Genomic DNA, 72,089 nt, shown 5'->3' with positions numbered 1-72,089 from the left:
GTGAGAGTCTGATGATCCAAGTTTCCTCAGAGAGTTAAGTCAATCTCTAAAGCCATATCTATCCCATCATAAAACCTGGGTCTTAACCAAAGTGTAGACTGCTATACACTCTACACACTGAGTTTTGTGTACTTTATATATCTAGGCAACCTAACACCATGCACATAGAAATTACAGCAACATTAGTCTGGTCTTAAAAATACAACCAAGAACAGATAGCATATGACGAAGAATGGAAATTTTACTTTTTCATAGCCATCAAGAAGGATTCCAGGCTGAGGATTAAATTGTTATGAATAGTTATTTGTTGAATTATTTGTGTGTTCAGCTAATGCTTAACATAAGGAGCCATCATTTAATGGCAAGCATAGGTAACAAATACAGTATATTCTACATACTATAATTCAGGTGGTCTCTACCTTACACCAAATACCTCTTTTGCTATTGTGAAATGAACTTGATAGAAAACAAAACCTACACATATATCAAAAAAATAATGCATAAATATTTTTGAGGACTTAAGAGAAGTTATAGTTATGTTGTTATAACAAAGGAGAGATTAACTGTGCTGGAAGAGTATCGTACTGACTTCCATTTAAAGATGGTGAGCTGAGCACACATTTCAGTCTCCGTGCTTTCCTGAAGCTCAACTAATATAATAGCAAAGGAATGTTTTAAAGCATAAGCCATAAAGACCAAAACAAATGGGGGAGTTGGAAAGTTATATGGTAACAGACTTTGCAGAACCAAGAAATTGAATACTAACCCAGTATTGGGAAAAGTCAAGAAAGAACCTAATATAAATGATAGACCTCCAAAATGCTGAAGAAATAGCATCATCTGATACTTCCAGAAAGACTTAAAACACCAGATATTTGGTTAAAAGTTTGTTGAAGTAGCAGTAAAATCTCCATATCTACTCCTTTACTCCTGAGACTGCCTCTCCCTTCCATGGTGCAAGCATGGAGGTGTATTCTCTGGAAAAGGTAGAACAGGGGGAGTCTCGGTTGGAGGAAGCCAAGCATAATTGAAGGTGATGCTTGGGTTCCAAGGAAAGAAGGATTGAGTGAAGACATACAAAATACTGAAACCCTGACCACACTTGTCTCCCATAGGCTGACAGCCCGACTTAAACCACCCAGACAGTAGACATATAAATACTGGTACAGAGTGAGTTTTTCCCAATGAAATAGCATATCTGGATCGTAGTAAGGTGCACCCCACAGTTAAAAAAAATGCCCAGATGCCCAGCACTGTCAATCAACCCTGAGTGCCCAACTGCTAACTATGAGTGGACAGCCAAGGAGTGGAAGATATTTGGTTTTGCTTTTGTATTTTGTAAAAGATTCTATTTATTTATTCATGAAGGGTACAGAGAAGGAGGGGCAGAGACATAGGCAGAGAGAGAAGCAGGATCCATTCAGGGGTCCCGATGCGGGACTCGATCCCAGGAGCACAGGATCATGCCCTGAGCCAAAGGCAGACAACTCAACCACTGAGCCACCTAGGTGCCCCATACATAAAATCTTTAAAAAATTTTTTTAAAAATCTTCACCTTTAATATTGAGGAATCAATAGATAATGCCTACAAACAGGAAAATAAAGAAGCAGCAAGTATGTTACATAGTGAAATAAGGTTAATGTTACCAAAAAAAATCAGAATTGTTGGAAGTAGTTGCCCCTAGAGAGCAGATAATGGAAGGAGGTAGTTCAGAGAACTAGGTTTTGGGGGGGGTTAAAAACATAAAGAACAATTTAACTCTTAAACTATGTACAACTATAACTTTCATAAAAAAATACAAAAAATAAATTTGTTATTAAAAAATACATTGTAAAACCAAAGAATGCATTGCAAGGAAGCTAATTGTGAAGCAAGAGGAAGGACCTAAGCAGATGGTGAAAGAGAGGGAAGGGTTAGCCATGAAAGGTGGGTGGAAAAGGCCTGGGGACTGGAACCTACAACCCATAAGATGTGTCCGAAATAGAGTGGACTAGATTTCAGTGTGGCTGGAGTGTGCTGAGCAGTGAGGAGAAAGGCACTCGAGGAGCCTGGATGCCCAGATGGTGCCACACTGGGTCTTGTCAGCCACATTAGCTCAGGCCTTTCACTCAGGAAGACCAAGTGGGAGATTCTGAAAGGTTTTCAGTGGGAGGGTGTCTCACATTCATGTTTAAGCTCACTGTTGAGGCTACCAAGAATGTGTTGGAGGCAGACGGGAGAGGAACAGGGTAAGGAAGAGGGGGCAGTCCGGCATGATAGCCAGCTGTCTTCCTTGAGGCCCTTGGGGGGATTGGCTTTGAGTTATTGGGAAAGCACAGGAGGCATATTACTGAGGAGCAGCAGATGTGGGATCAGAGAGAAGTTCAATTTTAGTTATGACAGGTTTAAGTCATCTGAATCTAAGATGTCAAATGAGCAATTGGAGTCAGAAGTCATGGACTTAACAGAAAGATATGGCTGAGGGGCACCTGGGTGGCTCAGTCAGCTAAGTGTCTGCCTTTGGCTCAGGCCAGGATCTCAGATTCCTGGGATCAAGTCCTGTGTCAGGCTCCCTGCTCAGTGAGGAGTCTGCTTCTCCCTCTGTTCTCTCTGTCTCTCTTTTGCTTCCTCTCACTTTCTCTCAGGTAAATAAATAAAATCTTTAGGAAAAGAAAGATCTGGCCTAGGCGTGAAGATTTGAGGGTCGTTAACATAATAGAGTGATGGTAATTGAAATCTGTGGAAGAAGGAAGATGGTTTAGGAAGAAAGCCCAGAGTGAAACCCCTGGGTTGAGCTGAATGTTGCACCATGATATAAAGATTAAGTATTGGAGGAGCTGCCAAAGGAGGCAGAGAAAGAATTGCCAGTGAGGGAGGGAGGAAGCCTGTGGAGGGTACACTGGACGCACTCGGAGATCCACTGGGTTCACTTAGACACATAATTCAGACATTCAGGACCGGACGTCAGCCACACAAAGACAACAGCCTCAAGAGTAGACAAACAGAACAAAACTTGACCAGAGGGCTGCAGGCTGAGCACCATGGGTAGAAAAAGCAAGAGAGAGTCCCCACCAGCTGTGATGCTGGTGACAAAGCCTGGGGCACAAGAAGGTTCAAATGATGCCAATGAAGAAAAAGAACAAGAAAAAAAAAAAAAGACACTGTGACAAACTGGAAATTAGCTAAACTTCTGAGAGTGTTAACACTTGACTTCATGGGTGCAAAACTGTTGTAACCAACCGGTTAATTTGTTTGATGCATGAAAACTAAACTGTGTGATTTCTTTGGTTTTTGTCATTCATTTGGTCAGACTGATGCAAATTCTCACGTTGCTTTACCTTAGCCACTGACATGTGTCATTTCTGGATGGTTCCTCCCATCAGTGGGTGGCCTGGGACATATGTTGTGAGAACCTCCTGTCCTGCCATGTGTACTTATCACACTCTGTGACTGAGGTCTTTCCAACTGCTGAAACCACTTCCTAAGTATGCGAAATGAGATGTTTTTCTACTCAGGTAAAACATAAAATATAAACACAGGCCCTCTTGAAAGGGTACCTGAACAGTATATTATGCCAAACTGGAATACCTAGCTTAAAAGTGTGAAAATAACAAGTCTTATATTGAAAAAGTCTTATCAAATGCTGTTTTTTCTACACACTGTCTTAATAAAACAACATCAAAAAAACCTGATTGGAAAGTATTCTAACATTTTCCTTCAGAAAAAAGAAAAAAAAAACCCAACACTGCTAAGTGTGCAAGTTTCAGGCCTTTGGAAGGGCCATGGGGGTATACTCTGCATAGATTCTGTGTATTGGGGGATCCCTGGGTGGCTCAGCAGTTTAGCGCCGCCTTCAGCCCAGGGTATGATCCTGGAGTTCCGGGACTGAGCCCCACATCAGGCTCCCTGCATGGAGCCTGCTTCTCCCTCTGCCTGTGTCTCTGCCTCTCTCTCTTTGTGTCTCTCATGAATAAGTAAATAAAATCTTTAAAAAAAAAAAAAGATCCTGTGTATTGTCTGATTGGCATAGATAGTAAGTAAATAGTAAATGCTTCAGGGGAAGACTGCTTCATTCTAATAAATGCTAACTGGTGGGAGTAAAAAATATTAGAAAAATCAAAGAATAGTGGTTTCAACCACATGAGCCACGATATTTATGGTCATGTGCTGTAATTAAAAGGAAATGCTTACTTCTTTTATTTGCCTTCTCAAGACAATGCTCATTAAATAATCATTTGGAAAAAATACAGGAATATATGTATTTTTCTCTTCTCATCTATTTCTTTACTTCTTCGTTTGTATTCCATTATTTAAGTGGCTTGAAAATGTAGGCTCAGGGGATGGGTGAGTTACATCCAACGTTCACCTCCCTGGAAAAAATCTATGTATTTTAATCACAGTTCTTAGCTGTAAATGATAAAAAGTGACTCCAGTAAATTTTTGCAAAACTTCTTGGAAACATAGTGAATGACTTGGCATCAGAAAGCAGGCAGCTGCTGAGCACACCACAGCTTAGAATGCTGCCATTGGCCTTTGCTACAGATCCCTGTCACTTTCCACCTTTGACTGGCCATCCTTCTGCCACTCACCCCCATCCGGTCACAGTAGTAATCTCTAACTGCCCTGAGTCTCTGCTTCAACCCCTCAAAATGCAAGGTTTTAGGTAAGAATATCCAATTGTGCTAGCCTTGGTAATGAAATCTTACTCTGGACTCCAAGGAGAGAACCTACAGAATCCATTTTTCCATTTTGGATTCCGTAGAGGAAGACAGGACTCTGTCTTTATCAGGAGTCATACAATTAGGCATTCCTCAAAACCAGAGAGGGTGTTTCAATGCTGGGCAACCAAAAAGTGACATGACCTCCAGAGCAAGTTTCAATCTTTTTTCTCTGCGTTCCTAATAAGAAACACATTTACACCACACATCAAAACACACACACACACACACACACACACACACACACACTCCTTCACATAAAGAAAAGTTTCATGTGATACTTATCATTGCTTATCAGACCCACCACCTTATGACCTGTGGGTGGTGCACAAAAAACACTAGGTGTGTCATCCCCATAAACTAAAATGCAAGTGACATTCTTAAAGTGTGCAGTGGCACAACCTGCACAACCATATCTAGCAGCCTTGTGTGCAGTGCCCTTTGTTCTCTTTTTTTCTTATTTAAATTTTTGTAACTGTTCATTGCAAACCACTAAACGGACTTCATAACTCATGTTATGGACTGATCGTGCCCCCACCACCACCACCACACACAGCAAAATTCAGACGTTCAAGCACTAACCTAAAATGGAAATGCTACTGTACTGAGAGATAAGGTATTTATATGGTAATTAAGGTTAATAAGGCCATCAGAGTTAGGTCCTAATTCGATAGGACCGGTGGCCTTACAAGAAGAGGAAAAGATCTCTCTCCCATCTTTCACCCAACAAACACACACTTAGGAAAGGCCATGTGACCACACAGCTAGAAGTGAGAACGCATCCCTCTGCAAGCCAGGAAGAAAACTCTCACCAGACACCAACACTGCTGTCACCCTGATCTCAGACTGCCAACCTCCAAAAACAGAGAGAAAATAGATTTCTACTGTTTAAGCCACTCAGTCTGTGGTATTTTGTCATGGTCACCCTAGTAGACAAAACAACCTCGCGGTTACACCGCACTTAGGGCAATGCATTAGAAACATGGGGACTCCCTTAGCAGTCCACTTCTAGCTGCAGAGGTTCCTCATCATCCAGGCTGCAGCTGTTCCTGAGGAGAGCCTACCTATTGCGCAATTTCTCTCCCCAAGGGCTTTTTCTCCCTTTTGCATCCCATTGGACCACTTCATTAACTCAACATGGGCAAACTAAACAGGTCATCTTCCTTCTTTCCTGGCTTGCTTGCTTGTTTTTTCTTTTCTTCCTCCATTCTTTGCTCCCTCTTCCTCCGTTAGTTCCTTTGATAAATGATTCCTTAAGATCTCCACTCTTCCTTAAGCTATGCTATCTCTTGAGAGCATGTTCATTAACTCAGAGCGGATTTCAAGTGTCTCTGGATCAAGACTGGATATATATCTGGCTTTGAAAGCTTTGTTAAGCTTCTCTTAGCATGAGCCTTCTCTTATCGTTATGAGCAAAATGGGAGCTTTTACAAATAAAGAAGAGAAAGGCCTATTTTTTTCTCATTTCAAAAACAAGCCTAGTCCTACTAACTGCATAAAAACAAATCTAAGGTAATCTAGATTAGAACGTAGCCAAGACCAGTCTCTATCAAAAGGAATAATAAATTAAGGGAAGTTACCTTAAAAATTGTGCTGTCTCCCCTGTACTCTGTTCCTGCTTGTCTTATCTCTCTCCTTTCAGCACCTAGTATTGGCTTGCACTCCAGATAAGAATGTATTTTCAATTGCCTCTTTCATCCAATCTCTCCTTTGCCTTCTTCTACTCCTTAAAATGTTGAAAGGCTGGAGAATTATCCTGCATTGACATTTACTATATTCCAGTTCCTTTGTATGTATTGTTACCTTATCTTCACACCTGTGGGGTAAATACTCTGAACCTTGCTTTATAGATGAGAACTTGAAGATTCAGACAGTTCAAGTTCACACTGGAGGAAGTTGCCGATTCATGTTTGTCCAATTCCAAATTTTGCAATCCTTTGTTCTATACAATATTGTCTTCCAACTACATCTTTTTATTCAAATCCGACCAGAGCGCTGTCTTTCAAAAAATTCTGTGTTTGGACATCGGTACCATTGGCCAATGGTATCCAGATGTGGATACCATTGGCCTCCTCCTCTCTAGGAGCTCCTAAGTCCACGTTCTGATGGTGGGAACTGCATGCAACCCCTGTGGGTGATAGTGTTCATTCCAGAAGAATTTATATTCTCCAGACAAATTGAAAATTCTGTTAAACTTTGAAGAGAAATTCACCAGGCTGAAAGCTTCATGACTTTCCTATTACCGATCACATTAAACTTCTTACATCTTACTTTGAAAAATATCTACCCAACCTCATCCTCACATTGTAAACTATGACATAATACGCTCTTCAGTCTTTTGGATCATGTAGAACTAGGACAGGACCAACAGTCAGAAAAACTGAGCCTTTCCTTCTGGTTTTGACTCCTGGAAGCTCTGAGTCTTCTAGGCCATCAGCTTGCCTTCTAGGAAGATTGTCTCAGCAGCTCTGAATTAACAGAATTCAACCAAATCCTTTCCAATGTCACTTTTTGCTTTGGAATGCAGTGATCTTTTCATGTTATTTACTTTTCAGGTTTTTGTAGCCATAAAACTTTTTTTTTTTTTTTTAATGGTGCTATTCTCTTTAGTTCTGAATACCTCTATTAGTTTCAAATAGCTAATTCTAAATCTGGTAGTTTAGAATCAACACTATTTTCTGGATTGGGAAAACTCATTTCTCCAAAGACTTAGGTACTAATACTGTAGTCTTTCTATTTTTTTAAAGATTTATTTATTTATTCATGAGATAGGCAGAGACACAGGCAGAGGGAGAAGGGAGCCTCGCAGGGAGCCTGATGTGGAACTCAATCCCCGGATGCTGGGATCACGCCCTCCTGAGCCGAAGGCAGACACTCAACCGCTGAGCCACCCAGGCATCCCTGCTGTAGTGTGTCTAGATTGGCAGGGAAAGCAAAGGGAAGGTGTGGGAAGGAAGTGGTGAAGGCAAGGTGTCTGTAGTGAGCTCAAGGAGATAAACAGTGGTCAGTGAAGTGTGGGGAAATTTCTCTCTCTGGCCCTGCAAACAATCACACGCTAGAGTGATTCCCTAAGACACCTCTATCAGAAGTGCCCTGGGGTGCGCTCTTCTGAGAGCTGGCTGTGGGCCTTGACTGGACCAACTAGTTTACATCAGGTGGCCTGGGAGCTCCTCTCACTCTTTCTCTTCTTCTCTCCTTTTGAAATGGAATTTCAGCTTTTCAAGCAGTAAAACCTTGAACAACTTCATAAAAACTTCATAAAAATGCACACAAATCAGAACAACAGTGCACCAACATGCTTACAAGCTTAGCACAGTGGGGCCACTCAGAGCTCAAGTGTTCCAGTGACTTTTTGATGTACTTTGGCTAATCAAGCAAAGCCATTGCCTAGGTACACCCAAGTTCAATCTTTTGCACTTTAGGGAAATTTGAGGACCTAGGCCAGTGAGGAAGTTGAAGGCAAAGGAAATCCATACAACTCTGGGCACTGGGCCTCAAGCCAGTGTAGTGCTAGATCTCTATTAGGGGTATCTAGGTACCTAGGGGTCCTAAAGGTGACTGGTAGAGGTCTGAGGTGCAACAAGACCACACAACACCTCCTTGCAGGTGGACAAGTCTTGCTGGTGGGTGGGGATACAGTTGTCTACACAGTGTGCTTTGAAGGGCTTGGGAAGGGTAAACATTCCTCTCTTCTTCCTACACAATGGTCTTCTCTACAATGCCTGAAATTTTGCCACCTCACTGCCAGCTCTTCAGTTTTCATTAAAATGATAAATGCTTTTGGGAAACAGATCACACTCTCTCCCTGGTGCTTTACTGCAAATAAGTCTAATATGTGATACCAGGAAGCAAGGTAGGCCAGTGGAGACAGAGATCAGATAGGAGGGGAAGGTGGTGTCTCACTAGGGGAAAACCTACTAGCATCACAGATGTGCCGGGAACCAGCCCATCTCTCTGCCACACACTTTACTCCCACTGCAAGGGAAAATCTAAGATCATGGGTGTGTTTTCTCAAATCATTAAAGCCTCTCCCAAAGATGACCTAGACTTGAAAACAATATGGCAAAGGAAAGACACCAAATGAGAAGAACAGGAGAGCGTTCTCGCATGGTGCCTGTCACTTCATAGGTGTTCAGCAAATAGATGTGCCTTCTTTTCCTGGTGCTTCAATGTCTCTACTGAATTGATTCTTCTTCCCATAGTTACAGTCCCACAAAGTGTAGCTCTCATATCCAAAATGACCAGAAATTCCAAATAAAATTTTGGAAACATCGACCTTTGAGAAGGAACTGTTGCCATGGGGGATCAGCAGGGCTCCACACTTGTTCCACATGGGCTTGGCTGCTCCCAGTTCTAGTAACTGGAGGTGGGAGTTAAATAAAGTCAGCAAAACAACGAGGTGAAAATGGACGCCCTAGAGAAGGCACTGGGATGGTGCTCACTTCTCTCTGTATCATTTATTATTGCAAATATTTCTGGTGCCATTTCATGTGTAAGTGCTCTAACCATACAAGGCTGATGACAAAATGCAATATGATCATAGACCGTTGGTTCTCCATAGCAGTTTGTGCATTGGAAGGAAACAGACCGGGCAGCCCGGGTGGCTCAGCAGTTTAGCACCTCTTTCCGCCCAGGGCGTGATCCTGGGGTCCCGGGATCGAGTCCCACATTGGGCTCCCTGCATGGAGCCTGCTTCTCCCTCTGCCTGTGTCTCTGCCTCTCTCTCTCTCTCTGTGCCTCTCATGAAAAAATAAATAAATCTTTAAAAAAAATAGTGCAGTCCTTTAAAAAAAAGAAGAAACACACCTTTCCTGTTTCCTCTTACACACGTGGAATGAAGATGCCATCTTCGCTAGCCCCACTGAAGTCTTCACCAACTGATGTGTTCTGATTCCCGCTGCTCAGTGAGCGACAGTGTTTCCCGTACTGTTTCTCATATCTGGATCCCTGCAGCTGTGCTTCTAGCCTCCACGGCCCATTCATGGTCCTCTTTCCACTTCCCTTCCTCTTTTTTTGAGGTCCTTGTTTGCTGTTTCTGTCCTTTCTTCTTTTCCCTGCGTCAGCACCATGTCACACGTGTCTACTTCTCACTGCTGCTTTCTTCCCTTCATACGGAGACATTCATTTCTTTGTGAATTCACTGAATGAATGCACCTTATGTACTTGGCAGAGTAATAAATTTGGGGGAAACAGAAATGAAGGGTGCAGTCTTTCTTTAAGGGGCTCACAGTTGAGGGTAACGGATGCGCAAACCCACCTTTGTCACATAGTGCAAAGAATAACATGGCACAGGGGAGGGACTGAAGGTGGCAGGGACCCTTCCTGGAGAAGGTGACACTTGAGCTGATTCCTAAGAAGGGGCTGGAAAGCGGGGAGGACACACCCCCCACTCACGGGGCGGGTTGCTAGGATTATGGCTGGAATGAGAGGGCACAAGGGGGTGAGGAGGAAGTGGGCCGGGAGAAGGGCCAGGCCAAGGTCATTGTGCATTATGGGCAGGGTTAAGGAATTTTAGTTTTATGTGGAAAGAATGCAGAGCCCTCATGCCTAAGGAGCAGAGTGACACCCTGAGAGAGGCCGCGCTGGCAAGGCCCGCTCGGAGTCCCCAGGCAGGAGCAGGAGGCAGAGGGGCGTCTGACGCTGGCTACAGAGGCTGCAGTCGAAGAGTGGGGGACACAATTCAGATGGAGAAGATACAAGATTCAATGAGCAAAGAGGGGACAGAGCAGAACAGCTCTCGGAATTTCCACAAAGGCAACAGGGTGCACGGTAATGAGGGGCCCAAAGGCGTGGGAGGAGGAGCGGGTCTAGGAAAATAGGAGAAAAGTTTTGCACACGATGATGCAGGTGGGGGTGAGTAGAGCTTGGGAGGGAGTCTGGGCTGGAGGGACCCAGTGAGGGCTCCAGGATGGATGGTGGCAGGTGGGCACAGGGAAGGTAAACCAAGGGCCCTTCTCCCTGGGCTGTGACCTGGCCCTCGCCCGCCCTCCCGACAGGACCACCGCCGGGGCTGCTGCCATTTCATTTTTGCCATGCGGGGGTGCGGGGAGTGGGGCGCAGCAGCACCAGCTCACCCAGCACATGGTCTGCGCCAGGAGTACCATGGCTGCCTGGGACCCCCAGCTGCCCCCCGCTGCCCCTCGACTCTGGCCTCTGTGCCTCTGTGTCGGGCCACGTGCACACGGAGAAGGCGGGTGAGCAAGCGCTTGATGTCCACACCGAGAACAGCAGCTTTTTGCTGAGTGGGTCTCCAACAAGGTGAGAACAGCTGTCTGTGACATCAGGCCCCGGGCAGCTAAAAATGACCCCCACCTTCATCAGCAAGAGCACAGCCATCCAGGAGCTATTGTCGCATCCAGAGCAGGTCAAGGCCACGCTCCGGGGCAGGGCCTGGGGGTGGGGCGTGGACCACATGGAGTCCCCGAGGCCCAAAGCAACAGGTTGGCCAGGTCCCTGCGTCTGGTGGGCATGCGGAGGAGGGCAGGTGTGTGGAGGAGGCAGGGGAGAAGGTGGTCTAGCGCTGTCTGGTGCCCCGTAAAGCGCAAAAGCCACATGAGGGCTTCTTCACTCACAACCTGTTCACACTGTGTGTGCACTTGCTCTTCTTCCTTCTGGGCATCACGTGCTGTGCAGGTGCCACCATTAAAGCTTCTTCATAGTGGAAAGCAAAACAAAACAACATGCCAAACACTCCAAACTCTCTCCTACCCAAAGACCTGGTGCTTATTATTTCTTCTGTCTGGAAAATTCTCCTTTGGTTTTCCACCACTTTGTTCTTCAGGTCTCTTCAGAGAGCTCTTCCCTGGCCTTCCTGGATAGATCGGTGTCTCTGTGTTCTCAGGAACAGCAGTGTGCTTATTTCTTTCCTGATCATCAGGGCAATATGGGTTTAGTCACGTACTTACTCCATTTTCGCTCCCTCACTAAGCTTCATGCTGGCAGGGATCTGCTCTGTCTCATACACCATTGTATCCCTGTGCCCAGTGCAAAGCCTGACAAATTTAGCATTTGCCAAATAAATGAATGGATAATGAATCCAAAACCTCCATGAAAGAGAACTGCATCAGCAAGGCCCTCACAGGAAATGATGACAAACTTAAATTGAGGAGAGTTTAATAAAAGGACTGCTTTTTTTTTAAAAGACTTTATTATTTATTCATCAGAGAGAGAGAGGCAGAAACACAGGCAGAGGGAGAAGCAGGCTCCATGCAGGGAGCCCGATGTGGGACTCGATCCTAGGTCTCCAGGATTACAGCCTGGGCCGAAGGCAGGCACCAAACTGCTGAGCCACCCAGACGTCCCAAGGGACTGCTTTTCAAGATGTGGGAAGTGTGTAGAGAAACCAGAAGGTTGAGTGAAGTCCGTTGGGCCAGGAGCAGCAGGTGCTCCATTACCATCACAAGGCCCAAGGGACATGGAGGAAGCCAGGAGAGAGCAAGCGAGGAGAATAGGGCCATATGGCAGCACCTGGGATCTTGTTACATGGAGGAGAACCAAGGAACTAAGTGCCTAACTTCAGGCTCCTCCTCATATCCTATTGGTTGTTTTCATCCAAATACAACTAGAAGCCAGGAAGGAGGGTGAAAGGGAGCCCAAGCACACTAATGTGGTTATACAGCTGAGTGGGCAGGGGAGGAGGAGGGAGTGGACCTGGAGTGGTGAATGGAGGTTGCGCAGCATAAGGACCATAGAACCCAACAACACACACACATAGGCACACACGTACCCTGACGTTTCTTCCTTGAGACTCTCATTGACCAAAAGAGCTTGGCTGTGTATTCACACCTGTATTGCAAAGGCTCCCGGAGGCAAAAAGGCACCGTCAGCCCCAGAGAAACTGGGTCTGTTCTAAGCAGTCATGGACTAGATGAATCTCACGCCCAAAGCATTTTCGTGGATGTGCGTCTCCAAAAGCAATTCTCCGATATAATTAAAAAATGGGTACTGTGGTCAAATAAGTCCAGAAAGTCCTGGGTTAAACTGATTTTTCACTCCCAGATTTGTGAAGCTCTTGACTTAACCTAGTGCCCCTGGTTGATTTCCCAAAGAGAAGGCTTCTTGGCAGCGTGGCCTGGGCCCGCGCGCTCTCTAAAGCACACCGAGCGCGGCCTGAGAAGCTGGCCATGGCAACTCTGGCTCTTGAATTCAACTCTGGGCGGACACCGCAGGCCGCTCAGCCCCGTCGGATCTCCCCTTCATTGCCTGCCCGAGTCAAGGGGTTGGTCTTAGATGTTCACGTTTTTAGGATTCAACGTCTATCCCGGAGCCAGCGCCGCCCTCTAAGCCTGGATGTCTCAAGTCAAAAGCATGAACCCTTTGGAGAACCTCCGAGCAACAGCCTCCTGGGACGGCTCACCGTGTCTGTATCCCCTTGACCTTAGTCTTGAGCCGGTTTGTCATCAGCTCTGCTCTGGTCCCCGGCGGTGACAAACGCCGAGCCGACTGCCTGCAGCAAATTACTCACCCCTGGGAGTCCGCTCCGTCTGGTTCTACCTCCGTGACTCATTCATCTCCAGCTGTGACACTTCAGTGTTCTCCAAGGTCACTCCCGCTGTGCTCGGCATCATGTGTCCCTGCGGTGCTGAGCTCATCACATCTCCTCAGCAGCTCCACCTGTTCTGTCCTCAACAATTTTCTTCCAGCTGCTGATTTTGCTACATATCAGTTCATTTTTTTCTTTATATCTTCCTCTTTTTTTTTTCTTACCAACAGTGGGCAGCAGCTTCATTTTTCCCCCCTTTCTTCCCCAAGCTGCCGCTGTCCTCCTCCCCCGCCCTCTCGCTGCTCCCTGTGGCTTCCCTGCATTCCTCGGGGCAGAACTTAGCCACGTTGGGACCTTGAAAGGCAACCCTCCCGTCCGTGGTGACACAGTGGCAAGTTAGCTGTTTGCTGGGGCTGCCGGAGAACTTACCATTCGAACCAGAAGAGTTTTGAGTGTGAAAGAGGTGCTGTCGGTCATCACGCCAAAACAATAGGTGTAAACCAGGACTGTCCCAAATGGGGTTTTATGGCCACCCCACTGTCTGCAGACATATGACCTGCTTACTATACTACTGAGATTTCGTATAATTTTCTTCTATGAGATGCATTTATGTCCTAATCCTGTAGTTTTGAGTTACCAGCCCTGACCATATGGTTTGTTGAGTCATGTCTTGCATGTCTCAGACTGTCCCCCGGATCACCCAGATTCCTCCTTTGAATGACAAGAGCCCTAAATGGGTGGCTAAACCTGCTGTCATATTCATGGTCATAGTCACTGAAGTTGCCAGTTCCAATAATAGTATCTGTTGCCTGCCTGGCCTTCCCCACTTCCCCAGGTTTCTATGTCACTTCTGTTATCCACCCTGCCCCAACTTTCCAGGTACCTGCAGCAACACCCACCAGGACACTCCCAAAGTCACGAGCAAGAATCTGTGAGTCACGAATCCCCAGACTGTAACAAGCCTGTGTCGACTCTGAGGATCATGCCCCTCTTCCTTAGCAGCTAGATACCTTCTGGCAAGTGCCATGCTGACTTCACTAGCCTCTGCATCAGAGGTAAGGGATACAGACTCCCAACTCAAACTAGTTTAGCCCCAAAGAGCAATTCATTGATTCAAGGATCTAAGTAAACTTTTGACAGTAGGAAGGACAGGGATACAGCCAGGCTTGAGGAAAAGACTAGAACCAGCAATCTGAGTGCCACCTGGACTCTCTTTGCATATCTGGCCCTATTTGGGAGTATCAGCTTGAATGTCTCTCCTTGATGGCTAGGAAATGTGGTTTCTAGGCTCCCAAGATTTGCACCTTAGTGGTGATGGTGGTGGTGGTGGTGGTGGTGTGTGTGTGTGTGTGTGTGTGTGTGTGTGTGTGTGGCTACAGGTATATTTCCATCAATTCCTACATGTGAACTTGGGCATGCAGCCAGGATCCCCTGAAGTCACACGTGGCCCAGAAGACACAGCAGGTGAGGCATATTGCCTCTCAGGAGAATCAATGAGCTCTCTGCTTGGATACAGGGGAGAGCTTTCCTAACTGTTTGGTTTTTAAGGTCTCTGCAAGAAATAGGTTTATTGGTGGTATATGTACACTGGTGATTTCACTTCCATTCTCAGATTCTTCCGCCAATTTTTGATAACTGGGGAAGGAAGAACTAATTTTGTTTAACTGATGTACTTGGTGAACGTCTGACACATCTTAGTGCTTTGACCAGAGGTCAACACCTGAGATCATGGAATTGGGTCTCCAGTCCAAAGATCCAGATGGGAGGTGGCATGGATTTGATTTTCTATACCTAAGAGAATCAGCCAGAGCTGAAGCAAGAAGGGTGGGGTAGTTTCCAGGACAATGGATTTGCCAGGCAGAAAGGTAAGAGGCTCCTGGATGCTGAGTCTCCTGGACCCCTGGCACTGCCCACCTCAGCTGAAGAAGCCCTTCAGGCGGCCACACTTTTCATCACCACCCCCACACGCACTGCAGGCCCATTTTCTCCCATCCAGCATGAAACACACCATTGGGAAAATTCATGCTAGCTTCCTTTTGTGTTGTTGTTTTATTTTATTTGTTGTTGTCAGCTGCTTCTGAAGGTGTTATTTTAGGAAGATCCTCATAGGCTGTCATTACATGATTGCCCCAACCTGCTACCAAACAAGCCAGAAGTCGTCCCTGACGCTCACCTCACCCAGTCTCCTAGCACAACAAACAACCTCTGACTTCCATGCCCTCACTAGCTCCTCTGGTTCCTGCCCTCACCTGCCGGGTTCGTCAGCTGAGTGTCACCTCATGGTGATTTATTCATCTTCATTCAAGTCTCAGGTTTTCTTCACCTTTGACACCTTTCCTTCTGGCACCTTGCACTTTTTTTTTTTTTTTTTTTTTTGTAGATGAAATCTGATGTTTCTTTTTGTAAAGTTGTGCCTACCTCCCCTTGAATTTCTCTTGGGGTCTTTTTTGAGGGCTTAGTTACTCATGCCTTGTGATACACACACAAGCTCCCCACCACACAAACACCACTGCCACCACAGCCACCACCACTCGACCTCCTTAGATTCCCCTCTGTCCCTCTCCCTCTTTCTCTTTATGGATCTACACCAAGCAAGGCCATCCTTGTCCTAGTGGGGATGATTGGCCCCAGGTGGTGCCCTGTGGCTTCTCCAGGTCATCCTCAGCATCCTTTCACATTTCCTCAGCATCCACCAGTATATCCCCCATTCCTGCCTAAAACCTTTCTTGCAGGCTCTGCCCTTTTGGCATCCATGAAGTGCCTGCCCTCCGGGCACATGCTAACAGCCCTGTGTTTCATTTCCCTTCTCACACTGGGCCCACCTCTGCTGCGGCCAACACATGTGTAGTTTATATAAGTGTAACTTCCCTCCACCCAAAGGTTACCCCAGGTTTTTTTTTTTTTTTTTTTAATCAAATCGCAGTTGTTGGTACTATGCTTGAAACACTATTCTCAACTGCATGGTTGAATTCAGAGTTTCCTCTTTCTGTTGCATTTTAAAAATCGTGAAGTGCAATTATTTGTCATTGTAAAAGTAATACATACTTGCAATCAAAATTTAGCGATTAAAATATTAACATTTCGTTGTATGGTATGTCCTTCCTATTGCTTAAAAGACATAGTTTATAAACCATACTCGCAGTTATATCACACAGTGTGGATCCTTCCATTTTCACTCAATACAAAAATTGACTCATCAAATATTCATTAAGCATTTTTATGTGTGACTGATTATATCAAGATCCAGGGGATACAAGGTTCCTTATCCTCATGAGCCTACTGTCTTGTGTCAGAAGTAAAGGGACAGTTATGACACTGTGCAGAAAGCACGTTCTATGGCTGCCAATCTGGTGGTCAGGGATGGCTTTCCTGAGGGAGGTGAGGCCCAAGCCAGGTTCTGAAGAATTGCCTGGCCAACAGGAAGGACCATTCTAGGTGAAGAGAATAGTATGCGTGCAACACAGAAGGGAAGTGGACAGAGACGTTTTGAAGGTTGATTCTAGAGATAACAGACCATGTAAACTAGGTTATTGAGTTTGAATTTTATCCTAAGATCAATGAAGACTTCCTTTTGAGCAGAATCAGATTTGCTGATCAGACATCTCTACCTATAGTAATGGAGCATCAATCAATTTCTTTGTATAATTATTAACTCTTCACAATACATATTTCTGCTGATAACACAAGACCCTAAGTAACTGTACCATAATTTACTTCAGCATTTCCTTGCTATTACTGATATTTTAAAATTACAATGTTGCAGTATGCATATTTCTCTTTGGTTTTTACCTATACAGACTAAAACCCTTTTTCGATGCCAATTAAATGACCTCTTCTATGTAATTAACCCTATCTTTTCTTTGTTCCAATTCCAGTTCATGTTTTATGCCTCCAATTCAAGCCCTGCACTGGTCTACGAATTTAGCACGGCCTATTAGCAATAGCTGCTAGATAGGTAGTCCCACTGGGGCATGGCCATTGATGCCTACCTTCCTAATGACCGACCTTCCACTAGAGTGCTCCATATCTCAGGGAGAGGCACTCAGTGCATTTCACATCAAAAAGAAAGCCCCAGGGACCAGATGGCATGAGTTTCTGAAAGGAGTCGGGAGTCGTAGTAGTAGGGAGAAAGCATAGTGATAAATTGCCGGCATGCACACTGACCAAAAATGTACAGAAAACTCATACCAGCCATGTTCACACACTTCCTCTTTTTTTTTTTTTTTTGGACCTTTTTTTAGTTATTCCAGTTTAGTTCTTGATTACCAGTGAGTGTAGAAGGGGAAGGAAGCAAATACCACCCTTCTGGAGTAGCTGAGCTATTTTAAGTCAAACGTGAGGGACCCACAATTGAAGCTTTGAACTAAAAGTTTTATTAAGCTTCATACCGGTGTCATAAATTACTTAACCTCATTTCTCTGGTTTGGGTGTCAAAGAGCCAAAACATGTGTTGGCTATGACTATTTAGGTAAGGCGGTATCCCCCCTTTCCATGTCATTTCCTACTCATTGCAAAGCTCTTTGTGTTATTTTGCCCTCTTTTTTGACCACTTAACTTCCTCTCAAATTAAATTTTATTCATTAAGGAAACACTCAATTTTTATGAGTGTAAGTTTTTGCTAGGTAGGCTGTGTACAACCAAGATATTAAGAGCCATGCCAAAGCTTGTAAAACTTCTGGAACCCCTTCACTAATAAACTATCTCATCCTCGGTATCTTTGTAGTATATTTTCAAATCCCTTCCAAGTCCTACATGCTCCTTTGTGCAGAACAGGGATTGCCAGAGAGAAATGTCCTTCATTCACTTATTCATTCACTCATTTGTTCAAGAAATGCTTATAAGCACCTATGTATAAACTTTATAAAACATCCTCTCATCTACAACGATATGGCTATAGTGAGACAGGATCCAAACTCCAGCCCTAGTCTCAAAATTCGATTAAGAGTTAAGAAGTTAGGGGTTCCTGGGTGGCTCAGTCATTCGAGCATCCCACTCTCAATTTTGGCTTGGGTTGTGATCTCAGGGCGATGAGATCAGTCCCTTCATCTAGTTGCATGCTCAGCAGGGAGTCTGCTTGAGGATTATCTTCTTCTGCCCCTCCCCTCACTCACACACACAAACACACACTCTCTTTTTCTTTAAAGTAAATAAATTAAAAATGTTTTTTTTTTTTTTTAAGTTAAGAAGGTATTCCCTATTCTGAATACCTTGGCAAAAAAGGATCTCTTTGTACAACTTGCAAAGATGACTCTATCACAGTGGCAGACCTAACATAACGCTTGGAGTAGATCACTTGTTAGTACTCACCTCCTCTGGAACACCTGGGTCACTGGGCTGGGGAGAGAAGCAATGGGATATTTGTTTGATGTTACTGTTAGTGGGGACCAAGTTTCAATGTTGCAAGATGAAAGTGAAACTTTACCACCATCCATCTCCAGAGTTTTACCACCCTCCATCCTCAGACAGATGGTGGTAAAAGTAGCCCAACCATGCGAATGTTTAATGCCACTGACCTGTACTCTTAAATGTGGATAAAATGGAAAATTTTATATTTTATGTGGTATATTTTATCATAGTTTAAAAAAAAATAACTACCTTTAAAAAGGGGGGGGGCAGGTAACTAAAATGTACTAACTTTAAGGGAGTATGTGTTGTTAAAAGTCAACAGTAATCACAATTGTTTAGAATTTAGACCAACGAAAGAGTTCTTTTAGGAAGGAGCATTTCTTCACTGACCAGGGCATAATAAAACTCAAAAGCACATTGACTTCTAGTTGATTTCATGATTGTCTGTGAGTTCTCTATAGATAATGCACTTCCTTGCCCCTGTACCCTGGAGGACAGCTCCCACTGCCCTAGCCTTGGCGAGTCACTGCTCTGTCCTTTCATTGGTAATAGCCTTGGTCACACATGTTAAGATGAAGAGATAAGTAGTGGGTTTCCCAATCTCAACACATCCCAGCTGAGCCGATCATCACCTCAGGCCCCACACTTGCCCTAGAGGACCTCCCACCTCACCTTCCTCTCCTGGTCAAGCACCATGTCATTTCTGTCCTCTAGACTTAAACATTTATGATAACCAGCTCATTCCTCCCCTTCACCTCCACATCCGGCAATATGTGCAACTCCTACCAATTTTCCCTTTGAAGCACATCTTATGATTCTATCCTCCACCGTATTCAAATCCAGGCTTGCCTCACCTCCATTCTGTATTTATTTAACAGTTTCCTCACTAGACTCCCTGGATCCAATTCCCCTTTCTTTTAAAATGGATTTATTGTTCTGCCTCGGCTGATCTTACTCAGTGCTGCTTTCATCTCAAAATCTTCAATAGCAACCTCTTTCCGGCCACACCGAGGGGAAATGGACCTGCCTGTTTTCCATGCCCTTCAAAGGATGATCCACCCATTTACCAGTATTTCTCACAATCCTTCAACTCCTATTGGGTCAGGATGCCCCCACTGATGTTCCACGAATTTGTCTTGCTCATTCCCACCCAGGCATGTGTTCACTCCACTTTCCTTGCCTATGGCAAGCTTTCCTGTTCCCAGCCACAAAAGCCTCTCCCAGGGCATAACCTCAAGCAAGCTATATCATCTTTCATCTCATTAAAAAAAAAAAAAAAAAAAAAAAAAAAAGGCAAGAGTGAGAAAGGCCCAAACTAGGTCTCTCTGAAACACTATGCCAGAGATCTGCCAAATGTCCCTCCAGATCTGAACTTCTCATTCTCCACTCCCATGAGCTATCTCAGTAAACTTTTATTCTCTGGCCTCTGATAGGAGCCAATACCTTCTAATTCCTTTGTGCTATCTATCATCCTGGAGTTGGCCGTGTCCATTGACCAAAAGTCATTGTTCCTTTCCAAATGACCTCTTCTACATGACCTCTTCTACTTCTGAGTTCAGTAACTGCTCTCTCCCCTAAGTCCCTCCAGCCTGGAGTTGATAATAATTCTGCTGCTAATTGCACTGCTGGGGATTTATCCCAAAGATACAGATGCAATGAAACGCCGGGACACCTGCACCCGATGTTTATAGCAGCAATGGCCACGATAGCCAAACTGTGGAAGGAGCCTCGGTGTCCATCGAAAGATGAATGGATAAAGAAGATGTGGTTTATGTATACAATGGAATATTACTCAGCTATTAGAAATGACAAATACCCACCATTTGCTTCAACGTGGATGGAACTGGAGGGTATTATGCTGAGTGAAGTAAGTCAGTCGGTGAAGGACAAACATTATATGTTCTCATTCATTTGGGGAATATAAATAATAGTGAAAGGGAATATAAGGGAAGGGAGAAGAAATGTGTGGGAAATATCAGAAAGGGAGACAGAACGTAAAGACTGCTAACTCTGGGAAACGAACTAGGGGTGGTGGAAGGGGAGAAGGGCGGGGGGTGGGAGTGAATGGGTGACGGGCACTGGGGGTTATTCTGTATGTTAGTAAATTGAACACCAATAAAAAATAAATAAAAAAATAATAATTCTGCTGCTACTAGCCCAGAGCTATCAAATATCATCCCCTACCCCACACCCCCATGTTTCCTCCTCACTGCTATCTCTGGAGGAGTGTCACTGTGAATACATTTTTCTCAGATTACCTTATCTCTTGAGTAGGATATCCTAGAATATCCTATCTCTTGAATGTCCCATCTCTTATCTCTTGGAACTCTGTATCAGATACAATTTACACACCTCCTCAGATGTACTTGACCCCACTTGTCTCCAGAGCCCTTGGTTGCTTACTCATGGAGACATCCTTCCCCACCCGCCACTGCCCATTGCCACAGCTCCCAGCACTGACCATCTCCAAGTCTCTACCAAAGTGCCCACATGGCCTCTACTGCTTCTGCTCCAGTGGGAGCCACAGCAGTTCTGATGCCCAGGCCAGACAATTCTGATGCCCAGGCCAGGAGGCTCTGGTCCCTTCTCTCACGGACAGAGCTGGATGAAGTGATAAGCTGCAGCACATGAAAACTGGCTTTCCAGCAACTGCCCAAAGGTGTCTGGAGACACAACCCAGACATTCAGGGAAGCCAACACTCATGTGGAAAGCTCAACCAATGAGACAGGAGAGAGGAAGGAGACAGAATGAGTCTCTTTTCCTTCATCCCTTCAGTGAGCTGTTCTGGGACATGGTGTTCCGTACAGTCCCTCTGAACATATTCCATACAACAAAGCACCCAGCCGTGTCTTTTCTGAAAGCTGTGGCCAGTTTGGTAATATTACTGTTCATTTGCTTCCTGTCCTTTCCTGTTTCACTTCCTTCTTCCTTCTCTTCCTTCTCCCTCACTCTAGGATTGTACATCCTATAAAACATCAGCACGTAAACTTGGCCTCATGCCCTCCTTTCTTTCTGAGAAAGATTCTAACTGAAGCAGACCCCTCCCCACTCTCACTACAGATCTTATTCCTCTAACTTTATATCCTCTGTGTACTCATAAAACCCTCTGTGCCACACAGTCATGTTCTTCAATACATGGAGTGCGACCTGGTTGCTTTGCATATGGGTTTTGATCTTATTGGACAGTCAGATTGTACACCTTTTTGGAGCTAAGACCACTTCTATACAGAGCTGTTTGTTCTGGAGATAAGGATATGTCCCAGTAACAAATATTACAATAATTCAAGTAACTTTATTTCTAGAGATAGGCATAACATAGGAGTCATAGGTTTTGGATTCTCACTGTAATGAGGTTTGGTGGGTAATTTCTTTTCCCTCTTCCTTCCAGTGACACGGGGAAGAGTTGAGTTTAGTGAGAAGGGCATGCATTTTGGAATCAGATGGCCCTGGGTTCAAATCTCAGGTCTACCATGTACTAGGAATGTATCCTCACATTACTCACTCAACCTCCTAGAGTCTCAGTTCCCTGGTTTACTATTATACATAAATGTGGCTACTCAAATGTCAGCCACGATGCCAGCACTTAGAAAAGGTCAGTCTCATTTCTTCTGAGGTTGTTCCCTCGTTTAACAATGTGAAACCTCACATGGTAATGGCTCAGTGATAGTTTGGCCACTTCTAAATCAACATACTTTGGAAATCCTGAACGCAGCCTTCCCCTGCCCAGGCCTGGGTTCTGGCTTAAACAGAAGACAACTATGATTCACCCTGGCTTCTGCTTTCTGAGTTGCAGCAACCAAATTACATGACAAAAGAGACTAGCACTCCCCAATATACCTGCCAACTCTAAGGTGGAGGTTAGTTTGGACCGAGCTTTGCTTTTAGGTCATTAGGCATAATTTTGCTGAATTCACAATTGATTAATTCTGTGATTCTGTTGATTCTAAACAGAAATAAAATACTGTGATATTCTAATTTATAGTAAGAAATATATATTTGTTTTTCCCCATATCTCATCTAAAACCCTTGAAATTTATAAAAGTGATGAAAGTATCTTGATATTCATAACAAACTCCTCTTAACCACACCTGAGTTTATGTCAATGAGGTCACTTTTGGAAAGCACCTAGGGATAGAGAACAGATTTCAAGAGAATAGACCATGTGATTAGAGGATTGGAAGTCTCAGTCCCACCCCGCACCCCGAACCTCCAGGAGGGGAGAGGGGCTGAAGGTTGAATGAATCATCAATGGCCAATGATTTAATCAATTGAACTTCTGTAGTAAACCCTCTATAAAAACACAAAAGGATGGGGGTGTACAGAGATTTCAGGTTGATGACCCACAACGCTTTAGGTGCCATTAATCCAGGCCCCAAACTCCATGAGGATAAAAGCTCCTTTGCTCAGAACTTTGCCCTGTGTATCTCTTCCTCTCGCTGTTGATGCATATTCTTTAATATCCTTTGTAATAAGCTGGTAATCTAGGAAACAAAATGTTTCTCTGATTTTTTTGAGCCACTTTTTTAATAAAACCCAAGGAGAAAATCATGGGGACCTCTGATTTATAGCCAGTAAGTCAGTCAGAGCCTGGGTGACAACCTGAACTTGCAGTTGGCATCTGAAGTGTGTTTGCATGAGCAGCAGTTTTGTGAGACTGAACCCTTAATCCATGAGATCTGGCGCTGTCTCCAGGAAAGTCGTGTCAGAATTAAGTTGAATTACAGGACACCTGCCAGGTGTCTGAGAATTGGTGGTGATAACAGGAAACCACCCTCTACATCGGAATTGGTGACTAGAATTTGTCAAAATGACAGTGTGATTTACATGGAAGGAGTTTGATTCCCACAGTTAGCTCACTAGAACATGATGATAGCCACAACTACATCTCCAGACCTTGAGCACCACAGCTGGCACTTAGCAACATTCATTATGATCGTTAACTTTAATGAGCAGCTCTTGGCTTTGTTTTCTTTCCCTTTACCATTACCCTGAATCTCCTCCATGTGTAGAATCTTTTCTCCCCTGCATCCTTTACCCGAGAACCTATTCTCATCTACATAGATCACATGCCATGACATCAACTAGAGACAGGATGTAGCCTCTTGGTATCAGGAGAAAGGAAACTTGATCAGTCTAGCCAAATAGTTCCTATCAATTTCTACACCCCACGGTCAACATGAGTGTAAACTGCTGTCTTGCTTCTGCTCAAGGACTCTCAGGGCCATCAGCAGTCAGAAGGCAACAGTGAGTGGCAGACAGCAATATGCTCTGGTGGCAAGGTCCCGATGTATAAGTGAAGGGCTTGGATCCCATCCCCTCTGTGCACAATTAGATTCAGAACTTAAATCCATAAACTTGTTGCCATTCCACTTTCTTTCCTATAAACTAAAAAAAATTTTTTGAGAGAGAGTATGAGTTGGGGTTAGGGGTAGGCAGAGGGAGAGAGAAAATTCTGAGCAGGCTCCATGCCCAGTACAGAGCCTGATCTGGGGCTTGACCTCATGACCCTGAGATCATGACCTGAGCCAAAATCAAGAGTCAGATACTTAACCGACTGAGTCCTCCAGGTACCCCTAAACTAAATTTTAAATATTTCAAAGGCTGGAAGCAAATTGGTAGGTCATCAAGTTCCAACCCTCATTCCCAGAGGAGGAAAGAAAAGCAGGAGAGCCAGATTCAAGCCTCCCACCTTGTGGCAGAAGTGATTGGGAAAAAGCTTTGTCTGAGACATGCAAGACTCATGTTAGGCAAGATCACTCCTATCACAATACTTCTTTCCATAATCTCTGGGAAATACTGTCAAAAAAACACCAAGACATAAAACTATGCATAAATTATGGTAACAGGTGCACATTTTATTGTTGTTTTATAAAGAAGGGTGTTACATAATCACGTTTGTATATGCATAGAGTATCTTTGCTAGCAGCAAGCACTTCTAGAAACAGGACTGGGGAATTGGGAAAGGAAGGGGTGTGAGGAGCTAGAGGCCAGGTTGAAACGGTAAGTGACAAAGGCATTTGCCAAATCTTTTCTGTTTGCTTTTGCCTGCTGGCCAGACAAAAAGGAAACTTTGGATTTCAGTGAGAAAATCTGAATTAATTACCTTGTTTGTCCTCTTTCTTTCCTATGTAACTTAATTAAGATAGGAACAATTGGGCCTTTTTTGGCTCGCAATCCCTGGCAAGGACTCACATGTGAGTCCACATGGGGAAGCTGAGAGCGCGGCACAGAGAGTCTCCTTGGTCCCGAGTCGCCATCCAGCCCTCTGACTTATGGAGACCAAAACTTTGGCAAGACCGGAATTTCCGATCAGAAGAAATATCTGGGCGGAAAGGGGGGGGGGGCGGGGGGGGGCAGTGGTACAGGTGGGGGTAATGCCATCGCCTTTTCACCTTTTCACCAGCCGGGTGGTTAGCAGTGGATCTGGTTGGCTGAGTTGTTCCACAACCTCTCCATTATCGGCACTGCCTGGGCGCTCACAGCCACCCAGTCCCTGTAGGCACTTTGAGGGAAAAGTGATACTGAACCAGAACTCAACTCCATTCCTAGCTCCAAGCCTTCAGTAGTATCCATTAACCCTTTCTCCTGAGAATATTCTTCTTCCTTTTGATCTCCTTGATGCTTTGGAAGAATGTTCATTAGACTCAGAGGAGTCCAGTCTATTGGAATCTAGAAATGGACCACTACTTGTTTCCTGTGCCCATGATGCAACAAGCAAGACCACTCTTCCTCTTTGGAGTTCTATACGTGTGTGGGAAAATTTAGACCTGAGTACATTCAGCTTCATAGAGAGAAAATCTAGCATGAGTTAAAGAAAATAATAACAGGGGACACCTGGGTGGCTTAGCGGTTGAGTACCTGCCTTCAGCTCAGGGTGTGATCCTGGGGTCCTGGAATCGAGTCCCTCATCAGGCTGCCTGCAAGGACCTTGCTTCTCCCTCTGCCTGTGTCTCTGTGTCTATCATGAATAAGTAAATAAAATCTTTAAAAAAATAATAACAATAGCCAATTTTGTACAGCAATGTTGTAACTCCTGTAAACTTTGGTGGTATCCGTGCGATGATACAGTTGGGGGCAGGCTCAGGGCAGCTCCCCAAAGACTTGGAGCTGGCATGAGAGGATGCTGTGGTCCATGCTGTAGCTGATGCCTCACTGATCCACATTTCCACTAGGTTCCCCTTGTCCGCTTACCCGAATGAGCAGGTTCTCCTGAAACCAGCTCTTGCGTGCGGGGCAGCCAGATAACCAGCTTTGACCTCACTCTCATTGTTGATGCAACAGATGCCTCTGAATGGATTGAGTACCCAGAACTTTAACCCGACACTGAACATAAATGAAGCACATGCTCTGTTCCCTGATGGGACAGCTCAGAGGGGTCTCGTCTAACTCTGGTTTTGGAGGGAGACAAGACAGACTTCCCACATCTAGGTTAACCTTGGATAACATGGGAGGAGATTGCAGTCCGGGTGGAGGCACAAGCCAAGCTCCAGCCATCAAGGGGGCAGATGCTGCTCCTGGGCAGGGGGCCTTTGAGCAGCGGAGTAGGGAGCACGATTGTGGGCTGTGCCATGCTCTCTCCCTCTTCACTCCATCCTGAACACCCTCCCAAGAGCCCAGCAAAAATGCTGGCGAGGCAGCATACAGATGAGTACAAAAGTGCTTTGTACGTAGCCACTTTGCATCTCTCCTCTCTGCCCCAAAGTGGGCTTTTGAAACCATGTTAGTGCAATCACAGTTTTCTTGTGCATTTGAGCATCTTTGTGCATTTGATCGTCGTTTATAAATGTAGCTCAGGGGCAGTAAGGTAAAACTGCAAGTAAATGCTTGGCCAAAAAAGTCTTTGTTGAGACAGTGAGGATGTACATCAAAACAAAGAGTCTTCTAACAATTGCAGCAGCGTGGAAGACACTTCCTTTCTGCAGGGACTGGATATGAAAGGGGCTGGGCCCTCTCTTACCTATGTTCCCTGAAGGGGCCAGCGTAGTTCTTTGCACAAAGTAGGTCCCCAATAAGGCTTCAGCTCTCCACTAGAGCTGGCCTGCACTCCACTAGATAGGTCTGCTCTCCCCCTGGGTGCATTCTCTCCTGGCTGCCCTTAAGGGATTGGACCTAGACCCATGGTATTAAGCAATCTTTACTTCCAATCATACAGCAGACCTACAAAAAGTTCCCCCAGGCCCTTTAGAAAACACTAGTGTTTTATTCAGGGTATATTAAGCTCAGAGACTGAGATTCGTTGCCAATAATTTTGTTGACACAGGTTCATTACAGGAATTAGAATTCATAATAATAATATTTTACAAGCCAATAGCATATAAGATCATGCCTCCTAATTAAGCCAATAAAGAAAAAAAAGCATACTCCAAACCAATGACAGATTAATTACACTATTATTCCAAGCAAAGAGGAGGTGGGAGAAATGAAGCCCAAATTCTGTTCAAATGTGTGCCTTTCTACAAATTGGTTCTCAGCGGAGTGGTCAGTCCTTCTAACTAAAAGCTGGGTATCAGCTGCCAGCTAAGGTTCCTCACTCCTGGGGCATATAGCTGGCAGGCGATGGCATCGTCATTTGAAGGCAAGGTGGCTTGTTCCAAAGGCTGTTCCAGTGACTGTTCCACAGCTTGCACCACAGCCACTGAGGAAGAGGCTCGCCAAGGTAGGGATAGATGTCCCTTCTCTTCCTGAGATTCAGCACCACTAACCAAGAATACCCTGGCCATGGCCGGAGCCAAGTGTTTCAAGATCTTTGGAGAACTATTTAGATCAGCAAAGAGTGTCTTATCTCAACCGATCCCTCTCAAATTGCTGGTCAAATCTCTCGGTTTTGCAGTTTAAGAGTCCATTGAGTGAGGACACCACTGCCGTTACTATGGAGTCAATAACATAATGGTCCTTTCCACTCCAGGTGTGAGAGTTCAAGAACACAGTCCTAATATCCAATTTCAGAACCATTTCGTCAAAACAAGTTACTCAAAGCAAGTTCAAACCACAAACAACTTTGTCCATAATGAGCTTTCAAAACATGGATTTGAAATCACAGCAAGCCTGTACACAACTGGCTTTCTTAAGAAGTTACCCTACAGACATTTGCTATCAATTAAAGATTGATAGGCTCAGTCTGTCTTGTCATGGGCATGCACTAGGGAGGAACATGGGGGCTGACTTCAAGTCCCACGGCAGTGCCTAGCACCATGGCAAACCCCTGGTGGAAACGTAGCTCCCCCAGATGGTGCCTGTCTATCCACAGCCGGGCAAATCCCCACTAGGGCCAGCAAATTCCTGGCAGGCAGTCTTCATGATCTGTTTCAGGTTCTTCTACAGACCTCAAGGCACACGCAAGGTGGGGAGTGATAATCATGAGACATGGCTCCAGCATTTGCCATGTGACGACCGGCAGGTTTATCTGTATACCAACTTACCTAACAATGATCTCCAGGACCCGAGCTAGAAAGGTCCGTTCTGCCTTCCATGAAGCATTCCAATGCCCCACGAAATCAGAATCTTGTTGCCTGAAACCAGAATTGTCAAGGGGGCCAGAAGGAGGTTTCGGGGTGTGATTATTCCTTGCCAGCTACACTCAAGCCTGACAGCCACTGTTTGCCCAGGAAGCAAATGATGGATTCCCTCAGGACCAACTGAGGGCCTCTTCCTTCTCCTAAGCTCAGTCTGCTGGCCCATCCCAGGCTGCAACTCTTGGCTTCCCAGGCCAACAGCTCTGCAAGTGCTCCATGCACAGATTCCAGCCCTGAACTTGCCCTGCTAGCCTTCATGACCACTTTCTCAGTCACCACTGGCTCTGATCATCTTTTGGCAAACATCCCCAGATCTTTCCATGAAAGCTCCAGTTTGCTTAAAAGGCATTTTCTTTTTCCTCCAAATGGAATTTGTTAACTAAATAATCCACATTAACTGTTTTGGTTTTTCATGAAAATCATCAAAGGTTGTACACCTTGGCCCAGAGACAGGTCCAGGCATAAGCAGGCACAGAGCCATGGGGAGACAAGGCCCAGGCAAGTGAGGGGCCCTGAGGGTGAAGCTTCATTAGCTCAGTGGTGAAGCCACCTCTGCCCTTATTTGGAGAACTGATTCCCAGCAGGAGCACAGGCTTTCTCTGCAGCAAGATGATCTGCAATGGTCTATCACCCACAAGCAGCACAATATGAAAAAGTGAAGGGAGACTGGAGGCAGAGAGGCCTGGCTTCCATGACCAGCTCTCTTGACTTGCTCTGTGGTCTTAAGCATAAAGTTATCTAACCTCCCCATGGTTCAGTTCCCCCTCTAAAAAAAAAACCTGGAGATAATAGTCCATCTTTCATGTGCGTGCTATGAGGATTATAGGGATGGCTTTAGGTTTTACATAATACGCTTAAAAATGTGTCATACTGTTTGCTCAGTGAATGGTGATTCCGACTCCCATCCAACAGTTTCCATTAGAATTTGTGTACATGACTGAAATTTACCTTATACAAGGCAAGTTAGGTTTCTTTTAATTTTTCTTTTATTATTTGAGAGAGAGAGTGCACAAGATGGGGTGGGGGCCAGAGGGAGAGGGAGAGAGAGGATCTTAATCTGGCTCCATGCTGAGTGTCGTCTGATGAAGTACTTGATCTCTCATCCTATGAGATCATGACCTGAGTCAAAATCAGTGAAATCGATTGTCCAGACAACCGACTGAGCCACCCAGGCGCCTCCCAAGGCAAGTTAGGTATTAATTTGACAAACAACAGACACAGAGCAGGCAAGAATATATTCAAAGGTAGTATGAATGCATAAAAACAAGAGGCAAAATAGAATCACATTTCGCCTGAACCAATGGCTGACAATTCTTTCTCTGCCCCGATGTGCCGAAGAGGCACAATCCAGATGACAATGGCTTAACACTGCAGTAATAGAAGAGGAGCATATAAACAATTTGCAAAGCTCTTGGGTTTTTTTCCTTCCTCATAATACACATTCTCCTCTGACCTATATCTCAAACCCCATAACTCACTCCCCAGTCCCCATTGAGAATTATACTCTTTAAAAGAATTGAGGCAAAATACTGAGTTTATTCAGTTGATTTGGCCAATTATTCTGGATAAAAGTGTTTGTTTCATTTGCATGATGTAAAAAACATACCTTAAGGAGAAATACTCACATAATCACAAAGTTAAAAATATATGTCTATACAAGAAAGATTCCTGGAGGCATTTGATATAAAACATACATGGTATGCTACTTTAATATACAAATGCATAGGAGAAAGTAGAGTCAGAAGAGTTACAAAAGTAGTATCATTAAGAATTTAGAAACATTTCCATTTTTCTTAAAGGTCACATTCTCATCCTTTGGGATGTACAGAAATTATGTGGTTTACACAGTTTTATCCACATTCAAAACATCATGTTTTAAATGTTTTAGGCATAGCATATACAGTACAAAATGTTTCCATAGGAACATAACAGAACCTGTCACTAGTGGCCTGCTGTCAGATGGCTCCTAAATAATCAGCCATTTTTAAGACACTAGTTCAGCTTATTGCTGTAATATTCAAGTTGTTCTATTTACCCGAAATATAATGACGTTAATTTATACTACAATCTACCTACAGAGGCTCAAGAAGTTATATCATATTATATACACCAATATGTACAAAACAACTATACTGAGTTAAATGAAGTCCCCATACTTAAATCAGAACCAAGAATGCTAAGTTCAGGCTAATACATTATCCTCGTGATCGGTATTTTTAAAAATTTTGAGCAAAGTGCACAGTGAATGGAGTCAGTCACCAGAAATGATCCTTCTACGAACTCTCAGCTTCCTTGGAGTCACACCACCTGAGAAATGAGAACTTTTAGACCTGGCAGCTCCCAGGGCAGCTTCATGCATCAAACCTAGGGGAGCCACATGGAGTCACATTCCTGAGTCACGGGAGCCCATATCCCCAGCTAATGGATGGCACATTTCACTAGCCACAGCCCCAGGATAGAGTCAGCAGAACCAGCTTCCAGGAGCCCAACACCAAGTCTTAATCATCTAAAACATACGATGCCATCAATCAGCCATATTCTAGGGTTGGTGGACCTCGTACAAGGTTGAAATAGCCAGCCAGGGCCCCAAGGTCTATGTAGAGGGAACGCTGTCTCTTCAGCATCTCAGATTCCTCAGTACTTCCTGTGCATGATGAATCTGGAAAGGGAAACATTGAAAAAGAAAATTAAACAAATGACCAGGTGACATGCTCAATAATAAATATTTCTTCTGGGGCGAAAAAAAAAACCAACCTTGACTCTAGTCAAACAGCATTCAAGCTATGGTTTTATTAAAAACCTACATACTTGGGCAGCCCGGGTGACTCAGCAGTTTAGCGCCGCCTTCAGCCCAGGGCCTGATCCTGGAGACCCAGGATCAAGACCCGCGTCGGGCTCCCTGCATGGAGCCTGCTTCTCCTTCTGCCTGTGTCTCTGCCTCTCTCTCTGTGTGTCTCTCATGAATAAATAAATAAAATCTTTAAAAAAAAAAAAGACCTACAGACTTACAGCTGTAGATGATGGGCTAGTTTACGTCATATGGCCTACAAAAAAGGGTTCAAGAAAGAGTCAATGATGACAAGAAATTAGCTAGAAAGTGTGGCATATTTTCCAACACCCCAGATGGTTCTCTTTAAATATAGAAAAGTCAGACAAGAAGAGGAGGAAATGCAAATAAACATTCCAGGCTTGACATCTGGGTTTGGACCCAAATGGATTAGGAATGCTACAGATTTTAATCATAAAAATAGAAACCCTCTCCTTGCATATTCAATGTTCCTGGAATGTGTACTGACTTTTCTAAGTGGGAAAAATTCATAGCTGGCAAAGAGGTTTTAAGCAGAGGAAGACAAAAATGCAAGCTGACTTCAAACTCAGTGTTTTATCAGTACAGAGCAGTGCCCTGATGTCTCCAACTCAGGACTGGTGTGGTTTACTGTAACTGAATGAAACAGAACCCTGTTCAGAACCAACAAGCAAAACTGCCAGGTTTGATTTTTTTGTTTTGTTTTGTTTTGTTTTTAAAGGCAAATGATACTCCCTGTTGCAAAAAAAAAGCAAGCCAGAGGCAATTTTTAAGGACCGTTGTTACCTACATTTGCTCTGAAACACGTTATGATTTCATGGTCAATTAGCCACATTTTTTTATTAAAAAAATAAATTAGCTTTTGCTAATTCTTGCTGAAATTTCTCAGACAACTTATGGCACTCAAGAAGTCACTGCATTTTCTTTCAAGTGCTTTCATGAATGACGTCAGAAGTTCGAGGTAGACAGGAAAAGAAGGGAAACAAGGGGCACTGCACCCAGCAGGTGTCCATACCCGCAATGTTCTCAGGAAGTTCCAGCTCCTTCCTACTCAGCAGCCTCTTCCGCTCAAAGAGGGCAGAGTCCAGACTCTGACAGCGTGGCTGATCCTCCCTGGGGGGATTTAGGGCATCATGTTTGAGTAGGTCCGCTGCCCTTGGGCGGTGATTGGGGTTCCTCTCCAAGGCGGCTTCTATCAGCAATCTCATGCCAGGACTGCAATCATCTGCAATATCTTCTAACGGAGGCGCTTGCTTGTGGATCTAGCAACAGATCAGCAGTCTTAGCACCAATGGTATAAAAGTACACCCTCCATAGTTAAAAGTGTTCTGGTGAACAAGACCTGGAAAGTCATTTGTTTCCCACTGCATGCCCTGCAGCAAATACAGTCATACCCGTAAGCAGATTTCCCTTTCATTTCTTAGGTACCCTGAGTTAAACCTATCCTTTGGGTTAATGATGTTCAAGGGTCACTGTGCTATAATGGAGAAGCATATGCTCTCTGATCTCTCAATGGTAAAATGGAATTTGCATGTTTCATTGAATGCCAGACTGGCTTGGGGATCTGTAATCTACTATTTCTTTTTCGAAAGTATTCAAAGAATATGTACAGCTTCTTTGGCTCAGAGACTTATGCTCCCCTGATTCCACTAAGTGGCATTTTATGAGTCACGAATAACAGAAGAGCATATAATTTGTGCCCAGCACACATTTAGTAAATTCCCACTACAAGAGCAATGCCTTCTTTGCAGGAATGGGACTTTCCTCCATGTGGGAAGAACTTTCAGCTTCATGAGTCACTAGTTCACATCATCCCACTTGGGTGTGTTACAAGAGGGACAGCAGCTCTCCTGAGCAAGTGGAACCCCCCCTGCACCCTCAGCCCTGGCCGACCTCCACTTACTATGTACAGGTAGGAGGGATAGGCTGAACGAGGGTAGCGCTTCACCCAAGGCGGGGTGCCCGTCTGCATATGGATGAGCGTGGCCCCCAGGCTGTAGATGTCTGCTTTGGTTGAATGGCCTCTGCACAGGATCACCTCTGGGCTCATATAAATCTAAAAAAGAAGCAGAAAAAAATCAGTCTGACTCTCCCCATTTGTCTGGGTGTCCATTTCCCTTAGCCAGTTCTGGAAGCTGGCTCATCGCCTCTACCACATTTATTGTACACTCCTGCCCTTTAGGAGAGCATGTGAATGCTGTGTTCCCTGAAGCTAGAGAGACACAGACACCCTTGGCGGGGGAGGGGCGGGGTGGCAGCGGGGGGGGGGGGGGGGGGGGGGGCGGCCAGGCAGACAGCTTTGGCCTAAGGCATCCCTGCAGCCTAAGGAAGAACACCGTTTTTCTACATACTAAACACACCTGGTAGCTGCAGGGCCTACAGCCGAGAACCCACCTGGCACATCCACTTATCCAGGTTCTGGAAGATATCAACTGAGGCTTAATTTTTCTATTAAAACACCGATTCCTTTTATATTTAAATGGACACTACAAATAAGCTTCCTCACTTCATGTTTGTCATTAAACTGCCAAACCTCTAATTATCTATAGTGATTAAAGGTGGCAGAGATCCTTTGGGTATTAACACTAATCACATGTGAGAAAAGCACTTACAGTGTAATGCTGTAATGTAAAGTGGTCCTCATCGGTCATTTTATACAAACTACTTCTTCTTTATACCTACCATGTAGCCCAGGGACTAAATATTTAAACGCATGCCATTTTAACATTGCATAAGTTCTATTTGAGGGATCCCTGGGTGGCGCAGGGGTTTAGCGCCTGCCTTTGGCCCAGGGCGCGATCCTAGAGACCCGGGATCGAATCCCATGTTGGGCTCCCGGTGCATGGAGCCTGCTTCTCCCTCTGCCTATGTCTCTGCCTCTCTCTCTCTCTCACTGTGTGTCTATCATAAATAAATAAAATAAAATAAATTTAAAAAAAATAAGTTCTATTTGGTTTCATGCTGGAAAAGCAGGGCTAGTATCAGAAATAGTTTCTCTTAGTCTTTGCTTGTAAACTTAAAAAAGAAAGAAAAGTAAGCAAAGGCCAGTGACCAATGATCCATATTGATGGCTGGTACAGACATACAGGAGTTAATATCTTAATTATCAATATTTAACATTAAGACATTTTTATGCTGTCCATCCTTTGAATATGAAAAAAGGGTAAATATTCCTGGAATATATTTCAGAGTCAATAAGTAAAAAAAACAAAAAAAAACAACAAAAAAATACTGGCTTACAAAAACTGGGAAAATTTCCCAATTTCCCCATCCTAACCATACTCAACACCATTCTACAACACACTTCCTGGCTGGCTTGCTTTTTGTTCCCTTGCTCATTCTGTCTGTCTGTCTCACCAAACAGGCTAAACTGAGCTCCTTGTTCTCAAACATTTCCTGAAGTGAAGGCAGAGCATTTGGATCCCTATGACAGACTTTCTTACTAAATACTAAATATAATCAAAAAGTAAACAACAAATGCAGCAGGAAGGATTAGTTGTCAATAAAGGATGTTTATCTCCTCCCCCTTGCTTGCCCTCCTAAGCAAAGATCAGGCCAATTATTTACTGTTGGTGTAACCAACAGCAGTTCTGCACACAGGGCTCTGGAGACTCTCAAACGAGTACACATTTGGGGATACAGCATCCTGTCCACCTGGTGACTTGGCTGCTGCCCCCCGTCCCCCCAGGCAGATGCCCTAGCATTCCAAGGCTTAGAGCTCCTGCTCCCTCGGGCTCAACAGGAGCCAGAGCAGCAGGGCATGGTGTTCGAGAAGGCTTCAGGTTGGCTCACTGCAAGCACAAAACAGGCCTGGTGGGAACCATGCAAGGCTCTCTGACACCTGCACAGCCTCAGGCATGGGCACTGGAGCAAAGGAACCTATATGACCAGGGGTCAAGGCCCTCATCTCTCAACACATTTATTAAAAAGATAAGATACTATGTAGGTGTGTGTGTTCACATGCACGTGGGCGTGCACATGTGACGGTTACATGTTTATTTAAATCAAGTAAGACCAAACACAGACTCAGAAGAAAATAAGAACTTTTACAAAAGAACCATGCTATAAAAGTAACTCTAGGGGTGCCTGGGTGGCTCAGACAGTTAAGCGTCTGACTCTTGATTTCAGCTCAGGTCATGATCTTGGGGTCCTGGGATCAAGCCCCATGTTAGGCTCCACACTGGGCATGGAATCTGCTTAAGATTCTCTCTCTCCTTCTCCCTCTGCCCCTTCATCCCCTACTAAGCTCACTCTCTCTCTCTAAAAAAAGCAAAAATAATTCTAATTGGCTATCTACATTCATTATTCTTTCTCTGTATCATATAATTGAAAACCAATAGATTAATACATGCCAGATCAATCCTGTGCTTCTATTTCATGGTTACAATGTAACGTTCTGAATATGAATGCTGGGAGAGAGATCAAACAGGGGAGTTTGATCCCTACATTGCAGGGATCAGAAATCATCTACAGAGATTCAGTAGCCAAGTGATCAAGATCTAATGGAAAGTAAATCGACATGGCTGACATTAACTAATGACATCTTATTGGCTCTTTAAATCGGAAGACTAAAGACAACCTGCTAAAAGCTTTCCATGGTGATTTCACAACCTTGCTCATTATCAAACATTGACTTGTGAGTACTGTACAGATAATAAATGCAGGCTGATTTGAAGAACGTTTGTAACTCTCAATATCGGTTTAGCACTTTATAAAAAGCAATTTACACTTGCTGAAAATAATCCAAATACTATTTAGGAGAAAACACTATGTTATTATCTCATACTCAAGCACAGACTCTCTTTCTGTTAGAGAATCCCAGGGAAGAAGTTTCCTTCTCCAGCCATTGCAAAATGTTCAATTTGATCATACTGCCGGGAAGAGAAGGTATTTTCTATCTTTAATACCATAAATAGTTTGTTTCTCAAACTGGCTCCAGGAAAAAGAATAGAATGTCACATATCTGAACTTCTGACTAATGCCAAAATATGCTGAGACATTTTCCAAAAAAAACATGTCATAAGCATTAAGTCTTATTAGATTTTGTGCTTCGCTGAAGTAGTCTTAAGATCTGACCACTAAAACATTCTTTTTAAGAAGTCTACGGTTTTTTCTTCTAAATATTATGCTACTCAGAGGCAACTATCAAGGACCCTTCCTCAAGTCTTTTTCAGAATAATGCAGCAAGACCAGCAATTTCTTCTGCTTCCCAGGAGACTTTCTTCCTTGAGAGACTTAAGAAAAAGCTAACACAATCTTGGTTTTTAAGTGGAAGATTGTTTGTTTGCTTGCTTTTGCACTGCCTTTGGGTTCGGTGCAATATATCTACCAGCTAGACTAAGGGTTGTCATTTGGCTGAACACTAAGACTGACTTGGTAATTTTTTTTTAAAGATTTTATTGATTTATCTGAGAGAGGGAGGGAGACAGTGTGAGAGAGAGAGAGCACGCACAAACAGGTGGAGGGGCAGAAGGAGAAGCTGACTCCTAGCTGAGCAGGGAGCCGGACACAGGGCTGGATCCCAGAACCTTAAGATCATGACCTGAACCGATTGTAGAGCTTAACCAACCGAGCCACCCAGGTGCCCCCTGACTGATAATCTTATGGCAAAGGCACAGCCAAGTGCCCTCTCTCCATTGGCTGGGGGCACTTAAAGCAGAGAGAAGGCATGGGGTTGGGGGGCTCTGATAGTTAAGCATGGGCCAGGGAGGTAGCTCTCATACCCATTTACCGTCCCCGTTGCATCCAACCACATGCCCATGATAATCTACTATGAACTAAACTCTTGCTTCGTTTAATAATACAGGTAAATTTAAAATAGGTCCTTTCACCAAGAGTGGGGGCTGCCAGAGTACTGCCAAGGGCACCGTCCTTGTTGGATGCAGCCAGGGCTCTATCCCTGATGCCCACAGGAGCCCGACTCAGAGCGGCGCTCAACAGGTGCTTGCTCCAGAATCCACACTATTCAGCCTAATCTTGTGCATGTTAAATTAAATATACTATTTGGAAGCCCATGAACACATTCCTCTGAATCTCATTTGCATTCAGAAAAGTTTTTGGTTTGGTTTGGTTTCTGCTTCTCAAATGAATTAAATATTATAGCTAGTTTGTATCTTCAAATACAATCTATTTGTGCTATAACAAATTTGAGGTTTATTATAGGCTACCTAGAATAAGGTTGGTCCTCAATATATATTAACGACCATGACAATTCTGACTATAATTGAACCAAAACAGTACTGCTTAGTGATACTAAGAATATATATATACACTAAAAATATATATATACATTAAGAATATATATATGTTATACTAAGAATACATACATTAGTTATATTAAAAAGTCAAATAGTAGTTGACAGAATTTAGATTCTGAAAAAAATTTGGTTTAAGTGTCAGATATGTCACTAGCTGAGTAACTCTGGGCACTTTAACTTCTTCAAGTTTATTTCCTTATTATAAGTAATAGTATTTGTCTACAAAACAGTATCTACCAATAATAGGGTTGTTATATGGATTAAATAATTCATTTAAAATGCTAAAATTACTACTTGGCACAGAGCAAGTGCTCACTAAATATGTTTCAATGATAATAACATTTGATGCAATGCTTTTCCTCTCCTTCTTTGTCCTTTCTGCAATAACACCAGAATATTTTTAATTTTTACTTTTAAAAAGATATTGACCGAGTGAATGGGTGACGGGCACTGGGAGTTATTCTGTATGTTAGTAAATTGAACACCAATAAAAAATAAATTAAAAAAAATAAAATAAAAAAATAAAAAGATATTGACCTTTCCTGTGAGAATAGAATTACCTCTGTTCCACGGAGGTCCTTAGGAAAATAGATATCCTCAGTCATTTGAACACTTAGGCCAAAATCCACCAAAACAGCTTTTGTAGACATGAAGACAATGTTGCTAGCTATAAAAAGAGGACATTTTTTTTAAGTATAAAATTGTCTGTGTACCCATAAATAAAATAAAAACAGCATCTAAAACAATGAATCCCGAATCAGAATAGATTGAAATGTGCTCCCTACCGAGATGACTGTATTATATTTAAAAGAGGAGGATCAATCTGGGTGAGAATTGAAGTGAAAATCACTTCAGATATGCCAAGAACACAGCCAAAGTCAGTGTAAATGGTTGCACGTACTAATAATGCTCAAGATACAATGGCTACATCATGGAAACAACCTACAGGTCCATGATGGATGAGTGGATAAAGAAAATATGATGTGTATATGCATATGAAACAGAATAGGGATCCCTGGGTGGCGCAGCGGTTTAGCGCCTGCCTTTGGCCCAGGGCACGATCCTGGAGACCCGGGATCGAATCCCACGTCAGGCTCCCGGTGCATGGAGCCTGCTTCTCCCTCTGCCTGTGTCTCTGCCTCTCTCTCTCTCTCTCTCTCTCTCTCTGTGACTATCATAAATAAATAAAAATTAAAAAGAAATACTTTTGAAACAGAATATTATTCAGCCACAAAAAAGGATGAAATTCTGCCTTTTGCAAAATGAATGAAACCTTGAAGATCTAAGTGAGATAACTGAGGTAAGTCGGACAGAGAAAGATGCATACTGTATGAATCTCACTAGTATGTGCAATCTAAAACAACTAAATTCATAGAAATAGAGAATAGACTGTGGCTGCCAGGGGCTGTGGGATGGGGGGAAATGGGTGAAGGTGGTCAAGCCGTACAAAATGCCAGTGGTAAGATGAACAAGTTTTGGGGATGTACTATACCAGAGTGACTATAGTTAATAATGCTGTGTTAGATATTCAAAAGCTGCTGAAAGAGGAGATTTTAAAAGCACACACAATTCTAACTATGTGAGGTGATGGATATGTTAACTAATCTTATCGGAGTAATCTTTTTGCAATATACACATACAGCAAATCATATTATATACCTTAGACTTATACAATGTTATGTCAGTTATATCTCAATAAAGCTGGAAAAATATGATAATGCTCATGAGCTTGACTTTCAAATTCTAAGATATATGCATATTATCATATCACTTTCCTAAAATTAAAAAGTAAAATACCCATGTTTTTAGAAGTAAAAATGTTGTTCGTTCAATTTAGTATTAAATATTAAGGATTGATAGTAGGTCTTTGTTGTGCATTTCCCAGCATCTCTTCCTCCTAAAAAGTCATCAGTGAAGGTTTGTTTATTGAATTATTTACTGAAATGGTGTTTAATTCTGAAATTAAAAAGCTATTTGTTTCTCAAAAACTATGTGACTCTGTGCATGTTTTAAAGTAAATTAGAAAAAAAAAAGAAAAAAATAAAGTAAATTAGGATTTTTTAAAGCCTATGAACAAGGACATGGCCAGTACTTAATAGATGTGTGGCCCTAATCCTCCACAATTGGATAATCATAATTCCTGATGACTTTGAAAGATTTAGCACTCCCATTTGGTGCTAAAACATGTTTCAGGAGCACAGGGGAGGAAGATGAAAAGTTATCCAGGAGAGTTGTCTTCCCTGCCACCAAGAAACTTTACAATGAAGAGGTAAACCCATTCACCTCCTCTGTCTAACTCATCTCTAAGCCAAAAAAGTTACATGTCCAATGGTAACTCACGTTTAATATCATGATGAATCACTTTCTTTGAGTGTAGAAAATCAAGTCCCTTGAGAACATGCTTTGTCACCCAAATAATTTCAAATTCTCTCATTGGTCCACAGCTCTCCAGTTTCTCTAGAACAGACCCTCCCTCTCCTGCTTCCATAAAGAGATGCACAGTTTCACCCCATAGCACTGCGCCATATAACTCAGCGATGTTCTCATGCCGGAAGCAAGCCTGGATTTCCACGTCGGATGGCTTAAATTGATCTACTGGGATCTAGAAAACAAAAATACAAATAGGATTCTAAACAACTCTGGGGGAATGAAAAATATATTTGATATAGGTCAACTCACAAACCAGAGAGCAAATAAATGCCCTCAAGGATATTGTGATCTGCGTAAAATTAGGCTGCCATATTAAGATAATATTCAAATCAGCTTTTACATCATGTGAGCTTTAGGTAAACAATTCAAAATAAAAAAATAAGAACACAATATAAAATATTTTCATTTAGAATATAGCAATCCAACCAAAGAATTATTTATGACTGAATCAAAAAGAGAGATAATTTCCCATCTATTTTACATGACCTTTCTATGGCACCTAGATTTTAGGTTGTATTTTCAATATTTCCACTTGTCATGAAATAATAGAATGTCTTTGGACCCACAGCTCATGCTCTAGCAATACGTTTAAAATAAACACTGGCTATCTTTTCTGGGGAAACTCAAAAGTCATTAATAAAGAAAGAAGTAGATTTTTCAGTGTAGATAGATATGGAATGTCTCCAAAATACAGTGTTATATGATGAAAGCAAGATGCAGAAGTGTGTATATATATATATATATATATATATATATATATATATATACTACACTCCCATTTGTAAAAATCACTTAAGCTACACATACACATGTCCATAAAAATTTTCCAGAAAGATGTATAAGAATTCATTAACAGTAGTTGCCTCACAGAAAGGGATCTCATTCTTCAACCTACATTCTTTTGAATCTGCTAGGGGTTGTTAATCATCTTACATGTTTTTCTCCTTAAGAAAAAAAATACAGCTTAAAAATTAAATATAAGTACTCTTAGGAAAACAAACCCACAAAGCTATTTTTTCATGCCTTTTGTGGTAAAACTATAAAAATAGGAAATTTTGGTTCTAAGATCTTTCTAAACTGTCACTAGCTTCTTTTAAGAGAACCGGAACATGTCCCTTTGAAATGCAAGCTTTTTCAAATGGCCTATTATGATATCTCCTTCTTTTCTTTTGTTAACAGATACTCTAGCAAATCCTTATGGAGGAATAAATGAGGCCAATGTATGGTTGATCTTTTAATTACAATAAGATAGAGTAAGGCCCATATTTAGCAAATCAAAAGTGAGTTTATTTTATTATACTTTTTAAAAACTTTCCAAGTGAAACAGATACATTAAAAGGTATAAAACTGGTTAAGTATCAAATTCCCTGAATTTTCAACTGAACACACCCATGTCACCACCATTTAGATCAAGAAGCAGACCTCTACCGATACCCCCAGAAACCCCTTCCTGACCTCTGCCAGTCACTGCCCCTCAAGGGCACCCACCACTATCCTGACTTCCAATGGCACGGATGTGTTTGGCCTATTTGGGGCCGGTCCATAAGTGGAATCTCACAGAGTAAATCTTACTTAGTATCTGGCTGTTTTGGCTTACCATAAGGCTATAAGATTCATCTACATTATTGCAGTTATAAATCATTTGTTCTCCTCACTGTATAGTATCCCATTGTATAAATATACCACATTGCAACATCTGGAAAATTTCCAGTTTGGGACTATTGCAAACAGTGCTATGATGAACATTCTAGTACATAGCTTGTGGTGACCATGTGTACACACCTATTGGGTGTGTGCCTATCGGAGTGGAACTGCTGGGCCACAGGGTGTGTACACGTCCAGCTTAGGCAGACACTGCCAGACAGTCTTCCCGAGCAGGGGTGCCTTAGCAATAGCTACTTCATAAAAAGAGATGAGGCCTTTTCGATAATTGGTCTATTTACATTCAGTCCTTTAATCTGCAGGCTTGAGAAGCCTTGGAGCTTTCCCAGCTTCTGCTTCCCTGCCTGGCTCCCTCCCCAGTCAGTGGGATTAAAGGAGCAGCATGAAGATTTGCTCCTGGAGAATAGCTCCCCTCTACTCCACCCTATCACAAGATTTGCTCCTGTAGGATAGCTCCCCTCTATTCCACCCTATTACACCCTATCTCTTATACAAGTGTACAAGAGAGACAGTGTTATCCAAGCTGGTGCTAAGTATACTAGCAGTGTTTTCTTTTTTTATCAAGGCAAAACAGATTAGAACCAACTATGCATTAGACAGACTTAGGGGCCATAGAGCCCCTGGTAGCAAGTAAATCCCACCTCCCTCCCCGCCCCCCCCCCCCCCCCCCCCCCCCCGCAAAAAAAGAAGGATAGAAGGATGCATTTGGACAGGGCACCTTGCATAAGATTCAGTCAAATGGTAACAACCTTTGGGTAATGCAAACAAACAAGAGCCATAAGGCCAAACATAGGATGCAGGATGTCTGGTTATAAAGTACATACCAATTTACATGCCATTCTTTTCTTAGTCTTTATATCTTGTGCTAAGTACACTTTTCCAAAGGCCCCCCGAGGTATGAAATCAGAGCCAATATTCCTGTAAGTCAGCTTCCAAGGGATGAGAAGAACATCAGAGTCTATCTGATAGCGTCCATTCTGGGGAGTGATTACCTACAACAAAAACAAAAAGACAGGAGGTGAGAATTGCAGCAAACTCCTTTTCTAAGACACACCCTTTAGAAACTGGTTACTTTAGATCGAATTCCTCCACGCAGTGTTTGAAATTAATGTCACTGTTGTGTAATCTTAACAGTGTAGGGAGACTATATTTAGAGCTTCAGCAAGCTAGAGAAAGCATGTAACAGAAACACGTCCCTGGTCAGACCTGATCGAATTTCTACCTACCTACCAGTGAGTAATTAATTGTCAAACAAAAATTTAAAAATTATTTATCTAAGGGAGCATGACTACTGTGACCAAAAGGCTGAAAATAAGGATTGCATAAACTATGCCTGCAAGTTGACTTGTTTCCAATTAAAATGTGCTAACCTGTTAGTCCACATAGCTATTACTCACACATGACGCATACAGAGAGAGCGTGGAAATACACTGATGATCGTAGAGGATTCTGGAAAATAATGTGTTATGCCAAAGCTATGGGTTGACAGCGCTGCATAAATAAAGTAAAGGCAGAATTATTTCTCATCTACTTGCAACAGTTAATATTTACTGGGTGCATAAAAAGCACCAGGCATTGTGTTCAGTGCCAAGGAGGGCAACTATGAACAAGTGAGAGATGACCCTTAACCTCTGAGAGCTCCTGAACAGGTCAACATCAGAACAAGAGATTTCAAAACCAGTCAACTCAAAAATGAACAAAGATGTATCCTGATAGCAGGGTGGGTTACAAGGGCATGTGCTTTTGTCAAAACTCAACAGACTGGGCATTTAAGGTCTGTGTATTTTACTGCATATAAAGCAGATCTTAATTTCAAAAGAGTAAAAAAATTAAAAGGATGAATAATTATAATTATAAATATGAAAACCAATTAATAAGACAGTCCACCAGAGTTATGACCTGGAGCACATGACTAAAATATGTTGAAAATTGTTCTCTCTAAGAGTTAAGGATCTCAAAAAAAAGGAGTTTTTCTTCAATGTCATTAGCAATATCCTGACTTCAGATTATGGATTCAGGAATTGTGAAACTGTCAAAGTGGCATTAAGTTATTTGAAGCGCAGAGGCTAAAAAGGGGAATGTGGACCACATGGGAAAAGAATGAACACCTGATTCATCTACAGATGCATGGGCCCCTCATAAGGCCACTGCCTGGGAATAGTTCTAATAGTCCCAGGGTTATTCATTCAGGCTTCATTACTGCTAATCTTAGCTGTACCCCACAAACAGATGCATGCACTATTAGTCAGGGAACGAAGTGGAGGACGACTCCAATACTTAGAGATGTGAAGTCACTAAATTTAAAATGAAGCATTTACTGAGCACTCCCCTGAGCCAGCTCCTGTGTAGAGCCCTAGCAGGAAAATGAATAAGCACTCACTACAGTCCATGGTCTTGCCTTGTTTGAAATATGACCTCCTTTCAAGAAGTGTGTCACCTCAAGTTACTGGAGGCCTCATTTAACAGTATGCTAAGAACGTGATAAATTTAGTCCCTTGCCACATTTAAACAGAACCCTACCATGGCACTCACTTGCTTACTGTCTCTTTCTTGTTATTAGATATTTAAATATTTACGTATCCCATGTCACTTAGGCTCCAGTTATCCACTTCAGTGTTTCATTCGCCTTTGTATAAGTTTTACTTTTGTCCAACTCAATTTGTGATAACCCAATGTGACCCAACAGATCACAACTAGTAATGGCAGCCCTATTTTGAGTGCTAATGATAAGGCAGGCACTATGCTAGCTCTCATCAAGATCTCCCGGCAATTCTGGGAGGTATAAGTACTATTTTTATCTCCACTTTGCAGGTGAGGAAGCTGGTTTCCAGAGGTCAAGTAACTCACTAGGCCATGACAGAGTCAGGATTTGAACTCAGATCTGTCTGACCCCAAAGCTATAGCTCCTGTGTGCCTTCTCTCTTCCAGAAGACTGTCATGATCAAGCCATGATCAAAAGCCTGTTACTAAAAGCCTACATTTACAAGTCACTGAGCACCTCAGCCTTCGCCTCTTTAGATGGAATGCAGCGAGTTCCTTCATCTCTGTTCTACAACCTCCCATGTTCTGGGGACCCTCATCTGAGGGCAAGTTCTCCTTTGATGATAGGCCCTGAAATGTGTGATATGCAAGCACACACCAGTCAGCAGTTCTGCAAAGTCCCCAGTTCTTCCTCTGGCCCAGACCTTTCCTCTTTGGGTCTGTGATGTTTTTTGCTTTCCTCTTCTTCTTCTTCTTCTTCTTCTTTTAGGGGCTCCTTCAAATAATTTGATGGAACTCTATGTTGCTCTTGTCTCCCAATTCTTCAGCTTACCAAAGCCACCATCAAGTGTAGACCTTATCAGCATGCTTTTAATTTCCTTATCCAGATGCTGGTCTGGTCACACAACAAATGAACTGCCACGCTCAAGTTTGGGGCTATAAGGCAGGCGCTGACCCAGGCTTGTGTTCAGAGAGTGCAGCCCAGGTGAGGATGAAAGTTAACAGTCCAGTAAGTGACAAGTAGCAGACACAAGAAGAAGTGTTTGTGACAGAAGCGTGATGTGGGGAAAATGCAAGTCTTAAAATACTGGAAAGACTGTTGTAAGGAAGGACACCAACAATTGTTTACAACTACAGCTACCACAACAGCTTACATTCTTTCAACACTCACTATGCGTAAATAGGTCACGTGCATTCATTATTTGTCCCACACGACAGCCACTAAGAGTTAAGTGCTATGATGCGACCCATTTTACAAATGAGTACACTGAGCCATGGACGAGAGACTAGCTCAAAAGCTACACAGTTGATCCATCTCAGAGCTGAAATACACACCCAGGTACTTTAATTCATGGGCCTGCATCCTTACACTAGTCAACATCCATACCTTTTTTATGGCTAAAGAGTAGGCTAAGGAGAATCAGAGATGGATTTTAGTGCTATACAAGGAAGGTCTTTCCTACAATCAGAATTGGCTAAATATTTCAGCTTAGGCATCATCCTTTTAGAAGCTGACATTCTCTCTCCCCTCGTGGCTATGTGAGGTGTCCTGTCTGAGCATCCCCACAGCAATCAGGGTGTAGTTGTACTGGGAAGAAACATACCACATTATAATTGCCTGTTTCCTCATCTCTAGCATTCACCAGGCAGTGAGCTACAGGGAGCACAGACTCTTCCACGCTGGATCTGTAGCACCTGGAAAAGTGCCCGACACACTGTCCAAATCTGACCTATGTCTAGCAAATGAATGGATGAATACTTGACTGAAGGTATCTGGTCTGTATGCAGATACACTTTATAGATCAAATTTACCTTGGAACCAGTCTGTTAGATAATTAGCAATTGTTTTTTAAAGCAGAGAAACAGATAGCAACCAATGAAGCCCAGAATGGAAAAGTTTTGACAGGCTATTAGGGGAAGGGCCACAGGGAGACAAAGGTCTTGAACACAGGATGGTTCCAAGGAGAGCACCATGTGAGGATGAATGGGAGCCAAAAGCAAACTATGCCTCCTTCATCATCTTGTCTCTGACTGCCAAAGATCAAGCATGGTAAGTCATGATTCTGGGCCACTGTTTATAAAGCTCGGACCTGGCACAGGTTACTAGCAGGCATAGGATGTATCTGATTCTTAAGCTTAGTGACAGAAAAGTCAACCACAACCCCGAGAGTCAGGGACCCCTGGCTGGATTGGCCCAGGGAGGCATGGTCTACACTCCTGCAGATTTTGAGGTTCTCCTATTATTCCCCTCTGGTTTTAAATCTTGGTTTAATATTCTTGATCATTTTTAAACGAAAAATCTTTTTAAAGTTTTAAAGATCCCTGCTTTTAGGATATGTCCTGTTCTTAAATTTTCTCCTGAATATTCATTTGTTTCCTTACAGAGCACAAACTCCATGGCAGGGACAGACAACATTTTACTCCTATCCTTGACTGATAATATTTCCACTTCCCTGTAATGTCTTTGTTTCTCTCCTTTTCTGAATTGGCTTTTTCCCCCCACTCCAAACCTTTTGGAAGTTATTTCTTTGTATTTCTTATAATTTTCCTGAATTCTCTTCTGTACATTCCCTATGAAGTTCTACAGCCCATCTCTCATCAGTCTGATGGGTCAGGGGAAATATATGCAAGTTTCTACATATTTACAAGCAAAAATATTTTTGTTTACCTGCATGTGTTCCTTTAAAATACTCATTTTAACAAAATACATATATGAAAAAGGAAACAAAAAAAGAAAGAAAAATACATAAATAATTATTTCTCATTATAGGACATTTTTAACCAGAATTCTCCAGCTATATTTTACTTTAGAAAATCAGGTAGTGCTCCCAGTTCAATATTACTTCCACATATGAGAAAAAATAATATTCTCAAGGTTAAGTACTTAGTCAACTATTAAACACAGTTACTCAGACCAAAGCAATTCACACCACTATGCAAAACGTAGTCTTGCTCCAAATTGAGCTAGAGCTGAACACAACTGGCTTCTAACAAAACAATTCGCCACATAGCTGACCTAAATTACTGTGTTGTTTTCAACTGAACCAATGTAGTATGCAGGGAAAAAAATTAAGTACTTTGTCCAGACTCTAATCATTCAACACTGACCCTCCCCCTACATTAGCCATTTTGCCACATAGATGCACCAAGGAAAAGGGATCACTTTCCTCAATATGTACACTTTGCAAGTTACTACCTACTCCTTTGCAAACTGTCCTTTTTAAAGAATTAGATGACCTTTACCCAGCACCTACATTCACCTCTGACACACGGAGAGAAACCCCAGGCACACCCAAACACATCATCTGATCAACGATTTTGACAACGTGTTGTCACAATATTTTAGATTATTTGCATGCTTGGTATGGCTAAGGAAAAATCTCATTTGTCATTCATACTCTGCCAATTAAAGAGAGTGAATCCATGGATAGCTATTTACTGCCTGCAAACTACATTTCTGCAAAAACTGAAGTTAGCCAGTATTAATATTGTGACATTCCAAGACATGACAAGAGAGGAACAACAACAACAAAAAAAATCCAGCTTTCAAAAATATTAGAGAGGAAGTATTTATTCCCCTCTCAGATGAAGAATTCTTTTTCTTCTGCTTACTTGGTGAGTGAGATTTTTAATAAATTGTTAAGTTAAAAGACATTCTTCTTACCTATTTGTATGACTGCTACTGACATAAGGAAAAGATTGTTTAAGTGGGACTTTGAATGAAGACCTTTTTGGCATCTTTAACATAGAGGTGATTCTAACAGGTATCACATTTTTAAAAGTCACTGGCTGCCAGTCTAAGCCAAGTTTAACTGCCCCTCTGCATTAAATGAAGCTGCACGAGTAAAGCTGAACACAGCCCTCAACTGCTCAGGAAAAAAAAAAAAAAAACATACCATATTTAATAAAATCCCAGATTCCTGTGGTCGGTGTCCATAAAAACGCTTTGCCGTGTTGGATATATGGTTTGCAAAGGCAAGCAAATCCTCCACGGTTCCGTATCTGACCGATGACAACCAAGGCACCTCTTGGCCACTGAGCAGCAGAGATTCTGAATGCTCCTCATTTTGATTATTGTCTTGACACATGGTCATTAGACTGGGTTCATAAACTGCTGGCTCTTCACTTGTGTAAAGATTTTCCATAATGTCTATTACATCGGACACGTTCAAGTGTTTAATTAAGAAATCAATTTCTTCCTTATTGTCACTTCCAGTGCTCATGTACTCCATCACTGTGATGCTTTCTAGAGAGTCTGCAAGGGAAAAGACAAGCACTTAGTTACTGTATTTGTATTTGCATTTGAGACCAAGGAGAAACTGATATCAAAGGGACTGGGGACAGGCCCCCCTATGCCTTAGTTTATAAAATGAAGGTTCTGTGTCAACAGTGTATGTAAATTCAAGTTGACAGACAGTGAAGAAAGGGACCTTAGATAACCTCTTAGCCCAGCAGTATACTTTGCAGAAGGGAAATCTGAGATCTAGAGAGCTTACTCCTTACTCACTCACTCACTGATCTGGAGGCATCAGCTATAGCCACTGAAAACAAACTTTCACTAAACGTAAACACAAATAGGAGCAACGCAGAAACCTGAGAAGCAGAGGCTCCTGGCCCTTAACACCTTCTGACCCCACTGCTTCCTCCCCCCCCCCTCCAGGGGGCAACCCTCCCCGCCCAGACCTCTGTGGCTTCCGTGCCTTAGGTGACTTTAAAGAAAAAGAACTATTTTATCCAATTCAGGAGATCCCTTGGCAAAGAAAATTCAGGCCCTGGAACCTAAAGCCTGTAAAATGGATTCTAATCTATGCAAACAGATGATGAGAGAGAGAGGTCAAGTTTCAGGAATAATTCTGATGCAAATGAACGAAACAGCTCATTTAGACTGGGGACCACAAGCCTCAAATCTGCCCGCTGGAAACCTATGAGAAATGGGAAGATTCTTTTAGCCTGTGAATCAGCTGTCTCCTCTTGAGACCTGAATTCTTTAATGGTACAAACATGTATCTCAATGGCCCAAGAAAGCTAATCTAATATTTAGATCAATCACCCTCTAGAAGTTGTGGTATTACAAGGAGGCCAGGAAAGCTGAACATATCCTACAAGACACAGGTAGGGCCAGAGCTAAGTACAGTAGCCAATACTGTTACTTTAGTTCTTATATGCAAATCAGATGATTCATCTTGGGAGCTGTAAATGAGAAAAAGAAGGTAAACCCAGGGTAAAAGACGATGCTGTTTCCTGTGACTTTAGAACAACTCCTTCCAGAGGATTAAAGATAAAAGGATTTGGGACATCTAAGAAAATTCAAAGACATGAATGTCTGCTTAAACTATTGTGCTCCCAAAAGCCTCTCTGGAAGATGTTTCTGATTCCTGAAAGCACAAACCTTTAACACATTCAATATTCAATGCTCAGTGCTAAAAGCCACAGGCCTCCCTCGAACTGGAGCTCAGGAACAAAGCTCCAGGAAATGTTCCACCTGCAACTCAGGACTCCACCACCCTACCTTGGGCCTTGAGTGAATTTCATTTGAGAAAAGACCCAGGCAATCTAATGACACTATTCACTTACTTGATGGCCATTTTCTGATGTCCAAGTTGTATCTGCAGAAAGCACACTATCTTGCATCCCAGGCCCTCCTTCACTGCCTACATGATCCTGGGTAGGCACCTTACCCACTCTGCACCTCTGCTTCCCCTAGATGTGAAATGGAAGTACAAGAGCACCTACCGCATAGGGGGGTTGTGAGGTTTAAAGAATTTCAGGTACGTAAGGTGTCTGGTGCATAGTCAAAAGGCTCTGCCACATGCAGTTGATGGTATGTGCACAAAAGAGAGCAGTACTGAGTCACACTCCTGGCTCTGCAGATACTGCTTAGGCCTCTTCTCTTATCTGCAAATGGGCTGTGGCTACTTGTTCCCTGGGCTTCTTCACAGTAAAGCTTTAAAGGCTGTATCTAGAATAAAAGACAAAGAAAATAAAGGCCAAAATCTCTGAGATGTTCTGAAAGCTGCTAATCACAGTTACATCTAGAGAGCACAGGAAGCTCCCCTCAGAGATCTCCTGCATCTTTGAGGGAACCTACAATTCAGGCTCCTGGAGTCTTGAGTTAGGAAAGGAATTTCTTAGGTTAACAGAGGAGCATTCACCTCTGATTTCGTTGGCCCATTCAGTTGCAGTTTCTGCTTATAGAATTTACTGAGAAAGGGAAGTTAAAACCAAAAACACCAGCCTCGGAGGACCCCACTGGCTGAAAAGTTCCAAGGCTCCTGGACTTAGCTAATGGCTGACTGGAGAGAAAATAAAGTTCTCAGTAGTAACATGACTCAAGAAAGAAAGAAAGAAAGAAAGAAAAAAAAGTCCACACAGTTTACAAGTCGGTCAACTGAATCCAGAGAGGAAAGATATGCCTTGATTTTAAAATTCTGCAGAAAGTCTGGAGCATTTATATGGGAAGCCTAAGAGGTCTGAACACATACACCCCTAAGTTGTGTGTTGAGGGAGAGAGGAAGGAAGAGAGGAGGGGGAGGAGGGGAGGAGGGGAGGGGCAAAGAAGGAAAGGGAGGGAAAAAGAGGGAAAGGGAGGAGAAAAGAGGGGAGTGGAGAGGAGGGTGCCAGGGGAGGTGGAGGAGTATATGACAGGATGCCAGGGATAATTCCTTAGCAACAGCAGGGCTCCTGTCACACAAATCAGTGCACCCCAGCAACCCAGATGACCAGGCAGCCTGCTAAATGTCCCTGCAGAAAGCCTCAGCACTTCCAGCCTTAACTGAGTAGACAATATGCTAGTGATTTCTGATTTATACCGATCAGTACCCATCTAGAAAAACTGGGGACCGTGAAGGTATTCTACTTTACCAACAGACTCTTCCCTCCTAGTTTACAATGAAAATCCTCATCAAATCCCCACCTGTCAATGGAGTCAGACAACTACAACCATCTTAGAAATGGGCAGAGATTGTTAAAATTATTTGCTTCGAATTATTTCAGAAATCAACAATAAGACCAAGAGGCAACCCTATTCCTAAGGATTAATGTTACACTCTTGGCTACTTCCATTTACATAAACAAAAGTGGAGAAATTCCTAGCAAGCGTGAACAAAAAAAAGGCCAAGATTATAGATATAAACCTCTGCCTAACAAAGGATAATTATACCTCCTGTTGCTTCTCACTTAAAAGATTTTTCTGCCAAAACAGTACATTGTCCGCTCGGGGCATATCTCTTATTACATTTTTTTTCTCCAAAAGCCCCAGAATTACACATTCTAGCTGTATAGGAACACAGTCACTCTGCTTCAAAACTTCTAGACACCTCAACCATCCAATTTTCCTTATAAGAAAAAGTCCCCAGGGGCCAGCTAGCTGCCAGAAGTCCTGCATACAAACCTCGACCCCTCAGAGAGCTGGGGGCGTCTGCTGGATTCAGATTACAGTCCACTCGGCAAATACAGGAGACACAGGCCACAGATACCTAATGCAACTACAATGGGGTTTCTTTCCCTGTTTTCATTAGGAACAGTTCTTTATTCCGTGCCAAAACGTCTTTCCACAAGTGAAATAGCCATTTCTCAAAGACAGCTCCTGCCTTCCCGGCTAACTTTTGGGGCAATCCCTGTGCACGCCGTTCTTTCTAAGCGTCGTCCCCCGCCCGGATCTAGAATTTCAGAGTCCCGATATCGTATTACCACCGAGAAACATCCGTGAAATAACCTTTTCCCCCTGACATTCTTTCCTAGGCTGAAAGCCCAGCCCTCGCGTTCTGCTATAACGACCCCTTGGCGGCAGAATAGCGCCCGGGTTACACAAGCACGAAATTAAGTTTCATCTCTTCGAAAGGTTCTCGGCTCCGCCAGCCGCCACCCTCACTCCCCTCCTACTAATCTTTAAAGCAAAGACGCCGACCAGGGCTTGTGAGCCGGCAAAGCCCCCACGATTTGGGTGGGCGGCGGCGGGACTCACCGGCGTCCGCGGAGACAGTGCCACGGCCCGGGCGGTGTGCGCGGCGGGTGGCGGTCACGGCGGGTCTCCGGGTGCCCGCGCACTGCCCGGCCCGGCACTGCTCGCGCGCTAGGGATCCGGGAAGGAGGAGGAAGGGGGAGGAGCCGGAGCCTGCACCCCGTGAGACCCTTGCGCAAGGTGCTTTCCAGCTGTGCCGGCTGCGCCCGCGACGCGCGCCAGGCGCCAAAGCTCAGCAGCGCGGGCGGCGGGCGCGCCCCCACCTCCCAGGGCCTGGGGGTTCGCCCCCCGGCCGGGGACCGCCGGGCACCCCGGAGGGCTGCGACCACAAAGACGCCCCGAAGCCGGGGAACGGAGGGTTACCTGGCGGGCGGAGCGCTGCAGCCGCGGCCCCCCGACGGCCGGACGCGCCGCTGGGGGCCGGCCCCCCGGAGCCTGGCGCGCGGGGACGGCGAGGTCCGGCGGCTGCAGAGGCTGCAGCCGGGGCCACCGATCCCGGAGCGTGGCGCGTCGTCGCGACCCGAGCGCCCCAGTGAGCACCCGGCCTGCAGCCCGGACCTTCCGCCCAGGCCGCCCTCGTCCGCCCCTGACTCACGGCGTCTGAGCCGCTCGAGGGGCGGCGCAGCGGACGCCAGCCGCCGCCTCCCCGCCTTTTCCATTTCCCCTTTCACTCCGTAAACAGAAAGAGACTGCCGCGTTGCGGGGAAGCAGGAGCCCCCGCTCTGGGAAATTCCGTCCCCCCCGCCCCCCTCCCCCCCGTTTGTCCTCGGGGCGCCGGGGCGGAGCGGAAGGCGGGACCCCGGCGGAGCCGAGCGCGGCGCGGGGAGGGGCGCGGGCCGAGCGCGGGAGCCGGGAGCTGGGGCCCCGGGGACCGCGGCCGTGGCTCGGGTCCCGGGCCTCGGACACCTAGGACCTGCGGCCCCGACGCCCTGGCGGTGTCAGGCGCCCGCACCCCTTCCGAGTCCCGGGAAGAGGAGGTGTTTCCCAAGGAGCGAGCGCCCGCGCGTACTCGGGGGCCCCGGGACGGGGGGGGGGGGGACGAGCGGCCCTGGCCCTGTCCTGCGCCCACCCCCACGCCCCGGGGCTCCGGGCCTTGCCTCAGAACCGCGTCCAAGCACCCGACGGCGGGTGGCTAGCGCGGGGGGTGCCTCGATCTGCGGCCCGCACGCGGGCGGCCTCCCAGGTACGGGCTGGCGAGAGGATGCCGCAAGGCGATGAGCACCTGGAGACCGGCCAGCGTCCTCCGCCGGCCAAACCTGGTTTTGTTCCCCGCGGCCTTTCTTGGAACGCGTTATTTGGTGGCACTGTCCCATTACGGAATATACCTGCATGGACCTCCCCTCCCTAACCCCGGCTGCGAGTCTGGGGTTTTCTGCACCGCTTGGGAAGATCAAAGTTTTGTTTATAGTATTCTTCCTTCTTGAGTGGAAATTGTTTCCTCCAGGCGAAACAGGAAGCGAGGTGTAGGGGGGAAAGCGCCTCCGTTCACGAAATCCACTCTGCTGGGCAGTGCCAAGAGCCGACTGGCACCTCCCCACCCCCTCGCCCCTCAATACTCCCCTCGTATCCAGCACCTACTGCAAGCCTGACATTTTGCAGGGCAGCCCGGAGAGCCCGGCAGTCTGTGGGTCTCGCCGACCGGACGGCTGGGCGTCCCAGGCTGCGCCCAGGTCCGCAAGCCCCACAACTCCGAGTCCACGCCCAGTCCTTTCCAGTACCCACTCTCATTCCGCCCCCGCGCTTTCGAAACGGCGTCGGACCCGCTCGAGAGCTTTCCATGTCTCTTGTGTGGAAAGTGAGTTGCTGTTCCGAGCCAAAGGAGGCCTATGAACAGTGCGGACAGGCCTCGGCTAGCTCAGGTGAAGCGCAGGGCCCTCCGCGTGGGGCCCTAACTCGGTCTGGGATTTCTCGGTGCTTCCGGCCAGGCAGGGACGGGGCTGATAAAGTGACTGACAAGTGGCTGAGCCCATCAGCAAGAGTGAGCCCAAACCAGCAAATAAAACGGCCAGCACGGGCTGAGTCGGCACTAAATTGCCACCCCCGAATGACTTTAGCTGCTGGAGTGCCGCGACGTGAATGACGCGGGATGCAGGCCGAGCCCTGGAGCCGTCCCGGAGGCCCCGGAGGTGGCGGGCGGTGAGGGCGTCCCCAGCAGCCGGAGGAGAGGAACCTTTCCGAGCGCCGGGGCTTTTCTGGCCTGGGAGGGAGGGACTAACTCTGCAGCTCCGACCGGGGAGAGGCAACGTGCGCAGAAAACTGAAGTCTAAAGGGCTCTAGCTAGCTTCTTCTCTGGAAGCCGGCTTGTCGCCTTGTTGTCTCTAATGGTAACGTGAGAGACGTCTCTCCCTCATCTGTTGTCTTTGAGCAACAAGGGATGATCTTTATAAACATTTTAAAAATAGAAACATGGAACCAGTCCCGCCTCCACCCAGTAGAATGAGCTCATTACAACCACACCTCATCTTCTGGGAACTAAGTGTTAGCCTTATTTCCTACAAAGAGGTCTCCGGAATACAGCTGCAGTTTAGGGAGCTGGTGCGATGCCCGCCTCAGCAGGGTTCTCGGGCTGTTCATGACCGTACTCCATAGCAGATTTCATATGGGGTGGGAGGGAATTAAGAGGAAGTTTAATGTAAAAAATACTTTTTTTGTAAGTCCAACAAAAATTGGATCTGGTGTCCTGGAAGAGACAAGATGAACAACGGAGCAGAAAGAAAAAAGGTTGCAGGCTAACGTTTTACTTGGTCCGGACTTTGTGTTGCAACAGACTTGCAAAAGCAATCCTGCTTTTTTAGGAGCTTGCTAGGAAAGTGAGGTTTCACCTTGCCAAGCAGAAACCACCTGAGCCGGTGTGGGCACAACCACAGGAGAGTTACTCAAGGAGCCATTATGAAGTGCATTACAAAACAGCTCCTTTGAAGCTGTTCTGCAGCCAACAAAATGCACTTTAAAACTGAGTTGCAACCAGTTGCAGTTTACTTGAGGTTTTCTCCACCTACAGGTTGGCATGATAATGGGTTCGTAAACTGTAGTTTGCAGATCAGATCTCATTTACTCATGGAAACGAAATGATTAACAGTGGGTAGGTCAGGGGGCAGAACACTGATCTTATGTAACCCCACATGGGGCTCTATACTAATGAACAGAATATGAGACACTGCTTTCCAGTGTTTTTTTGTAGTCATATAATGCTTAGAAAATACTGGAATAAGTTAAGGGACACCTATATGTAGCTTGGTGAAAAAATTTGTTTCCTTTTCTTAAATTATAACCGTAAAATATGAAGCTTTTGAGGGCAATAGTTAAATACTGAATTCGAATACAGCTTTAAATAAGTTCTCTTTTGTTTTTTAGAGGGAGAAAGCATGCATGATGCGGGGGGTGGGGCCCAGCATGTAGCCCCCACACGGGGCTCCAATTCACAACCCTGAGATCATGACCTGGGCCAAAATCAGGAGTTGGACACCTATCTGACTGGGCCACCCATGTGCCCCTAAATAAGATACTTTTAAAGTTAAGAGGAACTTGAGGGTGACTTCATGAGCATAACTTTTTTCTGTAGGTGTTTGTTGTAACAACTATACATATTTACCAATTAAGTTGTTTGAATAATGATTTGTACAAATTTCTGAGAAAAACCTTCAGATGAGACACTGTACAGGCAGACATGTGGGTAATAAATTTATTTTTTTTAACTTTTTTCTTCTTTTTTTAGATTTTATTTATTCATGAGAGACACACACAGAGAGGCAGAGATATAGGCAGAGAGAGAAGCAGGCTTCATGCAGGGAGCCTGATGTGGGACTCGATCCTGGGACTCCAGGATTATGCCCTGGGCCAAAGGCAGACGCTCAACCCCTGAGCCACCCAGGAGTCCCGGGTAATAAATTTAGAATCATTATTATAAGGCGCCTGGGTGGCTCAGTTGGTTAAGCATCTGCCTTTGGCTCAAGTCTCCATCCCAGGGTCCTGGATCCAGTTCCTCATCAGGCTCCCTGCTCAGTGGGGAGTCTGCTTCTCCCACTGCCCCTCCCTGCCCTTGTGCTCATTCTGTCTCATAAATGAATATAATCTTTAAAAATAAAAGAATGATTATAATCTTCAAAAATTTTAAAAGTTGAAATGCTGTTTAAAAAATCTAGTAGCTCATTTTCTTTCTTGGGCATATGTAAGTTTCTTATGCTAATGTGTGTGGATTTCGATTATAATCGGACCTTTACATAGTAAGGCTTTCAAAATGACAAAGCTTCTGTTAACAGCAGTTAGCTTGGACAGCACTAAAAGGACACATCAACACAAAGGATGAAGTAGCCAGTGGAGGAGGAGACTCAGGGCTGACTCCCTCTGCTCAGGGACCACAAGGCCTACCTCTTGCCCTACCCCTAGCTGTCAGTGGCCTTTGGCCGTGCTCCTCTGGTACCTGAAACAAACCCTTTCCTGCAGTAGGGCCTGAGTCACGGCAGCTGCTGATTGACAGACCTGCTTGGCCGCACTCACCATCTGGAGGTGGATTAGGGATGTCCCTTCGACCTATAGAGAACACATGGCACAGCATTAAATTCTGCTCTGCCCCAGCAGCACCCATCCCAGATGAAATTGCAGAGGCAACAGGCCCTGGAGCCCCGGGGCCCACATCTGACTGCCTGAAGGAATAAGGGGTAAGTATCTATGATGCCCTCATGGCACATCTGTGTGCCAGGCCATGCCCTCCACTCTGGCAGCCTTCTCCCCTAAAGATTCTCCCCCGGACTCTTGGCTGAGAAGTGCAGCCAAGGATGAAAGGGACAATTTCTCTGTCCTCCTCATTCCTTTCGCCTTTGCCTCACCTTTTGGGCCCCTGCGCTCATTGACTTTTGTCAGCACTATGCAAAGTGGGAACAGCAACTGAACAGGGGAAATGGGGCCTGAGGCTGAGATGGAGACCTCACGTGGGGGGAAGGGGAGAAAAATCCCCCAGCTGCCCTGGGAAGGGAGGGAAGTTCCGGAACACTCTCCGCTGTGGCCACTGTCTATGAGGGCTGTGTATCAATTGGACCTGTGTGTCAATCAGCTCTCCTCTGTGCAGAAAGCTAAAATTGAGGTCTTTCAAATGCTTAAATTGCATTGCTCTGTGTGATCTCTATGATGTTCTTATTAATTGCTTTGTGCTACGACTTCCTCAATTTTGAGGTCCTTGAACCACACTGAAAACAAAAACCACTCTATGCTTCTCTCTTCCACCTCCTGGATAGAAAGTCCTGGTACAGCATTTCTTAATCCTGGGCTTCCGAGATTGCCACATGGCTCAGGATGCCCCCCAGGAACTGTGCAGGCCTCTGGCTTTCATTTTTCACATTTTTAGAAGAGGAGAGAGGCTCATTAGGGCTGCTCCCCCAGACTGCCTGGAGCAGTCCCACGTGGATTTGTGGGGCTTATCCACTAGCAACCTCAGGTACCTCCTGTCACTCCTGGTAAACCTCAAGCCCCCACCTAGTACTCAATCACCTGCAAATGGTGCATGGAAAAGCTACTGCCCACCATCAGAGGGAGGGAAGTGCTGGCAACGTACTGTTTGCTTAAGGGAGGCATTGCTGCAAAAAGTTAAGTTCAATGATGGGCACTGAGTAATGTATAGAATTGCTGAGTCACTGTCATGTACACCTGACGCTAATGTAACACTATATTAATTATACTGGAATGAAAAATTTTAAAACTAAAATTAAAAAATAAAAAACGGGCAGTTAGGCAGCTACCTTTGGCTTAGGTCATGATCCCAGGGTCCTAGGATAGAGCCCCGCATTGGGCTCCCTGCTCTGCTCTGCTCTCCCTCTCTTTTCCATCTCCCTCTGCCTACCAATCCCCCTACTTGTGTTCTCTCTCTCTCAAATAAATAAATAAAATCATAAAATTTATATAAATGAAATTTAAAAATGTATAAATGCAAATGTAAATGCATAGTAGGGAAAAACACATGCTAGAGTAGCACACCCTCCCCAATGAACTTAAATAACTCTCCTCCTCTAAGGTGGTATTCACCCAACATGTGAGGAAACAGGTCACATTATTTTAGCAGCCTATAAAAGTTGTGGCATGCTTATCTTCATGTGATTTGCTTTAAATCAAGTGAGTTAAACACATTTTGTGGTTTGCCTTTGTGGTTGTGTTAGAGCACTAGAAATAATTGCCAACAGTTTCCATCTTTTTATTATTTTTTTAAAGGTTGTATTTATTCATTTGAGAGAGAGAGAGCAGAGAGACAGACAGAGAGAAAGAACATGCATGAGTGGAGAGGGGGGGAGTAGCAGGAGAGGGAACCTAACCCAGACACTTAACCGACTGAGTCACCCAGGCACCCACAGATTCCATATTTTTAGTATGTGTATGTTGGGGCAGGCGATAGCCTCTTTCCTTTATTAATTAAAGCCATGGATTACTGTTCATCACAACTTTTGTTTTTAGTATCAAGATGCTCTGATGGGTGGATTTCATAATAGGCATCACTGTACACCTGACCATATTAAAATAACAACAATAGCTACGTGTTTCAAAAATTTATGGTAACCCAGGTACTCCCCTTTGCTAGATTTCTTCACATCAGTCCTGAAGTGGGTGCTAGTGTCTCCTTTTGCATAGGAGGATTTGTATGTGTTTAAAGAGGTTAAGTATTGTGTCTAAGAAAACGAGATTCTAATCTATGCCTGTCTGACCCCAACCCCAGATAATAACTTCTTGCATCAAGCAGCACATGGGTGCCTCCATGGCAAAAGCGCCTCAGTGCACAGCTGGCGCTTGTTTGTGCCAGCTGAAGGAAAACAAGACTGACCATAGGCCAGTCGTGAAATGCCCCAATTACTTTCCCATCCCAGCCTTTCCTCTCTCCTTTGGTCCCCTTTCTCTAGACATGAATGGATTTCAGGCAGACCTCAACCAGGTGTTTATATTTTTAATCTTTTATCTCTAATTGTGAGGGGAGAGAGTCAAAGGAGTTTAAACTATAGTCCAGAGATGTGGCAGAGAGCTGAGCCCTAGGAAGCCTCAAGAGTAGGACATTAATTTTGCTTATCCTTAAGGCAAACCAGCTTTAATTCCTCTTGGGGTCTGCAGGAACCCAGAGGGTCTCACACCATGGTGGGTGGGATGATAGGCTTGTGTAGATGCTGCTGGAGTCTAAGATGTTAAGGTGTGTGTGCAGCTGTTCTTACTTGCCCACCCAACTCTGGCACAGATACACAGTCCCCAGGCCAACACTGTCCCCCAAAATAAGAGTCCTTTGCCAGGACCCCTACAGGCAGTGGCATGTTTGGAGCCCGTTTTCACCGACTCACAGAGCCAGTGTTAACCTCTGTAGGATCTGTGAGAGCTGGTTGTTAACAGTCATTATTAAAAATGAAATGATATGAAATCACAAATAAAATAGATATTAAAGATGAAAGTAATGAATACTAAATACTGAAAAACTTATCTCTGACTATTTTGTTTGCATTCTATTGTTTCCCAGGCTCCTGAGGTTACTCGCATCCATTATATGTGTGTGGTGGAAATACAACACCATGACGTGCTCCAGTGCCTGTCTTTGCAACTCTGCAGTCGGTGGCCTCACCTTGGTAACTTAAAATAGGCCATGGTGTGAGTGTTCACACCACGGAAACCAGCAGATGCTACAAACCAGGGCTGGGTTTTGAGAAGGCTGGTTGTTAAATAGTTAGCAGCAGCACACCATTGCCTATTGATACATTTTATGTTTTTAGGCACTTTGACACTTTTAAGGTTATTAACTTTGTTTTTGCACCCTACTCTCACATTTCTAATATTCCGTAGTACATCTGAATATCTCATTTCAATCCAAGTAGCAAACTCTCCAACAGTGTAGGCTGACGGTGGGCTCCACCTTCTGTTATTTGAAGCTTTCCTATATACTCAGCTCAGCTCCATCCCTATGCTAACAGCAGAGCCAGGCAGGGGAGAAGACCATGGAATATTGCTCTATATAGTTCCCATAAATACACTGTAATCAAATACAATCATCTGCATCATCTTTTTCTTCCTGATGCAAGTCTGGGGTGAAAGAAAGAACATGTTTTAGTATTATGTGATGTCCAGATTCCTTTTTTTCCTCCTTTCACTTGCTGTGTGATTTGGAAAAGCTACTTAATCCTTATGAGTTGTAGTTGCCTTATTAGGAAACCAAGACGCTTAATAAATATGGTTATTATTCCAATGTTTGAATGGAAAAAGTACTAAGAGAGTACAGGGGGAAAACGACACACAGAGTGATAAAATTTAACCTCTTCCATCAGGGAGAATAAAGTAGAACTTGGTGGTGGTTGGGTTTTTCTTTCACCTGAATAGGGCTCTGTTTAGGAACATAAACCCCGAGTCAGTGCGTGGAGATGGTCAAAGCCATCTTGCTGTGGTTTTTCTTTTTAACATGCTAAATCTTCCTGTTTTCTTTAGAGCTTCTTGTATTATACTTGATTTGTCCCTTCATAAGCCTTGTGATAGTGGTTTCATTTTTACCATGTACACTGGATTATCCCACTGCAAATCTCCCTGGGGTTCTTGGAAAAATATCTAAAACTGATAAGAAACAGGACATTTTTAAGGAAAAACCCAACTAAGAAATCATTGAATGCTTACACAGTTTGTAGAGGTTTTCAGAAGGTCTTAACTGCCTCTTTGGAAAGGTCAATCAAAAGGCCTATTTTATGTCTCAGGGAACTGCATGGAGTATTTATCTTTTTAGAACACTGAGACAGACTGGCATAAGCCTAATTTTTGATGTCTTGGAGGCCTGAGCTATGAGACTTATCAGGCAGGTTTCTCTTTTTCTAACTCAGCTGGGTTGCCAGGGACCAAACAGAAGTGGCTTGGTCCAGGAAGAAAATGTGCTCCATCCAGAAGGGTGAGATCACACTGTTCCCAGATATGGGTCTTCAACTAGAGGCTAGTTTCCTTTGCCTTGCAGCCCCAGGGGAAGCATTTCTGCCCATAAGAAGGCAGCCTTCCTGTGGCTTGGTGGCAGCAGCATTTCCAGAGGGGTGAGCAAAAGCCAGTGGCAGATGTCTCCGAGAGGGAGTAACACACAGGAAAGAAACATGGCACAGCAATCTCCCTTCCCTCTTGCCTTTTCAAAGGATCTTTTCTTTCTTCTTTCTTCCTTTCCTTTTCTAAATAAAAGAAGATATTAGTTAATATTAAGTGTGGCAAGAAGGGAAACAAGTATGTCTGCAGCCGTGACTATGTGTCTGAATGTGTAGGCTTGTTAGGATCTAAGTTCATAGAATGAAATATTAAAGTTGGCTTCACAGGACACCTGGGTGGCTCAGTGGCTGAGCATATGCCTTTGGCTCAGGGCGTGATCCCAGGGTCCTGGGTCCTGGGATTGAGTCGTGCATCAGGCTCCCAATGAATAGCCTGCTTCTCCCTCGGCCTATGTCTCTGCCAGTCTCTCTGCAGCTCTCATGCATAAATTAATAAAATCTTTAAAAAAATAAAATTGGCTTCACAATCAAAATTCACATGCATGTGAATCCGTACAAATCATATCCATACAAATCCATCTTTATAATCCAAGTAAAAAATTAGTATAAGCAAATATAGCTATTATTATTATTATTATTATTACTTTATTCTGAATATGGCAAAAAAGGACTAACCCATTCTCCAGGGAGAAAAGTACCTCCAGGAATAACTAGATCAACGCAGTGTTTTTCATGTGGTATAACAACCTCTTCAGAAGAGTGTAGACTCTCTCTCTTTCTCTCTCTCTCTCTCTCTCTCTCTCTCACACACACACACACACACACACACACACACACACAGTGATGGTCCTCAGTGGCAGTTCTCAAGTTTTAGCACACCTAACAACTTGTAAAAAATGCAGGTTCCTGAATCCTACCCCTAGAGAATCTGATTAAATAAATCTTCAGGTAAAGTCTGGAACTCTTATATTTTAATAAGCTTGCCAAATGCTTTTGAGGCAAGAATTGGGTCCCTGGACCAACTTTAGAAAGCCTAGCCTCCCAAAAAGGGAAAAAACACTTAGGCTGGAATATACAAAGTCAAACTGCAACCACACTGGTGTCACATTCCAAAAGCTGACGTTCACGTTTTCAAAACACTTGTTTACAAGCACTTGTACATGAGGTTAAACCTAATTGACCGTTCATGTTCCCAAAACGGCAGTAATTGCTTAGGAAAAAAAATCTCAAATTTTACGGGAAAGAGAAAAGTTGTCAATACTACTCATTTACATACAGCATTTCCAAGGATGGTGAAGATACAGAGCTCTTTCAATTAAGGCAAACTTGTAGCTCAGAGCACTAGGTAATTCACTGAATAGAAGACATTCTGGTAATCCCAAATATTTCCTATGATTTCAGGCTTTTTCAAAAGTCCTCTGTGAATTTTGAGGTGCCTGAATTACTCTCTTTGAGGATCTTTGATAATTTTTTTTTGGTTTTCTAAAAAATATTGTTAAAATACTACACATTTTACCTTCAGAAAAAGGAAGAGAGAGGCACATAGAGATGGACCAAGCTGGGACTGTTGGTCACTCTGATCACCATTCTACCTTTGCTCTCAGCCTTTTTTTGATTAACCTTGGGCAAATTATTTAATTTTGCTGTGCCTCAATTTCCTCACCCAAAAATGAAACATGATGATAGCTTATTCCAAGATAATTCTAAGATAAACATTTTAGATAAATGTCTAAGATAAACATTTTCCCCCAATTTTAAAATCTCTGACGTCAAAGTGTATTTCACTATGATGATGAGAAAACATTGTATCTTAGATTAGTAACATTTTTCTTAGTGGTACATAAATAATGGGTTGTTTAATAATGATGGTAGCTTAAACTAGATGAAATATAATAATAGCTCTATCTTAGGATTTTTTTGGGGGGTAACTGAGCCAAGAAACAAAATGCTTAGAAACTATGACTAACTGATATTATTTACTTAATAAATTAATCTATTAGTATTCTAATCTGTGAATGGATTATAAATTAACTAGTGTCTCCTTGTTGAAACTTTAAATTGTCTCCAATATCCCTACATCATGTACTGCATTGAATGTAAACCCTTACATGTATCTCTAATCATAGAAGTGGAATTACTAGGTTAACAAGCATGAATATATTGAAGGGATGAACTTATAATCATGGTGGAAGTCAGTCAAACCTGGGTTAGAGTTACTACTTTGTGACCTTGGTCATTTTACTTCATCTTTTCACATCTGTTTTAGCATCCATAAAACAAGGATAATAATAACATTCAGAGGCATATTATAAGGTTTAAATAAGATGATGCAATTAGACACAATACAGCACAGGCTCATAGAGAATTCCAAATCAGCATAAACTATTTTCATTAGGACCTTGGGCCACCAGTAGCACTGTATGGCCTCATGCTGGCTTTGGAGGAGCACTACTACGAGTTTTCAACAGTGTCCCCGTGTGGCTGTAATTGAAACAGCAGCAGCAGAAAATAGTGTGGAGTCAGAAATGATCAGTTTCATCAGGACTTCTGGAGGTGGTGACAGGACTATTTGGAAGGCAGAAGACTGAGCCTAGGATTCATGTGTGATCTGAGACAGACAGACTCAGGAAATAATAAATGTTGCCAATCTGGGTATGAGGGTCTAAAGCGATTGCTTTAAAATACTGAAAGATGATCTCATTTAGATCTCATAGATTATATGAACTGGTGAAGAGTTCAACATCATTTCTATGGATACGCATGGGAACAGCTTATCTCTCTGCATAATATAACCATGAAAAATCACTTTGGCAACTTTATTTGGGCTATATAAATCCTGGCAAACTCTAAGACTGAATTTTAGTGAATGGTTGGGATTGGCATGCTGATGCCCAACCTATTATTCATGAAAGACCTCTTAGCTTGAACTTCTGGAAAAATGGGATGCTTAGAGATTAGAAAGACAACCAGAATTGATAATATAATGAGCATATTGAATATGTTCAATAGCTAGCTCATCAGGTAATGAAATTACATACTTCATTAATTTTATTTCAGAGAATATCATGTCAATCCCAACCATTAACTTAATAGAATTAAGTTTCAGTTAATTAAGTTTCTATAATTTACTCCGAAGGATCAAGCAAAAGAAACATGATTTTAAAATACACTTCTACTATCTTAAGTATATGAATGTCTGGAGTATAGAGCTATATCTAACAGTTTTGAAAAATTACTATCAGCAGCAAGTCCACAAAACCTGTAAGATATGGATGTGGATGGTCAGTTTGAATTATAATAAAATTAGAAAATATAATTATAAAGGTTTATATGATTTTTAAGTTTAGTTTGTATTTAGGAATTTATATAATCACTCAATTAATAAAGTTAGATTGAGGACCTAATGTGTTTAAGGGTACTTCTTTTTCCCCCCCCCTAAATATGCATGGTACAAAATTTAAAAGGGGCAAAAATGTAGATGATGAAAAGTAAGTCTCCCTGGCTCTCCTGATAATTAGATATTCAATTTCTCTCCTTAGAAGCAAATGGAAGATCTGAAGGCACTTTTAATTAAGAAGTTTTTTTAAATCTTTAAAATAAAATTCAGAATTACAACATTTTAAATTTTTAAAAATTTAAAGGAACAAAAGGTATAAATAATCCCCTTTTCACACTCGATTCCATCTGCAAAGTCAATCAAAACGACTAGCTTTTTGTGTATCCTTCCAGAAATAGTTTGTACACATACAAGCCAAGTGTGTGTGTGTGTGTGTGTGTGTGTGTGTAGTGTCCTACCCTTTGCTTTACTTAGCAATTTTCACAATGTATCTTGAAGATAATTTTAGATCAGTAAATAAAGTTTCTCTTCATTCATTTAGGGTTGTATATTAGGGTTGTTATCTCTCAATATAAAGCAGCTGCAATATCAAGCAAGTATATACATTTATTTATAAAAGTAGAATTGTTAGATCAAAGGTTTCATGCATTTGCAATTTTTTTGTTTTAAGATTTTATTTATGTATTTGACAGAGAGAGAGAGAGAGAGAGCGCACAAGCAGGGGGAGCAGAAGGCAGAGGGAGAGGGAGAAGCAGATTCCCTGCTGAGCAAGGAGCCAGACATGGGGCTCAACCCCAGGGCCCTGGTATCATGACCTTAGCCAAAGGCAGATGCTTCATGGACTGAGCCACCCAGGTGCCCCTACATTTGCAATTCTAATAAATATTGCCAAACAATCTGAAGGACACTTTTAAAAAGTTGTTCTTTAAGTAGCCCAAAGGAACTCAGATATAGTTACATTTAAGTTTTCATTGCAAATCCTGGTTTCATATAACAGAAGGGTAACTGTAATCTCTGTCCAGACTACCTTATTTCCAAATTGGTAGAATATAAATAAATTCTTTGTTTTATTTTTTATTTTTTTTAATTCTTTGTTTTAAAACATATGAAATTATTTTAAAATCTTTTTTCTTTAAGGGAGCAAATTGAAGAAAAGGATAATCAGATTGATTGAAAGGGAAAGCGACAGGCAATCTTATGAATATATGTCCTATGCTAGCACAAGTATGCTTCAAATTTTTTTGTTCATAATTCAATGAATTGTGAACCTACTCTCTTCTTACTGCTGGAGAAACAGGATGAATAAGTCACACTCCCTAATATCAAATTGCTCACAATCTTGAGTGTGCGTGTGTGTGAGGGGGTGTGTTTACCAGTATCATCAGTTATAGTGGCTCCCTCTTTCCCTCTTTGCTGCACTCTACCTTTGGGGGAATATCTACATTAATCTTTCCCCCTCTTAGCATTTATCACTAGACCTAAGTAGTCTCCTGGTTAGTCTATTTTCCTCAGCAGAGAATGGAATCTATGAGGGCAGAATCACTTGCTGTGAGTTTGGTTTTTTATTTTATTTTTATTTATTTATTGTATTATTTATTTTCTTTTTGACAGCCAGAAAGTATGAGAGCTCATGAGCAGGAGGAGGAGGCAGAGGGAGAGGAAGAGAGAATCTCAAGCAGGCTCCATGCCCAACACAGAGCTGGATGTGAGGCTCCATCTCAGGACCCTGCGATCATGACCTGAGTTGAAATCTAGAGTTGGATGCTTAACCAGCTGGGCCACCCAGGTGCCCCAAGAAACTCTTGATATAAGTCTTTTATAACCTTATAGTACTGGCACATAATTTTAAGAGAATAGGTCTTAACTGAATTCTAAGTCTTTATGTTATGATGAAACAGAAGATCTGGGGCAGGGCACCTGGGTGGCTGAGTCAATTAAGCGTCTGCCTTCCACTCAGGTCATGATCCCAGGGGCCTGGGATCGAGCCCCATATCAGGCTCCCCGCTCAGCAGGGAATCTGCTTCTCCCTCTCCCTCTGCTTGCCGCTCCCACTGTTTATGCTCTCTCTCTGTCAAATGAATAAATAAAATCTTTTAAAAAAGAAACAGAAGATCCTGTGTTCCTCTTTCTGCAGTTTAGCAGACACTAAGGACAAAAAGCTAGATGTTGAATTCCTTTCCTTAAGGACACCCAGAGCAGGTTCCTGGCAAGGGTGGGAAGAATCCAGCCTCCTGGCTCCCTAATAAGGGCCATTTACTCACAGGAGTCTCCCCTTAATAGATGATGTGATTGCACTAGAAAGCAGTGAAAATGTTCAGTTAGGCCTTCTGAACACCCAGGCATTTAATAAAGGAGCTCAAGAAGTCTGCAGCATTAGAGCTGTACCTCTCAGATGGAAGGGCAGCAATCTCAGGTTTTGGGGGCGGGGGTGGGGTGGGGACAGAGCACAAGAACCATAGACTGCCAATCCAATTTTACTCAGAGATGATTTGAAAGGAAAAGTAAAGTAATTCAACTCTATAGTGAGAAAAGCATTATTTTTCTACTGCTCCAAACATATAAATACTCTAGTAAAGAATGCAAAATTTCCACGATCTTAAAGATAAAAGACACAATTTCACAGAAATTGAAAAAAAAATTGCCATTAGCTCATGCGTTTTAGAAGTCCCAGTGCTTCTCGGTTTCCTTTTTTCTGCTAGAAAATTTTTCCCTGGCACCTCTGTTTGCTGAGCTTTTCTTAGCTGATATATTTGTCTTTGAACAAGAAAGTCCTTCTTAGTGACTCTGAAAGGACATTAGTGAGGTAATCACATAATTTGTTATAAAACCTGGATCACTTTTGAGACTGAAAGAGAGTGTTTCAGTAATTACATGGTATCAAACAATATATATGGTCTCTGAGCCCTAAATCACATACATTCACTTTTTAAAAAAAAAATTATTTTTTTCAGAGGCTTACCTGACTGAGCCATATAGGCAACCACATATTCACTTTTTATCAAAGATTAGCTTAATTTACAATAAGTATTTTCATAACACGTGAAATGTACACACAATTTTTGCTTTTTTCCTACTATTGGCTTTCCAATCTGCCTAGGATTCTTTTTTTTCTTTTTAATGATGCAACAAATATGTTTGTTTTTTAAGATGGCAATGTTAAAAGTCCTTCATTTCTATGTTCCTGAGCCTCTGTTTTCCCTCCTCACAGGGAACTGTCGCTGCTGACAGTTTGGAGAGTGTCCTTCCAGACATTTCCAACGCTGTATTTCACAGGATCTCTCAAATGAGAGAAGGATCCCTTGGCTTCGTGGTGTGAAACACACTGAATCTTATTGATGACTATGATCTGATGTCACAATATTATTGGTAATAATTATAAGTATAAGGCAGGCTTATTAGTTTCCTAGTCATGCTCTTATCAAAATACCACTATCTAGGTGGCTGGAATGACAGAAATGTATTATCTCACATCTGAAGGCTAGAAATCCAAAATCAAGTGTTCCCTCTGAACCTGTAGGGGAATCCTTCCTTGTCTCTCCCTAGCATCTGTGGTTTGCCGGAGATCCTTGGCATTCTTTGGTTTGCAGTCACACAACTACAGTCTCTGCCTTGTCAACATATGGCATTCTTTTTCTATGTCTCTATCTTCACATGGCTGTCTTCTTATAAGGACACCAGTTGCATTGGATGAGGGGTCCACGCTACTCCATTATGATGTCATCTTAACTAATTACATCTACAACAACCCTATTTTCAGATAAGGTCATATTCTGAGGTGCAGAGGTCTAGGACTTCAACACATTTTTTTTTTTTTTTGGAGGACATAATTCTGTCTTTAACAGTAGATAAACTTAAAAAAAACAGTAGATAAACTTTGTAAATAAAAAATTTAAGGCTACTGTCTGTAACAGATATTCAGTAACACCTGGAAGTTTGGTTGTTTCTTCCCATGTTCCAAAGAATCTAGGGGGGCAATTCTTGATAGACATAGAGAAACCTGAATGAACCGACCTCAGCTAACTAGAATCCTCAACTGTTTGACAAAGATGTATTTGCACTTGCCTTTTCAAAAGAGAAGTCATTAACAAGAAAATAATCAGATATCATGAGTATAACTTTTTAAAAATATTTTATTTATTTGAGAGAAAGCAGAGCACGAGAGAGACCATAAGTGGGGGGAGAGACAGAGGGAAAAGAAGACTCCCCGCCAAGCAGACAGCCCAATGTGGGGATCAATCTCAGAACCCCAGGATCATGACCTGAGCAGATGCTTAACTGACTGGGCCACTCTGGCGCCCCTCAGGGGTATAATCTTTTTTTTTGTTTTGTTTTTTTAAGATTTTATTTATTTATCCACAGAGACAGAGAGAGACACACGCGCGCGCACACACACACACACACACACACACACACACACACACACACACAGAGGCAGAGGGAGAAGCAGGCCCAATGCAGGGAGCCCGACATGGGACTCGATCCCGGGTCTCCGGGATCGCGCCCTGGGCTGAAGGCGGCGCTAAACCGCTGAGCCACCCGGGCTGCCCAGGGGTATAATCTTTTTATTAAATGTTAAGCAGGTACAAAATGGTATTTACAAATTATGTGTGTGGTTAGAAAATTCTAATACAATGAGCACCCGTGGCCCTACCGCACCGGTTTAAAAAAATAAAACATTACCATATCTTTGAAGTGTCCTATATGATCTTTTTAATGGTAAAGTTACTATATTGACACATGCTTATTGAAAAAAATTGTATATAATTAGAATTCTATGATGTAAAAATTTGAAGTCTTCTCATGCCAGAGGTACCCCCTAGACAAAGACAGAAGAGAAAATTGCTGAGCTATGTCCTTTAGCAGTTTTTGCAAGAGGACACAGTCTAGCTCCCAAGTAAAGAGATTAGATTTAAGAATATGGACTATATAGAGATGATGTAAGTAGGTGGTATGTTTGTTAAATGAATGATTCACTCTTTGTAATAAAGAAAGAGAACTTCATGGTATGTCTATACCCTAGTTGATGTAACCTATGATGGATGTTGGAGTTATTTTCATTTTTTGCTTTTACAATTAATGTTGCAGTGAACCTTGTCTAGATACCCTTGCACACTTGTGCAAGTCTATCTATAAGGTAAATTCATAGAGTGTTGGGTAAAAGTCACAAATGTGTTTTTTAAACTTACGTAATTTGAGTTGGTTTTCTTTTTTTTTTTTAATTTTTTTTTTTTTTTATTTATTCATGATAGGCACACAGTGAGAGAGGGAGAGGCAGAGACACAGGCAGAGGGAGAAGCAGGCTCCATGCACCGGGAGCCTGACGTGGGATTCGATCCCGGATCTCCAGGATCGCGCCCTGGGCCAAAGGCAGGCGCCAAACCGCTGCGCCACCCAGGGATCCCGAGTTGGTTTTCTGATACATCCCATTAAAATGCTTCCAAGTAGAAGAGTTGTTCCACCAGTCTTCAGAAAATGAGAACAAGTCAACACTTGAACCCAAATTTAATATTGTAGACTATAACTTACACATAGATGATCTCAGTTCACAAAGGGGATCAGGGAAAGCCCCGTGATATAAAGCCACTTGTTGGAATTTGGAATTTCCTGGGGTGAGTACTTTACTATTATGATTAACAGTGAATCATTCATTTAACAAACATACCACCTACTTACATCATCTCTATATAGTCCATATTCTTAAGTCTAATCTCTTTACTTGGGAGCTAGACTGTGTCCTCTTGCAAAAACTGCTAAAGGACATAGCTCAGCAATTTTCTCTTCTGTCTCCCATAAAACCTACTTTGTATCTCTACTGGGATTGTTTGGGTCAACTACAAATATGCTATTTCTTCATACCTCATTTCTGTATTCACCTTCATAGTAAGATCCCTGAAATAATTTTCAGTACTGTCTGTTTTAATTTGCTCCTCTCATTCATACTTGCACCCATTCCAATTGGGTTTTCATATCCATCATCCATTAAAACTGCTTTTACCAAGAATATTAGTAACCTCCATATTGCTTGCAAAATCTTCCTCTTTTGTACTCATCACCACAATTCCATATTTTAATTATATTTATTTATTGAATATCTCTCCCTACTAAAAGATGAGCTCCATAAGGGCAGAGATTTTATCTGCTTTATTTTTTTTTCAATTTGTCTCCAGCATGTAGAACATTGCCCATAGTAATAAATCAATAATACTTGCCCAACAAATATATACATATATTTATTTGAGCTTATGCTGTACGTGAGGAAAGACAGTAAGCAAAACAAGCATTTAAACATATATAGTCAGATGGTAAAATATGCTATCAAGAAAGAGCAGGTTAGGAGAATGGGGAATACTATGCCATTCTTGGGGGTAAAAGCATTGCTCTTTTATAAGATGATCAGAAGCTGCTTCTCTAATGAGGCAACATGTGAACAGAGAACTGAAGGAAGTAAGGGAGTAAGTCATATGGAAGAAGAACAACCTAAGAATAGAATACAGAAAGTGCTAATGTCCTGAGGTGCAAATTTTCTTGGATTGCTGAGAAACATCAAGGAAACTAGCATAGGAAGAGCAGAGTAGATGAAACAGAGAGTCCCAGGATGTGTGCTCTAGAAGAATTGGGAGGTTTGGTCACAAGATCAGATCTTGTGAGATTTTAGCATTTACTCTGGAGTGGGAAAGAAATCCCTGGACGGTTTTGAAAAGAGGAATGGCACAATACAACACTGTAGCCTGCGGGCTGAGAAAAGACTATATGGAGCCTGGTAGAAAGAGGCAAACCAGTTAAGAGGTTAGAGCAAAAATATAGGTAAGCTGAATGCAGCAACATGTAAAAAGGATTATATACCATGACCAATTGGATTGTTGCAAGAATAACAAGACTGGTTTAACACCTGAATATTAATCAATGTAATATACCATATTAAAAGAATGAAAGACAAGAGCATAAGGTCGTCTCGATGGGTGTAGGAAAAAAAAAACAAAACAAAACAAGACAATCCAACACCCTTTTATGATGAAAATGCTTAACAAACAGAAAGGGAAGGGAACTTCTTCAACCTAGTAAGGGTATCTACAAAACACCCACAGCTAACATCATAAACCATGAAGAAGACTGGATGCTTTTCCACTAAGAACAGTAACAATACAGGATGTGCATTCTCATCACCTCTATTCAACACTGTACTGGAGATTCTAGGCAGAGTAATCAGGCTTAGAAAATCTAATTAGATTTAGAAAAATCTAATGCAGCTACAGGAAAAACTATTAGAATAAAAGTGAGTTATCAAGGTTACTGGATACACTATCGACATACAAAAATCAACTGTGTATCTATTGCAATGAACATTTGATTGAATGTTCTGTCTTCTGGCAATGAATAATCCATAAACAAAATTAAGAAAACAGTTTCATTTATAGTAGCTTCATAATAAAATACTTAAAAATAAATTTAATAAGTGTAAGACTCATATGTTGAAAAGTGGAAAACATTGGTGAAGGAAATTAAAGAAGACCTAAATAAATGGAAGGGGCTTCCATGTTCATTTTTTAGATTTAATGTTCTTAAGATGACAATACTCCTGAAACTGATCTACAGATTCAACATAATTCCTACCAAAACCTTAGCTGCCTTTCTGTCAGCAACTGAGAAGCTGATAGTAAGTTCATATGAAAATTTAGAAATCTGAAATAGCCAAAACAATCTTGGAAAAGAATAACAAGGTTGGAAAACTTGTACTTCCCGATTTAAAAAATTACTAGAAAGCTACATTGATCAAGATAGTGTGGTACTGGTGTAAGGATAAACATATATATCAATGAAATGGAATTAATTGAGAATCCAGAAATATGCCCAGGTATTTATGACCAACTGACTTTAACAAATATGCCAATACCATTTAATGGGCAAAGCAGAGTCTTTTAAACAAGTAGCACTAGGGCATTTAAGTCTGTGATCAATTTTGATTAAATTTTATATATCATATGAGTAGGCATCCAATTTCCTGGTTTTGCTTGTGGATATTCAATTTGTCCGAGTGCTATTTGTTTAAGGACTCTACTTTGCCCATTATTATAAATAATGCTGCTATGAACATTCACGTGTATCAGTTTTTGTGTGAACATATGTTTTCACTTCTCTTGGGTGTATACCTATGAATGG

The 72,089-nt window shown here is 43.0% G+C and overlaps 1 protein-coding gene and 1 long non-coding RNA gene across 7 annotated transcripts; one reads left to right on the top strand and one right to left on the bottom strand.

Annotated features, from left to right (window-relative positions):
• Positions 1-29,555: 29,555 nt before the first annotated feature.
• Positions 29,556-52,363, bottom strand: MAP3K8 (mitogen-activated protein kinase kinase kinase 8). 5 transcript variants are annotated; one of them, XM_077896964.1, is made up of 9 exons: positions 52,231-52,363; positions 49,409-49,634; positions 47,572-47,930; positions 42,019-42,186; positions 39,443-39,704; positions 37,663-37,769; positions 32,749-32,901; positions 31,861-32,107; positions 29,556-30,698 (listed from the first exon to the last, which is right to left on the bottom strand). In XM_077896964.1, exons 3-9 carry the CDS (start codon positions 47,905-47,907, stop codon positions 30,568-30,570), a joined length of 1,404 nt encoding a protein of 467 aa, XP_077753090.1. In that variant the 5' UTR covers positions 47,908-47,930; positions 49,409-49,634; positions 52,231-52,363; the 3' UTR covers positions 29,556-30,567. The 5 variants fall into 5 exon arrangements, with proteins under 5 accessions (XP_077753090.1, XP_077753091.1, XP_077753087.1 ...); XM_077896965.1 differs by lacking the exon at positions 52,231-52,363 and adding an exon at positions 51,999-52,098; XM_077896961.1 differs by lacking the exon at positions 52,231-52,363 and adding an exon at positions 51,639-51,936.
• Positions 52,145-68,624, top strand: LOC144313733 (uncharacterized). Of its 2 annotated transcripts, XR_013379365.1 has the most exons (4): positions 52,145-53,959; positions 56,079-56,293; positions 59,113-59,218; positions 67,141-68,624. It is a non-coding gene; the product is annotated as an uncharacterized LOC144313733 (long non-coding RNA). The 2 variants fall into 2 exon arrangements; XR_013379364.1 differs by lacking the exon at positions 67,141-68,624 and having other exon boundaries at positions 52,152-53,959; positions 59,113-66,339.
• Positions 68,625-72,089: the final 3,465 nt, after the last annotated feature.

This window comes from Canis aureus, chromosome 5 (genome assembly GCF_053574225.1).
Source record: "Canis aureus isolate CA01 chromosome 5, VMU_Caureus_v.1.0, whole genome shotgun sequence".
NCBI lineage: Eukaryota > Metazoa > Chordata > Mammalia > Carnivora > Canidae > Canis > Canis aureus.
This window is presented reverse-complemented; position numbering and strand designations above follow the sequence as displayed.

Excerpts from the sequence above, each read along its gene's own strand:
- MAP3K8 (XM_077896964.1), bottom strand. The coding sequence starts at position 47,907 with ATGGAGTACATGAGCACTGGAAGTGACAATAAGGAAGAAATTGATTTC. Across the intron at positions 32,108-32,748 it reads ATCCCTCCTACCTGTACATA|ATCCACAAGCAAGCGCCTCC; the intron begins GTAAGTGGAGGT and ends ATCTGTTGCTAG. Across the intron at positions 30,699-31,860 it reads ACTTCCTGAGAACATTGCGG|ATTCATCATGCACAGGAAGT; the intron begins GTATGGACACCT and ends TTCCCTTTCCAG.